At 37.6% G+C, this 68,481-nt stretch overlaps 1 protein-coding gene across 1 annotated transcript; it reads left to right on the forward strand.

Moving 5' to 3' along the window:
• The first annotated feature begins 5,151 nt into the window (after positions 1-5,151).
• LOC131901797 (probable alcohol sulfotransferase) lies at positions 5,152-42,942 on the forward strand. The gene is made up of 6 exons (XM_059252873.1): positions 5,152-5,284; positions 6,359-6,567; positions 8,204-8,330; positions 27,418-27,512; positions 38,468-38,645; positions 42,830-42,942. Exons 1-6 carry the CDS (start codon positions 5,152-5,154, stop codon positions 42,940-42,942), a joined length of 855 nt encoding a protein of 284 aa, XP_059108856.1.
• The last annotated feature ends 25,539 nt before the right edge of the window (positions 42,943-68,481 follow it).

Below are 68,481 nucleotides of genomic sequence, written 5' to 3' on the forward strand. Positions count from 1 at the left end.
ACTCAATAAAATACTGGCAAACAGACTCCAAGAACACATCAAAACAATTATCCACCATGATCAAGTAGGATTCATTCCAGGGATGCAAGGGTGGTTCAACATATGAAAGTCTGTCAATGTGATACACCATATAAACAAACTCAAAGAAAAAAACCACATGATCATCTCACTAGATGCTGAAAAGGCATTTGACAAAATCCAACACCCCTTCATGATAAAGGTCTTGGAGCGATCAGGAATACAGGGAACATACCTAAACATAATAAAGGCAATTTACAGCAAGCCAACAGCCAACATCAAATTAAATGGAGAGAAACTCAAAGCAATTCCACTAAAATCAGGAATGAGGCAAGGCTGTCAGCTCTCCCCATACTTATTCAATATAGTACTTGAAGTTCTAGCCAGAGCAATAAGACAACATAAGGAGATTCAGGGGATACAAATTGGAAAGGAAGAAGTCAAGCTTTCCCTATTTGCAGATGACATGATAGTATACTTGAGCAACCCCAAAGATTCCACCAAGGAACTGATACAGCTTATAAACACCTTCAGCAACATAGCAGGATACAAGATCAACTCAAAAAAATCGGTAGCCCTCCTATATACAATGGACAAAAAAGCGGAGAAAGAAATCAGAGATACATCACCCTTTATAATAGCCACAAATGACATAAAATACCTTGGGGTAACACTAACCAAGCAAGTGAAGGACCTATATGACAAGAACTTTAAGTCCCTGAAAAAAGAAATTGAAGAAGATGTCAGAAAATGGAGACATTTCCCATGCTCACGGATAGGTAGGACTAACATAGTAAAAATGGCAATCTTACCAAAAGCAATCTACAGATTCAATGCAATCCCCATCAAAATACCAACACAATTCTTCACAGACCTGAAAAGAATAATACTCAACTTCATATGCAAAAACAAAAAACCCAGGATAGCCAAAAGAATCCTGTACAATAACACAACCTCTGGAGGCATCACGATCCCTGACTTCAAGCTGTACTATAGAGCTACAGTACTAAAAGCAGCTTGTTACTGGCATAAAAACCGACATGTGGACCAACAGAATCAAATTGAAGACCCTGACATTTATCCCCACACCTATGAACATATAATTTTTGACAAAGAAGCCAAAAGTGCACAATGGAAAAAAGAAAGCATCTTCAACAAATGGTGCTGGCAAAACTGGATATCAACATGTAGAAGGATGCAAATAGATCCATATCTATCACCGTGCACAAAACTTAAGTCCAAGTGGATCAAGGACCTCAACATAAATCCAGCTACTCTGAACCTGCTAGAAGAGAAAGTAGGAAGTAGTCTTGAACACATTGGCATAGGAGACCACTTTCTAAATAGAACACCAGTAGCACAGACACTGAGAGAAACAATCAATCAATGGGACCTCTTGAAACTGAGAAGCTTTTGTAGAGCAAAGGATACGGTCAACAAGGCAAAGCGACAGCCTACAGAATGGGAAAAGATCTTCACCAACCCCACATGTGACAGAGGACTGATATCCAGAATATATAAGGAACTCAAGAAATTAGACATCAAAATGCCCAACAGTCCAATCAAGTAATGGGCTATAGAATTAAACAGAGAATTCTCAACAGAGGAAACTCAAGTGGCTGAAAGACATTTAAGGAATTGCTCAACATCCCTAATCATCAGAGAAATGCAAATCAAAACAACTCTGAGATACCACCTTACGCCTGTAAGAATTATATTTTAAATTGGTCAATATAATTACACTTCAGGAAATGGTAACTGAAACTACTTTGAGATTTCATCTTACTCAGCAAGAATGACTATCATTCCAAAAACCATAAACAACAAATGCTTGTGAGAATAAATGCTGGAGAAGGTGTAGAGAAAGGGGAACCCTCATGCACTTTTAGTGGGATAGGAACTCTAGAGATCAGTTGAGCCTCTCTGAAAATCAGTGTGGAAAATTTATCACAAGGCCCAAATCCACTACTCCTTGACATTGTTTAAAGAACTTGATATTCTATTTCACAAATACTTTCTTGGCCATGTTCATTACTCCCTGTTCATAATAGATAAGAAAGAAAAACAACTTAAATGTCCTTCAACCAATGAACTACTAATGAAAACATGATACATGTATACAATGGATATCTATTCAGGAATGGAGAAAAAATGAATTAATGAAATTTTCATGTAAATGTGTTAAAGTAAAAAATATTATACTGAATGTGGTAACACAGACACAGACACAGATGTTAAATGTTCTCTCCTTTGTGCTTTCTGACTTTGAACCTGTAGATGCAAGTTTGTAACCTCAAGCAACTGCAGAACCAAGAAAGCAAAATGGGATCTATTGGTAAAGCATCTCTCAATACTAGAACAGCATGCAGGTACTACAAAGGGAGAAATGGAATAAATGTATGGGGGCTTTAACTGATAAAGGGTCACAGAGTGCAACACAGATTGACAGAGTGGAAGGAGGGATACATACTACTAAGCATGTTTAAAAAGACAAACATGATCTTATTATTCCATCCTTATCTAAAATCACATATAATATGCATGTATTACCATGTATTTTTTAAAATTATGCATTAATAGTGATCATATTACCCCAAATGCCGTGGAATATATATATATATATAGCCAAGTACCATGCATGAGAAACCTCTTTTTAAGTTGTTGGTCAGGGTAATCCATGAGATTTCCAAAACACTATCAGCTAATGTTGCCCTTGATTGTCTCAGAATTTGAAAATTTAACTCTTTTGTTAAAGTCTCGATGCGATGCATTTCAGACACAGCTATTTGGGGAATTGAACTGAACCTGACCTGGAACCTCTTTCCTGAAAAGTGGCTTTCAAAAGTGAAAAGCTGCAAAGGGAAAGGATCAGTCACTAGACCTATCCAGAGGTTTCACGGGCTGTCTAATTGGACTTAAAGCACACTCAACAAGAGGTGAGCCCTGTCTGGTACTGTAACATAGACAACCAATTAGGCAAGGAGAGGGCATAGACCCAAGAGGTGAACCTGCTGCTGCCAGTCTAACTAACCAGCATACTTTCCAGCTGTTTTCTAAATACCTATCTTTATACACACAGATGAATATAGTTCTCACCCCTCATCAAAGAAGCTTCTTTTTGTAACATATGGAGACTATCACAAAGTTCCACAAATAATTCACTGTAAAGTACCCAACTCCAGTTGACACATCTGCAGTGAATATGGGAAAAGGGGCTGGTTAAAGTAACCCAACCTGACCCTGGAGCCCAGAACCAGGGAAAGAAACACAGCCTGGGTCTGGGAACTGAGCCAGAGAAAGAAAAATTATCCCCAAACCCAGAACCTAAGAAACATGCCCTGACTCTGAAACCATTACCAAAGAAACACACTTGGTCCCTAGAATCAGAGTCAGTGAAAGAAATATGCCCTAGCCTTAGAATTAATGTCAAAAAGCCAAGAAAGGCCAGTAAAAAAAAAAACACAGTTTGGCTCTGAGATCAAGGCTAACTCTGCCCCTAACCCATAAAACTAACCAAACCCTGAGCAGAAAAAACTAACCAATCTTTGGTTGACTCCACCCCCAAGATATTCTATATAGAGCACCCTGCATGTTCAGTTGTGGGCAATTCTCTCAACCCTGTTAGAGGCAACCACTCTACTGGAATCCTCTTTCCCAAATAAATTCCTTTCTCAAAAGAGTTTTAGGTGTGAAGATCTTAATTCACCCTTTCATGCTGAGCTGTCCTAGAAGCTCCAGGCCTGACTCTACTGAGCAGTCAGGGTACCTTCCCCTCCAAGGCTGAAGTGTCCTAGCAGCTCCAGGCCTGGCTTTCCTGAGAAGTCAGAATACCTTCCCTTCCAGGGCTGAGCTGTCTCATTCAGATCCAGCCCTCAGAGCTGTCCTAGCAGCTCAAGGTATCTGGGAGACCTTCCCCTCCAGGGCTGATCTGTCCTAAGCAAGTCAAGGTATCTGGGATGCCTCCAGGGCTGAGCTGTCCTAGCAGCTTGAGGTATCCCAGATACCTCACCCTCTAGGGCTGAGCTTTCTCATTGCAGCTCCTGCTGTCAGGGCTGTCCTAGCAGCTCAAGGTGTCACCTGACTCTGTAAATAGTAAAGATACCTTTCCCCCAGAGTTGCAAAATTCATATTTTGGTGCCAAAACCTGGGACCAAATCCACAGAGTTGCAAAACCTAACTACATTTTGGTGCCAAAAACCAGGACCAAACCCACAGAGTTTCAAAACTTTTTTACATTGAATCCGTTCTACATAAGGCTTGTAGAAACACAGAGCCTGAGGATATCTGTTGATAGGACATATCCTACAGACATGACAGAGCAACACACTTTTGAACCCTCACCAGTATACTTACCCAAATGAATCACCATAATGGCACCAGTTTTTACCCAAATAATGATAGGGGAAAGTTTACATTGTCTTATCCCTAGATGAAAAAAATAAAACAAAGCAAAACAAGTCAATGAAGGTAGAATCAACTGCCTCAGGAGGGGAAATCCCATATTGGTTGTTCAAACCCTAGTGCTCATCTAAGGATATATTCACATACAAAGAGAAGTAAATGGACTCTGTATGTTATGTAAATGTGTGAACTTATCAACATAGAAGTGAAAATTAAAGAAGGGATCATGAATATGGGAAAGGAAGGAAAGCATTGGAGTGGAAAAACGAGGCTGAGGTATAGTAAAGGCACTATATATATCGAAAACAATCCCTACTTTAAAAAAATGATTGTACATGGCAACTTTTTTTCAGGGCAACATTTTTTATGGTCTCTGTAAATTTTTTGCACATTTGAAACCATTGTGAATACTTAATTGTATTAGGAAATATTTTAACTAAGCCTTATTTCAATATCTAAGTACTTGTTATTGAGTTTCTGGTTTGGGGCCATGACCTCAGGCTCACAATTTTCTAGAATAATCTCTGAATAAGTTCACAGTTGCTTAATACAGCAACCTTTGACTGGTTTCTGCAATCTCTATTTCTTCCTATCAGCAGCTCATTTCAGTACAAACTTTGGGATGTTAATGATTTTTTGACTGCACTATAAATTTTACCTCTCAGCATTTGCTTTAATCTGAACAGTGATCAATGCTGGAATTCTTACAGCACCAAGAAAGAGTTCTTTGGGATGTCAGCCTACTTTTGGTTTGAAGGAATAGCTTTCCCTGCTATAGTGTATAAAAGAGAAATTATTGAAGAAAGCCATGATAAGTTTGTGATCAGAGATGAAGACACAGTCATAGTGAGTTATCCTAAATCAGGTAAGGAACATCACTGAGAATGATCCTGAACTGTCTGTGGAAGTTTTGGGCTTTAATCATCCTTCATTTAGGTGGTGAATGGAATGATTTATATATCTCATGTTTTCAATGGTTTGTGGGCTTGAAGAGCTGTATCTGAGAGCATTAATACTAAGAGGAAGAACTCTAACCTAACCAATGTTGTCAGTGGAGCAGTTTAGGCACTAGCAGTGCCTGAGCTGATCCTTGGAGCAATGACAGTGTTTCCTAAAGCAGATTGTGGCATTCGTTTCTCTCTATGTGGAAGAGATATTGATGAGAATAAACAGATAAAAGAGCATCAAGAAACAAAGGCATGAATGTAAGAATATGTGGAGAAGAGGACAACGTCAGAAGAATTACCATGGACCTTCTTCAAGTAGAGGAAAGAGTCTCAAAACTCAAGGAAGCAAGAAAGGCATCATGGTCATTCGGGGTAGGAGTGTGGCAGATGGCAGAAGCAGTAACCATTGGTTAAGTATTAGGTTGCTAACATCAAAGGGCAATAACATGAAAAATCTAAGGACAGTGGAGTGCAGGAAAAGGATTCAGATAATAGCCCAGAGAATAATGCTAGAGAAACACTCATTGACAAATGAGCATATAATCACAAATACATGTGTGTATGGTAAATAGACCATGGAATTTATTTAAGCTAAAGAGAAGCAGTACTAATACATACAGTGCAGGATGGATGCATCTTAATGACACTGTATTAAATAAAATGTTTCAATCTCAAGGACAGATACCATGACTGCATCCCTGACAAATATCTGGAATAGTTGAATTCACAGAAACAGAATGGTTCTTGACTGAAGGGAATGTTCAATAGGCAGGTAGGGTTTACTGAGTAAAGATTCTCAGTTTTGTTAGGTGAAGTATTTTCAATCTTCTGGAAGAATATATTTTGTACTTACACGATGTGGATATTGCAAATACCACATGCTTTTGTGCTTGGAAACAGCTACATTGTAAACTGTATGGTTGTATATTCTATTGAAGGCTTTTCAGAAGTGCTTTTGATATGAGTGTCAATAACTTTTCCTTCTTGTTCAGGAACTAACTGGCTGATTGAGACTGTCTGCTTGATTCAGACCAAGGGAAATCCCAAATGGATCCAATCTGTGCCTATCTGGGACCGTTCACCCTGGATAGAGACTCAAAGGGGATTTCCAATATTAATCAATAAGGAAGGACCACGCTTCATGACCTCCCACCTCCCTTTCCATCTTTTCCCCAAGTCTTTCTTCAGATCCAAGGCCAAGGTAAGTGTCCAGTGGTTGAGAAATCTTTGGCCAAATGCTCGTTGAACTTATTCTACTGCGTTGGGCCCTGGACCTCTGCCTGAAATGCATTCTGTGTAGATTTGGAGAGGGAAGTTGGGATTTTCATGTACTAGGTGATACTAATCTGTCCCCTCCTCAGACTATATCAGAATACCATGATATCAACCACCTCTCAGTGATCCTGGGCAGATATAATGCAAAAAACTGTGTTATCACAGTAGAGCATTCAGGGACTACACATACAGGTCAAGTAGAGGTCAAACTCTAGTGTACAGTGGATATTACTGTTTTGTTGTCATCAAAGTCATTTAGCTAAAATTGGTTCTACATATAGCCGAAACCTAATGGGTGAATCACCCAAGCAGAGTTGCTCATAGGGGAAGCAGCCTGAACAGGCACTAATGCTGTAATCTGGGAGATTGTTCAACAACCATGGCTTATCTGTATCCATTGTGTCTTGCTGTGTCTAACTGTCCATTAAGATCAGTAGCCACAAAAATCACCGACATCACTGATAGGGGATCTCCTAAAGGAATCAGAAATATCCAGGTTCTGACACATCTTTGCTCAGTGTTAATAAGAAAGTTTTGTGGAAATCCCCACACCTTAGAAACTATTATTATTTATGCTTAAACACAAAGACAAATGTAGAAAATAATGTCTCTTGAAACTATCACAATGAAGTTGTGATCATAAAGCTATATTTGTGTCTTATGTGGATTTAGAAAACTTGTGTCTGGAGAAATTAAGGCCCACAAGATGAATTATATAATAATGTCACAATGAGCATTGGGACAAAATATTTATTTCATTTCATTAATTTTTTTAAACTATTTCTTCTGTTTTGAGATTATACTATAATTACATACATTATTCCCCCTTCTTCCTATCTCCAGGCTTACCATCATACCCCTCTTCTCTGTCTTACAAATTTGTGTTTTTTCATTATTTGTTGTTACATCTGTATATGTATCTACATAGTCCTAAGTACCTTGGTACAATCTGCTCAGTATGTACAATGTTACTTGTATTATGTTTTCAGGGCTAAGAAATTGGTGTTGTATAACCAATTGCTATGCTTTTCCCATTTCTTTCAATCTCAGCATTTTTTAGGTGCTCATGGGTCTTTGTGTTCACCATTTTGCAATGAAACTTTAGCATTAAACTCTGCATAATGATTCTTTTGAGAGTTTTCTTTTATAGTTACAGTTACAGAAACCAATTAGTTTGTCATTTTGAAGATAAATTTAGCACAGTATGCATTATTCCATGTATATAAAACATTCTTTCACAGTGGATGGATAGTCTTTCACCTTGTAAAATATTGATCTTTACAAGTATTGAATCAATCTTGTCTTTTTATTGTTGCTGTTGGTTTTATTACAGTATTACTGACCTCAGTCATTTTGCTGTTACATTTTTGTAAATCAAAATTATAAAAGAAAATTCTGATAAATATAGACATTTTGCACTTCTGTTCATATTTTGTTCAAATAAAAATAATAAATATTTTTGGAAACCTCACTGATATTTGATTGACTTTTCATATAAACTATGCCAGATAAAATTGGTTTACAACTATATTGACGTTCATTTACATGTTTTTCCATTTAAGGTGATCTATATCATCAGAAATCCCAGAGATGTTCTTGTGTCTGGTTATTTTTTCCAAGGTAACACAAACCTTGTTGATAATCCAGAGTCACTAAGAACTTACATTGAATGGTTCCTCAAAGGAAATCGTGAGTGTCCTGTTAAATATACGGGTTGAGGGAGGCTCAGTTACATTTATGGAGATAAGTTGTGATACAGATTAGCCTGGCCTTGAATTCTCTATGCAGATAGGGATTAACTTGGATATCTGCTCGTCCTCTCTGCCCTTCATGAGTTCTAAGACTATAAGCACTCACTTCAATATTCAGTTTCTTTAATGCTGGGATTTAACCCCCAAGTCATTTATGTTATCTAACTTGGTTACAACTCAAGCCTTTAGTATATTCTGTATTTTAACTTGGCTCCCTCCATCTTATTCCTCTACACTCTACCAACCAATCCAAGGATCATTACCATTACAAACCTAATTGCGAAGTCTTCCTGTTCCCACAAGCCACTGCCTAATGGCACAGCTACAGCTTGACCTATGACTAACAATCCTGGCAATATTTGGAGTATCTAGTCTTTCTAGTACTAATTAAAATGTTATACCTTGTGGTTAACAGAACAACAGTGATAGCAACAACCTATTTCTTCCTCATCATGAATATTTGAACATGCTGACTATATCAGATGTGAAGACTTCTCAATCAGAAAATGATTGGTTACTCTGATACCACAATTGCAGTTATTGCACCAGTGGGTGTATGTTGTATGGATGGTTGAAATATAGATATCAGTGTCCATATAGTAATATTATTGACAAGATTGTCCCACTAGAATCATTCATAAACCTTCTGTTACAATGAAGACTATTCAGCAGAATAGGCGTATTTCAGCTCATTCCCAATTTTCTTTCCTTACGTTGTGTGACAAGACTATGAGATTGGCTTTAGGAATAAAGTCTAGCCGGGCAGTGGTGGTACACATCTTTAATCCCAGCACTCGGGAAGCAGAGCCAGGTGGATCTCTGTGAGTTCAAGGCCAGCCTGGTCTACAGAGCCAGATCTAGGACAGGTACCAAAATTACACAGAGAAATCCTGTCTCGAAAGCAAAAAAAAAAAAAAAAGAAAAGAAAGAAAGAAAAAAGAAAAAGAAAAAAGAAAGAAATAGGGTCTTCCCAATCAGTTTTTGTGGGCAACTGACAATAGTGACAATTGCCTACATTATTTGGATCCTCAGGCCCGTTTTAGGCAACAACTCTTAGAGAGGTATCCCAATAATAGCAATGCAGTTTTCATTTATAACCAATAACTTCTGGGAGCAGTAGTATCTGCTCATGAAAGTTGCCTTGATTTAAACTCTTTAGTAAAATTTTAAATGACTTTACAAACTAATGAGTTGGCATATGGCATTTTTATATATTCTTGGTTTTGCTTAATTCTGTCCCTAATTTACCCACCCCATCTTTGCATCCACACGATCAGTCTCATATTCCCTTCCTTCATATTGATACCATATGTGTCCTGGTACTTCTCTCTTCTTAAGGTCTCTTTTTTCTTGCTACACTTCTAGTGGTTCTTTTCTGCCTTCCTCTCCTTTATATATAGATCAAGGTAAACATGCTAAAAATTTGTCTAGGATCCAAATATGAGACAAAAGATGCAGTGTTTGTCTACCTGTGCTTGTGTTAACTCATTAATTACAGTCTCTAGTTCCAAATATTCCACTGTGAATTTCATAATTTCATCTTTAAAGCTGAATGAAATTTTATTGTGTGTACATATCACAATCTCATCTATTTTCAGTTGATGGGCATCTAGGCTAAACCTGTTCTGTATCTATTGTGAATAGAGCTGCAATTAGCACAACTGTTCAAGTATATGCTGTTGTATATATCTATGTCTATAGTAGTATATACCTACCTAGTTTGAGTATATACCTAATTTTTGATAGCTGGGTGATATGGAATTTCTGTTTTCATCTTTGTTAATGATTCCCACAGTGATTTAAGTATTGGCTATGCAGTTTTCAGTTCCAACAGTGTTTTTCTTTCCCCACAATTTTTATGAAAATTAAAAAAAAACAACTAAATTTTATTATAAAGCAACTTGTACATAAATAAAAACCAGATTCACCAAAATTATTGAGACTCAGAGTCTATGCAATTTAATGAATTCATGTACAGTTAGAATTGGTTTCCAAAAGAGAAGATGGGAAACTTCATATTAAATGTTATACTTTCAATATTGCTTATATTTCACCCAATTTTGGACCACAAGACCCCCAAATCCATGAGAAATTTAGAACAAGAAAAATATAAGCCTATATTATCATTCAACACTCCTGTCCATTACTTGCAACTACTCCTTTCTCATCCCTTTATATTTGAGTTATCTTTATTTTCAAACATTTTCAACATACACTTCAAACATTTATTTTTTTTTCTTTTTTGTTGTTTCTGAGATGCATTTTCTCTGTGTTACAGCTCTGGCATAAGTTTTTAAATAACAATGGCCATTCTGACATAGATAAGATGGACTCCTAAGTAATTTTTAGTTTTTATTTGTCTTTCCTTGATAGCTAATGTTGATGAACACTTTCAAAATTCATATGAGGCATTCTCTTTCTTTTATGGTATGGTTTCTAGTTCCATACCACAAGTTTTGATCCATTTCTTTGTTTGTATTAAATATTTTATTATCTTTAATTCTTTTTAGATACTAGATACACATTGTCTGGAAGCATATAACTGGCAAAGCTTCCTTCCATTTTATTAGCTGAATCTTCACATGGTTAATGATTTCCTTTGGTGGATAGAAAACTTTTAATTTCAAGGGGTCCCACTTGTTGAGTATTTGCCTTATTTTCTGAGTGAGATGAGTAGCATTAAGAAAGTCCTTACCTGTGATTACCTCTCAAAGTACACTTCCTGTATTTTCCTCAACTGTGTCAGAGTGTTGTGTCTTCTCTTGATGGTCTTGATACATTTACAATTGGTGTGAATGTGTGTGTGTGTGTGCGTGTGTGCGTGTGTGATGAAGGATTAAGATTGAACTTCATTCTTCTACACATAGCAATCTAGTTTCTAAAATGCCATGTACTGAAGATACCAAGATTTTTCTTCCAATGCATGTTTTTGATATTTTGTCAAAAATACAGTGCCTGCAGTTGTGTGAACTTATGTCTTGGTTTTCATTTCAATTAATCCACATGTTTGTTTGGTGTCAGTACTTTGCTGTTTTCATTACTCTATCTCTGTAGTATAACTTAAATAAGGTCCTATCTTTTTCCAAGATGCTTTTATTATCTGGAATTGTTTGTGCTTTTGTATGAATTTATTATTGAATTTGTTCCTTAGAAATTACAAAGATTTATAAATTATATTCTGCTTATTGAAATCCTTTTCCCTCCCTTATCTCCCTCTCACATTTAGTAACCCCCATTCCCTACAGTTATCTTTTATAACTTTCACATCTCTTTATTTGTGACCCATTTAATTTAACCATGATTTTTATCTTCTGTGGGAATGTGGGGTTTGGACCACCTATGGAAACCTAGCTGGCACCTCACTATGGACCCAACTGAGGACAGTGTCTTCCTACTACCCAGAATCATTCAGTATTCATAATTTCATTGTGAAGTTGTAGTGTCCAGTGAGTATCCTCATCAGTCCATGATACCTCATTTTTGGGCTAGTCTTATGCATGATCTTTGTAGCTGCTTCAGTTGTTTTAAGATCTTGAGTACACTTGTTCTGTCATGCTCACATGTCAGCACATTCCATCCCTTCTCTTTCTCTTTTCAGCTTCTACATTATTTACATTCCCTCTTCTGCAATGATCCCTGAGGATTAGAGACAGTTCTGTAGTGTTGAATTTAAGAATGAGCATCCAACCATTCCACAATAATTTGAAGATTACTAATTTTTATTTCTATGAATAACACTAAAATCTTGATTGGTATTATATTGAGTCTGTTCATTGCTTTTGTTAGTTTGGGCATTTTCATAACATGAATTTCTCTAGTCTGTGACCATGGGAACATTTTCCATCTTCTAATATATGCATAAGGTTCTGTCTTCAATTTGTTGAGGATTTCAGTAATGAGGGCTTTGCCTCCTGGGTGTATTCATTACTTTTCTATTGTTGTGATAAAACACCATTAACCAGGCAACCTATTGAAGGAATGCTTTGTTTGGAACTTATGATTCCAGAGCGATAAGTGTTGATCATTACCATTACAGGAAGCATGGCACCAGGGAGACAGGCATGGCATGGGGGTAACACCCGAGATCTCACACCTCAACCCACAAACAGGAAGCAGAAGGAGAGCACTCAAAACAGTGCTAGTCCTTGAAACCTTAAATCCCACCCCAGTGACATATTTCCTCCAGCAAGTTCATACTTGCTGATCTTCCCATAAGATACACCAACTTCGAACCAAGTATTCAAACCTTAACATTATATGGGACATTTTTAGAAGCCAGCAAACTTGTTTAGATTTACCCTGAGGTGTATTCTTTAGACATTTGTAATAGACTGATATCTCTGATTTGTTTCTCAATTTGTTCATCAATGGTATAGAGAAAAACTGTTTATGTTTGATAATTTTGTACCCTGTCGCTTTGTTAAAAGTCTTTATCAGATCTAAGTGATCCCTGCTAAATACTTTCAGTCTTGCACTGATAGAATTGTATCACTCAAGAGTAGGTACTTTGACTTGATTTTTTATTTGTACAGCTTTTTTTTTGTTCATTTATTTTTTTTTCTATCTTAGAATTTGGTACTCTATTAAATAAGACTGGAGGAATTCAGTTCATTTTCTTCTTGCTTGTACTGGAAATGTATTGGATTTCCCCCTACCTAGTGGAATGTAAGCTACAGTTTTCCTATGTACGTCCACTAATATGTTGAAAGATATTTCTTCTATTCTAAGTTCTTTGGCATTTTATACATGAGGTGATGATAAATTTTATCAAAAATTCTTTTCTATATCTACACAGATTACAATGCGTTTTCTGTTCTTGAGTCCATTTATAATATTTAATTTATATTGATTGATGTTTGGGTATTGAACCAGCCCATCACTGAGACTCTGGAATAAAGTCAACTTGATCATAATGAATGGTTGTTTTGATATAGTGTATGTTTGTGTGTGTGTGTGTGTGTGTGTGTGTGTGTGTGTGTGTACTTGTAGATGTGCATGTACATATATATGCATATTGTGTGGGTCCATATATATCCAAATGTGCAGGTTGACCATGTGGATTTAGGTCTTCAGGTTTGGAAATAAACAACTTTACCTGTTCAGCCATTTTACTGTCTTCTGATAAGTTCCTGAACATGTTATCAAACTATATTATTGAGAAACATTGCAGCTATGTGAATCATAGATCTTGGTCTATATGATTTTTTTGTTGTTTAATATTTCTTTGTTCTTTGTATCAAGATGATACTTCAAAAATACTTTGGTAATGAGCCTTATTTTCCTTCTTTTATGTAACAGTTCAATAATCTTTGTGTTATTGGTGAAATTATTAAGGCCACTCCACGTAGTTAAAAGGAGATTTATTTAATGGCATAACTTACAAATTAAGGCATAGGTAGGTCGCGGGGTCTGGGGAAGGTGTATCACAGTCCAGCGGTGTTCTCTGGAGCTCTGCTTGGTCCACCTCCACCATCCAGGGTCCCAGAACCGAGCAGGCAGGCGCCGATCCAGATCTCGGGTCCCCAGGCGCCTCCCTTGGCCCCGCCTTGTAGGCGTGACAGTCTCAATGGGGGTTGGAACTTCCAGATCAATGCTGGAATGGCTACCCACTACATTGTGTTGTCTGAAGGTCTGGAAAAATTCAACTGGTCTGAACATTTCTCTTTGTTTAGAGATTTTTTAATTACTTTTGCAAACTCGTTGTTGTTTTAGGCCTTAGAATATTTCTATAACATAATTTTTATTGATTCTTTGGGAACTTCTCATCATGCATATCAGTCCCACTCATTGCCCTGTCCTTTCATATCTACCCTCCAACCTTGTATCCTGCCGCCCAAAAGGAAATAAAAAATGAAAAAAAAATAAAAACGAAAACAAAAAACAAATATCTCACTGACCCCTCTGGGGAAATGACAAGCTCTGCTATCCATCAGCAATTTTCTCTTACCAGTCACAGCTCTCACATCTCAAATTCTGGCATACTTGTACCTGTTCACTCCTCTGTATTCCCCATCTACCCACCACATATTTGTTCATTATAGTTACATTGGGTGCTGTTGTGTGTCATACCACATACCCTTTTACCCCAAAAGCTTTAATTTCAAATGTTCTTTTTTTTTAAAATTTTTATTTTGCTTTTTTTTTTTTTTTTTTTTTTTTTTGGGAGTTAACTGTTTATTGTACTTTTTAAAAATTTATTTAATATTTTTATTTTATAATTAACTTAATTTCACATATCATATTGTACTTTTTTGAAGATATAGCCAACACATACATTATAGACTACTTAGGAAATAGAGAGGAAAGATAAAGAGGATAAATAAATGTTCAACTTTACATTTTCCAATTAGAAATGGCCACTGTTAAGATTTTGCAATACAATTCAGTTCTACATATCAGCCACAGATTCCCTTGTTCTCCCCCCTCCCTCCCCCCTCACCTTCCCCCCAGCCCGCCCCCCATTCCAATCTCCTCCAGGGCAAAGCCTTCCCCACAGAATGAGATCAACCTGGTGGACTCAGTCCAGGTAGGTCCAGTCCCCTCCTCCCAGGCCGAGCCAAGGGACCCTGCATAGGCCCCAGGTTTCAAACAGCCGACTCATGCAATGAGCACAGGACCCGGTGCCACTGCCTGGATGCCTCCCAAACAGATCAGGCCAATCAACTGTCTCACCCACTCAGAGGGCCTGATCCAGTTGGTGACCCCTCAGCCATTGGTTCATATTTCATGTGTTTCCGTTTGTTTGGCTATTTGTCTCTGTGCTTTATCCGACCTTGGTCTCAACAATTCTCTCTCATATAAACCCTCCTCATTCTCGCTAATTGGACTCCCAGAGATCCACCTGGGGCCTAGTCATGGATCTCTGCATCCAGATCCCTCAGTAGTTGGATGAGGTTTCTAGCACGACAATTAGGGTGTTTGGCCATCCCATCACCAGAGTAGGTCAGTTTGGACTGTCTCTCGACCATTGCCAGCAGTCTGTTGTGGGGGTATCTTTGTGGATTTCTGTGGGCCTCTCTAGCACTTTGTTTCTTCCTATTCTCATGTGGTCTTCATTTACCATGGTCTCCTATTCCTTGTTCTCCCTCTCTGTTGTTGATCCAGCTGGGATCTCCCACTCACCCAAGCTCTCTTTCCCTTGACCCTCGCCCTTCACTACCCCCACTCATGTCCAGGCTGTTCATGTAGATCTCATTCCATTTATCTGTCATTGGGTGATCCCTGTGTCTTTCTTGGGGTCCTGTTTTCCAGGTAGCCTGCCTGGTGAAATGGCTGGTCTGGTTCAGGGCCTCTGGCTTCTGCTACACTATCAACAGTGGACCCTCATCCAGACTCCTCTCAGATATCCTACTATTGCTCAAAATCAAGGAAATCCTGTGGCTATGGTTCCACAGGACCAGCTCTTTCCATCATCTCCAGCAGCTCATACATAGAGTAGATGTTGGAGAGAGCCAACTAAAAGCTGAGGATATGAGCTTCAGTGGTAGCTGAGTTGTTCAGCCACAGTATTTGCTATGCCTTCCCTTAGCTCCAGAGGTGGCAGATGAGAGGCAGGGTCAGGCCTGACTATTTTACAGGTTTATTATATTTTATGTGTAGAAGGGTTTTGCTGCATGTATGTGTGGTTTTGGATATGTGTCTTGTGCCCACAGAGGCGGGAAGATGGCATTGTGAGCTATCATGTAGGTACTGGAAATTGAATCCTGACCCTCTAGAAGAAAAGTAAATATTTTTAACTTCTGAGCCTTGTTCCTACATCTACCTATTTAAAAATTTAAAATATCATCTTAGTTTTATTTAGATAAGTTTTAACCTATGTAGAAATTAATCCATATATTTTAGATTTTCTGGTTTAGTGGAATGATTTTAATGTAAACTTTAATAAATCTTTGAATTCACTGGTGCTTGTCATAATGAGTTATTCCCTTTCATGACTTACTGTGTTATCTTTTGCTGTTTCTCTTCCTTTTCTTAGTTTATCCATGGTGATATTTTATTTGTGCTCAAATGTGGTCACGTTTTACTTTTGCATCAATAACTAAAGTTTGCCCTGAGATCAGGGAAAATAGAAAGCCATTTTAAGTAAACAAAGAAGTCTGGCAGTGGTAAAACATGCCGTTAATTCTATCACTTAGCAAGCAGGGTCGTTGTGTGTTCAAGGCCACACTAGAGAACAGAGCCAAGCATGGTGACACATGCCATTAATCCCAGTACCAACCATAGAGGCCTGGAAGTCTGTCCAGAGAGACAGAAAATGACTGAGCTGTGTAGGAAGAGGAAGTGAGGTATCTGGGCTAGGAGACCAATCAGTTGACAAACAGCAAGTAATATAAGACTGGGTAGATAGGAAGTCATTCTCTATGGAAGCTGCAGAGTTGGTGAGTTAAGGTTGGCTGGTGGCTTTCCCTAGTTCCCTGATCTCTCTAAGGCTTTCACCCCTATATTTGGCTTCATGGCTTTTCTTTAATAAAACCATTTAGAAATATGTCTATATTTATTAAAAGTTTTGTCAATATTATTTATATGTTGAAGGAACAAACTATTTCATTGACTCTCTGGATTTGTTTGGTTGCTCCTGCTGTTTTCATTTCACTAACTATTTTTTAATGTCCGTGTTTTCTTTCCAGCTACTAATTTTGATGTTTGATGTATTCCTTTTCCAAAGCCCCAGGGTAATTCGTTAGCTAATTCATTAGAAATCTCTTTGACATTATAATGTAGTTAATTTGAACCTTAAACATCCCTCTTGGGGCATTTTCATTGTATCCCATAGGTTAAAGAATATTGTGGTATTTTTGTTTCATTTCATCTTTCAATTCTTAATTTTATCAAGGACTCATTCATCATTACGTTGTAAGTTGTTTACTCTCCATGATTTTGTTTATGTTCTGGAGTTTTTCTTATTTATTTACAGACATTTTATAGTTTTGGGGTAGAACATAAGGAATTACTTTAATCCCCCTATGTTTGTTAAGGTGTTCTTTCTGACCTTGTACAAATCTATTTTACAGAAAGTTCCATGTACTTATGAGAACATGGTGTATTCTTCAGTTTTTGGATACAATATTCTATAGATGTCTTTTAAGACCATTTTACCTGTGATGTCAGTTAATTCTATTTATTTTCTATTGGGATGAAGTGTTAACTATTGGAAATGAAAGTACTGTGATGCTTGCTTATATCTTTACATCTAGTAGTATTTTCTGTGCATAACTGGGTGAACCTGTCTTTGTAATTGTACAGTTCTCCCCATGAATTGTTCCCTTAAGCAGTAGGAAGTAATGTATATCATTGCTCAATAGATTTCAAGTCTATTATGTCATATTTGATCAACAACATATCCCTGTTTTATAGCATCATTTTTCCAGAATCTCTTTTTTCCATTATTTCATTGTAAGTTTATAGCTGTCTTATATGATGGCCTACAACAAATATAAACATCCTAAAGTGTAGGACTTTAATCCAACGTCCTACACTGTTTCTTTTGATTAAGGAATTGGCACCATTAATATTCAGTTACTAGCCTGTAGCTGGAGTTTTCTTGTGTCCCGTCCTGCCAGTAGTCAGGGCAAACCTCTCCCACTAGTGTCCCCCAAGTAAACACACAGAAACTTATATTATTTACAAACTGTATGGCCTAATGGCTCAGGCTTCTTGCTAACTGTTCTTATATTTTAAATTAACCCATTTCTATAAATCTATACCTTGCCATGTGGCTTGTGGCTTACCGGTACTTTACATCCTGCTCCCCGTGGCAGGCTGGCAGCATCTCTCTGACTCAGCCTTCTTCCACCCAGCGTTCTCCTCATTCCTTGTCCCGCCTACACTATCCTTCCTGCCTGGCTACTGGCCAATCAGTGTTTTATTTATCAATCAATCAATTCTAGCAGCATATATTCACAGCATACAAGACATCCCACAGCACTTCAACTACAATAGTGAAAGATGTTTGTTGATTCCTCTCATTTTGATGATTTAACCAAGATGACTGAGTTGTTTTCTTATTTAACTATTGGTCTAGTTTGCTTTATGGTCTCTGTGATAAAAACACTCTTGCCAGAAGCAATGTATGGGAAGAAGTTGTTTATCTGGCTTAAACTTTCAGATTATAATGTATCTATGGGAGAAGTCAGAGCAATATCTCCAGAAGGAACTGAAGCAGAAACCATTTTACTAATCTGCATGTTAACTTGTTTTAGTGTCTTATGCTGAGTTGTCTTTCTCATAAAATCCAGTCACAGCTACCTATGCTGTAGGCTCCAACACACCAATCATCAGTCAGGACAACAACTCAAATACTTTGTCACCAGCCAATCTGATCTATACAAACTCTTAAATGAGACTCTCTCAGATAATTCTAGGTTGAGTCAACTTAAAAACTGAAGTTAACTTTTGCTTTTTGCAGCCTTGTGGATTCATTTTTTCTCTTTACTGGAAAAGATTCCTATAAGTATATTCTGTAGAGCTGTTTTGATGGTCATAAATTCATTTTCATATTTTTAGCATAATTTTTTCTCCTTTATTTATGACAAGCAGTTTTGATGGGTACAGTAGTCTGAGTTGTCATTGGTTGTCTTTAGAACTTGAAATACAGTCCCAGGCCCTCCTGCATTTTAAAAATCTCAGTTGAAAAATCTGTTATTCTGACAGAATTTCCTTTACATTTGACTTGGTGTTTCTCCCTTGCCAGTTTCAATGTACTTTCTTCAACTATAATTTTATGAGGAAAACATACTTTGTGGTCTTGTATATATGGTGTTCTAAATTCCTCCTTTATCTTAACTGGCATCTGTTTGAACAAAAAGCAACCTAGAGAAAAAAGTGTTAATCTATTTTACAACTCCAAGTTACAGTTTATTTTGATGAGAAGCCTAGGCAGGTAATTAAGGCAGTGTATTCACAGACAAGAGTAGAGAGACAATAAATATGTTTGCTCTTGCTTTCTTGCCTTCAGTTAATATTCTCTTACTTTATGCTTTCCTGAACCCACCTGAGTAGAGAATGGGGCTGCCACAATAATTCTTCACCTTTTACGTCATTAGTTAACAATCAGGATAATCTTTCATTGATATACCCACAGGCTTATGTGATCTAGATAATTCCTCATTAAATATCTGTTCCAAAGCAGATATAGGTTTTGGCAAGTTAACAGTAGGTAATTTTAATGTAACATCACTTAGATTTTTTTTTTCCATAGAGTGACAAATATCTTGGAATTCCCACTCATATCTTCTTCTTATATTATCTTTGTTTCTTATTGAATTGTCACACATCTTTTACCTTGCCTTCACACCGTGATATATTTTTCTTTTAAATTTTTCTTATTTATTGTGATCTAGTGTACATGTGTGCATAAGTGTCTGTGTGAGTATACACCTCTCACAGAACATTTGGAAGAACCTGAGAAAAACCTTGTGGAGTCAGTTGTCCATTTCTAATTTATACGGTTTACAGAGACTGAAGTCTGGTCATTAGGTTTATATGACAAGCATTTTACCCATTGTCATGTCATTACCACACCATTCCTTTTTGTATCACTAGTTAATTCATTTACAATGTATTTGTTGTGGAGATCATTTTGTGCTACTTTATACTTTTCATTTTACAATATAACTTATTCTTTAACATTATATTATCATAGGAGTTTGACAGACGGCTCTGGCCAAAAGAACTTAATGCTTTTTAGAAGAAGGTGCTTTGTTTCCCAGAGCCCTCACAGAATTGCTCACTACTTCCTGTAACTCTAGCTTCAGAGGAAACCAACACTCTCACCTCTGTAGACACACACACACACACACACACACACACACACACACACACACACAGACTTGTACTCACATAAGAACATATAAACGTACAAAAATAAAAATACAATAAACAATTGAAAATTTATTTCTTTATCCACAAGTTTCTAGAGATTTGTATTTTATCCACATATACATGTTTAAAATCCCCATTCTCTTTCTCCTTTTACTGCTCTCTCTCTCTCTCCTCTTCCCCTACACCTCCCCTCTCTCTCTACCAGTTTACTTATGTACCTCACTCTGGTCATTAATGTAATTATTAATGTGATAATATAACCTTGATACATACCTTCATTTGATTTCACTCAACAGGTTGCTTTATTGATGGTAATCTTCCTTTCTGTCATATTATGAGATGTCATGCTTTACATATTTGTAACTGGAGCTTTCAGACTTCCTCTGGAAGTTTTCCAGGTGGCAAGAACACACTTGACTGGTTATTGAATATTACTCACCACTGACACTAAAATTTTGTGGTTGTTTGTTGTGGGTACAGCCACTAGGTCTCAAAATTGACACCTTTCTATTCAAATGTAACAAATAATAAATTTACATACGAGTAGGATGATGTAAGTATTAATTGGGTGGAGATGAATAGATCAAAAATTCAAGGCCATCTTTGTTTATGTACCAAGATTGAGGACAGCTTTGTAATGGGGGAAATGTCTTTCTGTATGCTGTGAATATGTGTTGCTCCAACTGGTTGATTAATAAAGCTATTTGGCCTATGGCAAGGCAGATTAGAAGCAGGCAGGAAGTACAAAGAGAGAGACAGGTAGAGATGCCAGCAAACTGTCCAAGGAGCAACATGTGTTGGGACGCAGGTAAAGCCACAGAACATGTAAAGATATGTAGATTAATATTTATGGGATAATTTAATTATCTACCTAGAAAAAAAACTTGAGCCATGACCTTGCAGTTATAATTAATATAAGCCTCTGTGTGTTTAAATTGTGTCTGAGCGGCTGTAGGAAAGCTTCAAGCTACATTTGGTGCCCAACATGTGGCAAGAGTTTCCACCCAAAACTTGAGAAAGCTTTTTAAAAAAAGGATTCTAAAAGGAGGTGAAAACAGCTTCCTAGTGTGTCTGTGTGGCCAACTGCTGCCTGAGGGCTTGAGTATGGCAGGTTGGTGGCATGTGGGCTTGACCAGTAACATGGCAGATTCCCCCCAGAGTATACAGAGGCATCTTCATGCTGCACGGTGGATTTAGTTTTTGCTAGTACACACAAAAGAAAAAAGGAAGAGGCTTTGGGCTACACACTTCTGGATGGAAGCACAGACCCATGGCCTCCTGGAGTCAGTGGAGAGCATGGCTCCCAGAGACAGTGGTGAATTATCTCCACCCTGTTGAAAAGCTGAGGTAGGCAGAGTCTGACAATTCAGTACTAGCCACTGCAGTTTAAAGCAATAAATTCACAATGAGACAGATTCAAATGTGATAAACCCTAAAGAGATTACAGTGAGTGTAAAAATAAATATAGGCTTGGAAGAGAAATGAAGGAATATAGATTTATATAAAATAAAAAGTTTTAAAAAGTAAAGTCTTTAAAGAGACAGTAAAAGTAATATAAAAAGTGAGCCACATAAACATGGAAATCATACACAGAATTTGGATTATATTGTCATTGGGATTTTTAACTGCAGAAAGACATTTGATTATATGGGAGTCTAAGTTAAACCAATATATGTATTTTAAAGGTATTTTGACTTCAAAATTTGGATCTAAGGATACATTGCTTTGGAAATGAGGCTCTGCTTTTGTTTCCAAAGAAACTAAGAGGCTATGGATTTGTTCCATATTAAGAGGGTTCAAATTTGATCAAGCTAGACATCTTGAACCTTAACAGATGGTACCTATCAAGAAAGGTTATAACCAGGCTTCCCAGGACTTGAACATTATCTCAAATTTTCTCAGGATTCCCCTAAGATTACCAGCACCCTCAACCAGCATGGATAGTATAAGAAGCTACTCCCAAATTCCCAAAATATTGTTTATAAATGTTTATTTTTGTTTAAAGCAGGTTGATTATAAATGCAATTTCTTTCTAAAGAGGAAAAGAGAATGTTATAGTTAAGATAGGCTGAAAGGGTAGATAATTGTTTAAAAATGTTTTACATTGCTATAGATTTTAGTTTATTGATACAAATTTAAAATAAATTTTGTTATGCTGTATGTATATTTATACTCTTTTTGGAAGTATTTTGTTTGTGCAACTCATTTAAAGTTGTAATGTATCATTAAGAAATACATATTCATAGTTAATCATCTATGATAATCAAACTTGTAGTCATTTTAGTTAAGTTGTCTAGATATACATAGATATATTTCAATTATGCATGTAATCTTCATACAGTTCAAAGACCTACAGAATATGGCATTTAAAATGTTTTAAGAACTTTGACTTTCTGGACATTGAGACATGTCTGCTCCTGGCAGCACCAATCTACTTCAGAGAAGATAATGGGCCTTGAAGAAACTCATTATGAAGTTTGCTTTCTTTGCTGCAAAAGTTAGTCACTGCACAAAAAAAATTGTCCTTGCCTTGACTGTTAGAAAATATGTTGTATAAAGTGGACATCCAGGACCCATAAAAGGTGACCACTGAACTTTTCAAAATAAGATGGTTCTTCAGGTTTCTACTTAACGGATGAGACTGTCAGACATTCCACAGGACACAAAGAAGCAACTGAGAGACACTAGGCTTATAGACTGAATAAGGATGCCCTAATGTTGCATGTAACTGTCCAGGTAGCCAGCTCTCTCTGTCATTCTAGATTTTTGGAAGTTGCATACAATGTATTTCTTGTTTACTTAAATAATATATCCTTCTGGGGTCTTTGATGTAGTTGAAGACAAGATAGTTCTAATTATAATTTTCCTTGGTTATGATAAAAGACAAATTACATATGAAAACTTAGACTCACAAATGTAGGACAGATAGAATATTTTCTTTAATTTTACAAAATACAAATAGACTAGATATTGTAACTGTAATTATTGCTTGATAACTCATTTGTTATTCATAATTTTAATAGGTTAAAGTTAAAACCTTCCTTTTGTTTAGACAGAAGATGGGAAATGTCATTCTGTATGCTGTGAATATGTGTTGCTTTGATTGGTTGATAAATAAAGCCATTTGACCTATAACAAGGCAGCTTAGAGGCAGGCTGGAAATTAAAAGAGACAGGAAGAAGGGAGAGAAGAGATGCCAGTGAGCCACCCTAGGAGCAACATGTAATGGGATGTAGTTAAAGCCACAGAACCTGTGGAGATACACAAATTAATAGTTATGGGATAATTTAAGATATAAAAAATAGCTAGCAAAAAGTTTGAGCCATAACCATGCAGTTATAATTAATATAAGCTTCTGTGTGTTTACTTGGGAGATGCGAATGGGAGAGATGTGTCCCTACTGCCAGCAGGTCAGGACACAGGAAATCTTCTAACCACAGCCTTGTTGGCGTACACTTTGTAATTCATGTCCCCAAACAAATACCTTTTAAAACAACTTCCAAAGCAGAACTGCTATTAATTATTATCAGTGTTTCTCACTGGCTTATTTTTGGTGTGCACTCACTAACATGCTTTTGGTTTTTTTGGTTTTGAGACAGAATCTGTTGTATCCCAAGTTGACAAGAAATTCATCATGTAATTGAAAATTACATTGAATCCCTGGTCTTTGGGCTCTCCCTTCTTTTTTTTTTTTTTGTTTTTTTTTTGTTTTTTTTTTGTTTTTCGAGACAGGGTTTCTCTGTGTAGCTTTACGCCTCTCCTGGAACTCACTTGGTAGTCCAGGCTGGCCTCGAACTCACAGAGATCCGCCTGGCTCTGCCTCCCGAGTGCTGGGATTAAAGGCGTGAGCCACCACCGCCCGGCGGGCTCTCCCTTCTTAATTTTGGCATTACATATGTGTGACACAACATTTCACTTGGGCTTCTAGCTTTTCTTTTTATGCATGTATGTATTAGTGTTTATGATGAAGCGCATGCAAATGTGAAAATGTAGGTGTTCTTATGCTAAAGACAGATGATAATATCAGGTGTTGAACCTTAATTTCTACCTTGTTTGAGACAATCTCCTTCTTCTTGTACATCCCTGTGTGTGGCAAATTGGCAGGTCCTAAGCATGTAGGCAATCTCCTGTCGCCACCTCTCATGTCATAGAAGGGGTACTAGGTTTAATAAAACAGGCTGCATCACATGTTTGAATGGTTTTTGAGGATCCAAACTCAGGTCTTGTGACATACAAGGCAGTTGATTTCCATTGAGCTATCACATGAGCCGAGCTTTCAATCTCTTTAAGTGACTTAATTCTCTCATATATTATGCAACTCACTTTATATCTACACATTCTCTGTAGATCATTTAACACCACCAGGTTTCAATCAAATCTTAGATTCATTGAATTCATGTATCCTACTACTCTGGCACTGGCTTAAGTCTCTACCTTCTCTCCTGACTAATTCAGTTGGTTCTTGAGATAATGGGGAACAATACAAGCCTGCAATGGCGGGTGAGGCATGAAGAGACAGCACAACTAGATGAGGAACAGTCAGGACACTCTGACTAGTGAAAACACATTAAAATAGTACTAGGAATGTAAATGAAGCATTGGGTTGAGTATGGAAGACTATGTCTTGAGCATCTCTAGCTGTCTATGTTTTGGTGTCTTTGGTCTTAAGGAGTCACTATCCACAAGTTGTGGAACCTGAGAGATGAATGTTAGTGGAAAGAGATATCCCTCAGAAGGAGTTAATAGTGTTCTTCAGACATGATGGTAATAAAAAGTCCCAACCTGGAAATGCTCAGAATCCTCTGGCTTCCTATACTGTGGTGATCACATTTTACCAACTCATGCCTTTGTTACTGCTACTTGTTAATAGGATGTCTCCTCATGGCATCAGTAGTAAATCTGTGAGGTGATGAGTTCACTAATGAACTGGATTTTATCTGCTTACTAACTGTGTGTGTGTGGTAAATGGTATCATTGAAATGATGACCAGCCTTCAGGAGCTCAAGGATTGAAGGGGAAGCCATGGAGTCGGCAAACTAATCACTTAACTTGAATTTTCTATCAGAGGGTGTAAAATTTAATTTGCTGGGGTGAGAGAGAGGACAAAATTTAACTCTCTGGGGCCAACAAAAAGGAGGAAATATGCACAAACATTTATACTTCTCCATCATTTTCTCTATGTTTCTCTTAAGGTTTATATATCTGAACAAAATCTCGCAGGCAATATAAAACTTACAAAAAAACGTCTATTTTTCAAGTGCATGATTACAATGAATACAGTTAGAAAACATGATTTCCAATTTCCCTCAAATGTTTAAACATCCTACACATTATGGATGTAAAACAAATTATCCGAAGAACCCACATACATTCATATCCAAGCAACTTGGTATAGATTAAAAGAATATAAACAAGTAATATGTATTTCTCAGCCATTCTTTTACAGCCAGGCTAAATTTTGTGGTTACAAAGGAAAGATCAATGATTTATTACTTATCTCAAATGGTAATCTTATAAATAATCTTAAAAGAGTCACAAACCTAAGTTATTATATATGAAAAACAATCAGTCTTCTGTTTTTTAAATACTCAGATTGTGTATTCCTTCATCAATAGCTTTTTTTGTATCAGGAAGCATAGGGCAAATTGGGCATTAATTAATCTCTGTCTTTGAATTAATTATCAGGATTTAAGGAATTAAGGAATTAATCATCATCTTGGATTGCCAAACCATCCTAACAAGAAATATCCATCCACAAATAATAACTAGGCTGCGTTGTTTGTGTTTCTTGACCTCAATGAGTCCCTCACTCAACTATGTGCCTTTCTAAGCTTTAGATGTTTTCCACAGGTTTTTCACCTCAAAGTTATTAACAAAAATATCTTATCTTATCTGCAAGTCACATTGAAAGCTTTGTTTCAGCTATGATGCACACTGAAGCCCATGTCACATCTCTTAAAAATAAGATTAAAAGAACTTGAGCTAGCTTAACTTTTGGGACACAATTGTGTTGTTGTTCATTTTTCCTCTTTTGGGTGGTCTACCACTCAGCTTCCAAATGTATCGCACAAGGAGGCTTATTCTTACTTGTAAACACCTGGGCTTAGTTTGACTTGTTTCTTGCCCTCTTTCCTTAACTTCAATTAACTCATCTACCTTTTGCCTCTGGGATTTTCCCATTCTCTTACATCTGTAAATCTTACTCTTATTCTTACTCCTACTGGCACTGGCTGTGTATCTGGTTGGCTGACTCTGATGTCTTTCTATTTCTTTCTCATTCATTGATCTTTTTTACTCCCAGAATTCTTCTATATGTTCTCTGCCTGCCAGCCCCTTCTGTCCTTTCTCGTGCCTCACTATTGGCTTCACATCTTTATTAGACCATCAGGTGTTTAGAAAGGTGCAATAACACAATTTCACAGAGTTAAACAAATTCAGCATAAAAAAGTAACATACTTTTAAAAATATTCTACAACACAATTGTTTTTCTTAATCATTAATCTAAACCACAATCCATATGGATCCTCAAAAGAAACTAGGTATGTGTAATTTCCTTGTTCTTATTTTCTATCCTCTGCAGTCCATGCTTTATCATGGGCAGGGGAAACACCATACCTTGCTTTTGACTTTATTAGTTTCTACACTCAACTAAACTCTATCATATTCAATTACTACATTTATTAAAGAACCCAAATAACCAAAATGCCGTTTAAACCAACACTATTATTTTGTATAAAATCATTGCTCTAAACAGAATAGCTTAGGAGGGAATCATTTTTATAATAATCCACAAATTAAAATGCCCAGTAGAATGGGATATTTCCTGGAGATAGTCATAATAAATTAAGGGAAGTGGGGATCTTCCCACATGCATTCACACCATGCTAGATACCATAGGAAAATAACAGTGGCAAAAATGTTAAGGGGCAACATTAGCAAAAGACATTCTAGAGCCAAAGCCTTTGGGGCCTTACCTATCTGAGATTCACCCATTAGAACTTTCCTTCCTGGTGGACTAACCTACTGATCTTCAGTTGCTGCCTACTGCTCCTCTGACATGGCTATATAAAATATCACATTAAATGCTGTAAATACTGGTTTTGTTTTTCTTAGTAAAGTGTCTGCCATTTGTGGAAAGTGAATAATAACAGGCAGACCTCAATTTTATTCTTTGTAATCAATAATTTCCTTCCCCTTTCACACAGTGCCATATGGATCATGGTTTGAGCACACCCGTGGCTGGCTGTCTATGAGAGGAAATGACAACTTCCTGTTACTCAGCTATGAAGACATGAAAAAGGTAACTGTCATTCTTACAGCAATCATAAATTCCTTTAGCAATTCAGCCCATGCAGCACCCCACATTGTTCAGTATCCCTTTTCCACCTACTCTATCACTGGTAGGGTCATGAAGAATCACTAAATGTGATATTATACCCTATTTCCTTTATTAAGGTGCATCTGTCATTTACTCTCCAGCCTCCTAGTCACCCTACTTAACCCTGAAGGAGGTTGGGGTAGCTCAAACTTGTTCTAGTGGTGTTTCAATTCTGTCTATGCAACAATTTTGATACAGTTGATAACCCAGTGATAGTGGGGAAGGGGTAAACAGTGTCACACCACTGGTGTGACGAAATGTATGCCATCTCCCTTTGATGAAAAGAAGAGGGGAAAAAGGCATGCAATCTTTCAGGGAGGAAGGTGTCCTGTGCTCTGAAGTACTGAGGGTTTCTGCATGGTTAGCTAGGAGACACTGGAAATTTCAATACTCTTAGAAGAGAATATCTAAAATGTTTCAACACTAAGTAATGAAATATATCTAAATACTCTGATAGGCCATACCCTTATGTTATTTTGCAGGTTTCATTTCATTGAAATGTCCCACTGAAAGTCATAAATATTTTTAAGTAATACGTGCATGTCACAAATATCTCTTACTTTAAACATAAAAAAACCCATATCTTGGCAGGGTGTCACATAATTGTAAACCTTGCACTGAGAGGTAGTGACTGACTAAGAACCACAGGCCATCCTTGGTTGTCTGGTGTGTTTGAGGCCAACCATGGGTACAAGAGACCTTGTTTCAAAAGACTACTCAGGAAAATAATTTTGAAGTTCATTTGTCTAATTTATTTTCATGTAATTAAAAAAAAATCTTCCCTCTAATGATGGGCACATAATAATGAAACCAAGCATATAAGTAAGAAAGTATTATCATTTGATTAGCAATTCAAAAATTTAAGTAGTTTGAAGGTTATATGTGAAATGCAACCATCATTTACACACTTATAATCAATGATAAAGATATCAATTGTACTTTTTATTGAGCAAAACAAAATTGTCCTGAGCAAGCAGTCTGTCAGAAAAAATACTTGTCCAGCTTCAGAATTCTTCAAAAATTTAGTTAAGGAGAAGCAGTCTTACAGCCACTGCTAACCTTATAGAAGTAGATTCTAGTGATGACAAAGGCTGCTGATAGTTGTAACTTTTTTGTTGATTTTATTTTCTCTTATTATATATTTTATTGTTTAAAACAATTATTAATTATATATTATTTTGGAGCCTGTCCTGGAATTAAATTTGTAGCCAAGCCTTGCCTTGAACATGCAGAAATCTGCCTGCCTCTGCCTCCTGAGTGCTGGGATTAATGTCGAGCACCACCACACATGGCAATTTAAATATATTTTGATCAGATTCTTTCCCTTACACAATTCTTTCCAAATCGTCTCCCCTTCCTTACACATCCAACTTTAAATTCCTTGTTAAAAAAAATTTCCCAAATGAAAACAATAGCAAAAGAGAAAAACACTTTGAGACTGGACTAGGCCCTCTGCACAGGCAAGAGAGTTGAGTAGTTTGCTCTGCTATATGGGCCCCCTGACAGTGGGATCAGGGACCATCCCTGTGCATAGCAGGCTTTGGAGAGTTCACACATCCTAGGGTGGGACAACATACACAACCTTGGTGCAGGAGTAGTGTTACTGGAGAATTTCTCTCCAGCTCCCGCCACCAAGTCCTGCCAGTCCCAGAGCCCACTTATAAAATTAACACACAGACTCTTACATTATTTAAACTGCTTGGCTGTTAGCTCAGGCCTATCATTGTCTAGCTCTTACTCTTATATTTAGCCCATTTATATTAATCTTTACTTTGCCATGTGGCTCATGGCTTACCGGTACTTTACATCTTCCTTGTCCTGGCTGCGGCTCCAGGCAGTCTCTCTGCCTTCCTGTTTCCTCTTTTCTCCTCTCTGTTAGTCCCACCTATACTTCCTGCCTCGCCACCAGCCAATCGGTTTTTATTTATACAGAGCAATAGATATCCACAGCAGAGTAGGGGCTTGGACCTGCTTCAACTGAGTATATCAGGCTCTGCTGACTCTCCATCGTAGGTCTCACATTGGAGGAGACGGAAATGGGGATGTGGGTTGAGGGGGAAGGCTATGGGGGTCAGAGGAAGGTAAGGAAAGGGATCTGTGGTCAGTATGTAAAATGAATAGAAAATTTCTAATACTAATAAAAAAAAGGAACAAAAGTAAAACACCAAAGTGTAACCAAATGTGAGCACCCCCCCCCACACACACACAAAACTATGGAGTCTATTATATGTCAGTCAATTACTCCTGAACATGAAGACTGCCCTAGAGTGGTTGATATATACAGGGTCACTGCACTGCAGAAACATGATTTTCCCTCTCTCAGCAGGTATAAATGACAGTTCAGGTGTTAACCTTTACCCCAGTGGCTAGATTTTCATTCATTCATTCACTCATTCTTTCATTCATTCATTTTTAGAAATTATAACAAAATAAGGTACAATATGATGAAACAATACTTTCATCTTAGAGTTGGACAAGACAAATCACCAGAACAAAAGCATCACAAGAAATGGCACAAAAATCAGTGATCTCTATGTTTGATCAATTGGGAAGCCCATAAAACCATGAAACTAGAAACTCTAATTTATAAGTAGAGAACTGGTACAGACATGGAGCACAGTGCAGCATGCTGCAGAATGTGGCTTCAATGTGTTTTTCTCGTGCTGATGTGGAGGGCCTTGTTTTCTTCATGTCCTCCCTCCTCTCTGGCTCTTACACTTTCTTCTTCTGAGTAGGAGTTCTCTGAGCTATAGAGGGAGGGATTTAGTGGAAACATACCATTAAGAACTGATTTGTTCAAAAGTATTCACTCTGTGTAATGTCTGTCTGAGGGTCTCTTATTTGTTCTTGCCAGCTTCAGGAGAAAGCTTCTCTGATGATGGCTGAACAAGGCACAAATCTGAGCATAGCAGTATATCGTTAGGAGTCATTTTGTCACTAAATTGTTAGATCAGTATTAGTTTCCTTTACACTAGGTCCCCAGGCTATCTAACCTCTGGTCAGCAAAGCAGTGTCAGGTATGGATTCCATCTCATGAAGTGGGCCTTAAGTAAAATAAATTATTGGTTATTTCCTCCCATGAGCTTTGTGCAAACATTACTCTAGCATATCTCTCAGGACAAAATTGTAGATCAAAGTATTTGTGGCTAGATTAACGTTTGCATTTCTCTTTAGATAGTATGCATAGTACCATCTTTTAATAATGATGATGGAATGCGGAGCTTAAAGCTGTATGTAATCACCAGCATTTCCATGGTTGATGAGTGATAAAGGTGTTGTCTTCAGCAATGAGTCCTTGCTGTCAGTTTGTGGAGAGCAACCTATAGTCTTGGCAAAGGCTTGTGTTAGGGGTCCTGTGGAATCCCTTTGGCCAAGAACTTATTAGGTGTAACCCAATACCAGACAAGAGATGGTCATTTGGAAAACGATCTCCCCCATTATTTGGTAATATTATTTAGATGATAATCATATGTGTATATATTTTAAGAAGATGTATTGTACTAGGTTTTCATACATTCACTGGTGTATTCCTTAATTGTAGCTGTCACTCCTCATATTCCCTCCCTCCTTCAAGTCCCTCTCCTCCCTTCTCATTTGATTATCCCATTCCAGGCCTTGACTATCCATCCATAACTTGTTCTCCATGTTCAGTTCTTTCATTATGATTATGAGCTGAATGAACTTTTTTTCCTGATTGTCTGTTTTTTTCTGTTGTCTATTTTGGGTTCCTCATATTTTTTTACTTTGATAGGCATTTCCTTCTTTAGGTTAGAGAGTTATATTCATGATTTATTTTTGGTTTATTTATTTATTTATTTTTGTTTTTTCATCCAAACCAAAATTTCCCTCACTCCCCTCTTCCTACTTCCTCCAACACTACTCCCACCCACTCCATTCCCCTCCACTGTTACTCTTTAGATACTGGTGGGCCTCCCAATGATTTCAGGTAGCCATGGTATATCAAATAGCCAGGTGATTAGTCTCTTCCTTTTCTATTAAGGCTGGATGAGGTAATCTGGTATCAGAAAAGGGTGTTGAACGGAATTACAAGAGTCAGAGACTCCCCCTGCTCTCATTATTAGGAGTTTCACATGAACACTAAGTTACATAACTGTAATATATATGCACAACACCTATATCAGTCTCATGGAGGTCCACTGTTGTTTGTTCTGTCTATGAGCCCCTATGAGCCCAGGTTAGTTGATTCTGTGGATTTTCTTTTGGTGACTTTGATATCACTGGGCCCTACACTCCAGCCTTGCCCTGTTCTGAAGGATATTTGTGAGCTCCACCTAATGTTTGGCTGTAGTATCTGCATATTTTTCCATCAGTTGCTTTGTGGTGAAGCCTATGTGATGAACAGTTGTACTAGACATCAATCTATGAGAAAAGCAGTATATCATTTCATTGACTTCCTTTGCCATTCACATTTTTGCTATCCTAAATCTCTGGGGTATACTGCCTCTGGGTGCTAGCCCACAGAGGGGAGTCCCTCTCAGGATATGGGTCTGTGCTCTGCCAGTCATTACTTGTTCATTCCCCCAATTTCTGCCACATCTTTACCCAAGCAACTTTTGTCAGCAGGACAGATTGTAGGTTGAAGGCTTTGTGGCTGGGCTGGTGTCCCAGTCCTTCCACAGGAAATCTTGCCTGGTTACAGGAGATGGCTAGATCAGCTGACATAGTCTATGTTACTAGGTCACCCTCATAGATTCCTGAGTGTTTCCATTGCTCTAGGTTTCCATCTCATCCCAGTGATGCTCCATATTCCATTGTCTCTCCTAATTCTCTCTCAACCCATCCTCCACCCACATGATCCCTCCTGTTCCCATCCTCATTCTCCTTTCTAAGTCCCTCCTCCATCCACTAGCAATGTTCATTTTACTTTCTCACAGTGAGTCTCATGCATACCCCCTTGGGCATACCTAGTTATTTAGTTTCTCTTGGTCTGTCAGTTGTAGCTTGGTTCTCCTTTACTTTCTACGTAATAGTCACTTATGATTGAGTACATACCATTCTTGTATTTCTGTGTCAGAATTGCCTTAATCATGACTATCTGTTCTACATCCATCAGTTTGTCTTCAAATTTAATGATGTCATTGTTTTTAACAGCTGAGTAATACTCCATTATATAAATATACCAGATTTTCTGTATCAGGTTCTTAGTGCTATGCGGCTTCTCTTAACATAGCTTTAATTGTGTCCCATTAGATTCAGTAGGTCATGGAATAATTTTAATTGAATTCTAAGAAGTGTTTAATAACTTTATTTCTTTCTTGACTTATTGTTAATTCAGTTGGGAGTTTTTCAGTTTTCATGATTTTATAGGCTTTTTATAGTGTCTGTTGCTTTTGAAATGCAAATTTTACTCACAGTGGTCTCATAGTATATAGTGGGTTATTTCAATTTTTTTGATGTGTGGATACTTGATTTGTGACTGAGTATATGATCAATTTTGGAGAAGGTTCTATTAGGGATTGGGAAACACGTATAACTCCTTTGTGTTTGGGTGAAATGTACTATAGGTTTATGTCCTGGTCATTTGCACCATAATGTTTGATAATTCCATTATTTATCTGTTTAATTTTCTTCTGGATGGCATGTCCATTTGTAGGAATGAGCCTCTGAAGTGTCCCAGTATAAATGTTTGGGATTTGGCATTTGATTTAAGTGTTAGTCATGTTTCTCTTACAAATATGAGTGCTGTTGCATTTGGAGAATAAATGTCAAGAATTGAAATGTCATCGTGGTGGATTTTTACCTGAATAAGTATAAAATATCCTCCAAATTCTTTTTTGAATAATTTTGGTTTGATTTCTCACTTTTACATTTAAATTAACCCATTTTTATTAATCTTTGTATTGTCACAAGTCCTGTGGCTTTACCTGTCCTCCAGGACCTTGCTCCTTGGGCATCTCAGTTGCGTCTGTCAACTGTGCCCTTCTTCTTCCCCTCTGTAGTTTAGTTTTCTACCTAACCTCATCCAGCTGGGGTATTGGTCAATACGCTTCTTTATTAAACCAATCAGAACATAATTTACACAGGGTATAGAAATATTCCACAACATTTCCCTCTTTTTTGTCTAAATTAATAGGAAGGTTTTAGCATTAGCATAGTAAAGCTATATAAAATGGAAAAATTATTAAGAATTACAGTACCAATACCCAATCCCTTTGCGTTTGGCAAAAGTAGATAAAATTATTATCTAACTTATCTTAGTCTAAAGTTTTGTATCTAATTTTCTTTCCGTTATAACTAAGAAATATTTATTTATAACTACTTATTCTCCAACTCCATCAAATCCGAGAAGGATGAAATATTACTTAAAAACAGGGACATCAGGCTATATCAACAGTCACCCAAAGATCCTCTGCAATGATGGGGAATCCATCTTTGGCATACAGTCCTGGAATATTTTGCAGACTTTAGTGTGAAGCAGAGAATTCTGAAAGACTTCCTACCTTGTCTTGGCAAAGTTTGGCAATTACCACTTGTTACATTATCATGACCCAGGTTTTACAGAGACTGACAGCAATTGAAGCAAAGGCCATTTCATTGACCACATTACTAGCTTTATTTATTAAAATACAAAAACAAAAAAATACTCCATACAGTTTCTTTGATGTTCATCATCTATTCTGAAGTAGATTGGTTCTGCCAGGACAGACATATCTCACTTTCATGAAAAGCTTAAATTATTAAAACATTTATAATGTCATATTTTGTAGTTCTTTGAATGTTTGGAAGATTACCTATCTATTTAAAATACATGTTTGTATACCTAGAACATCTAACTGACAAGACTATAAATTTGACTATTACAGATGAATACTGATCTGTATTGCTTAATTATACATTACATTTATTATTGAGTTGCATAAAAATTGCCTTAAGAAATAGTAGTAGTATACATACATTATTACAAAAGTAACATTAAATTTATATAAATAAAGTAAAATTCATTCCAATGTAAAATATTTAGAGTTTAACAATTGTTTGAGGGGATTAAATATTCCATAATCTACTCTTTTTTCCTATCATAATGATCTAATTTATTTCCATCATTTCTGTATCATATCCCCTTTCTGCTTTTAGAAAGAGATTATGATCACTTTCAAATTGCAACCAACCCTTCTTAAATGAAAACAAACATTTATAATCAATATTTTGGGACTGTAGGTCTAGATTTCTAGAATACTTACAGCTGATTGGTAGGTACTGGTAAAATTTCAGGAACTCTGAGAAAAGCAGGATAATTGTTAAGATTTGGCTTGAATATTTTGTGAGCCTGGGTCAGCTCAGCTAGCCATATTAATGCTATTTTGGATGTTGGATCACCCTCAACATTTTTATTGGTATTTTGTCCACTTGGTCTGAAAGAAAAAATATATATATAATATATATATATTATATATTATATATATGTATCTTTATTAAAAATATAAACTGTGCATTGTACACAAACTAGCCAAAAATAATTTTTTTTTGTTTTATGTTGGAGCAGGTAAAATATACACCATTTCTCTTGTATTTACTTTAGGTTTGCTTTCTCATGTCTGTAGTCAGGATTTTAGGGGATCTTTCTTGATCAAACCTGATTTTCTTTGACCCAAGGTGAATCCATAGGCTCTTATTTTTTGTGGAAATAAAAGCATATCCTCTCCTCTAATTAACATACCTTTTGACTTAAATTTTGAAATCAAGATAATTTTAAATATATAGATTGGTTTAATTTAATAGCTTTCACAATCAAATGTCTCTCAGATGTTATCATTCACTCATTAACAGTCAAAAAATCTAAACACAACACACAACATAATACGGAATTTAGACTCTCTGTGTTTTTTGACTGTACATGGCTTATCATAATTTTTTTATTCGAATTCTTTTTTAAGAATTTTACTTAATTATTTTTAAATCATTTTAAATCTATGACTGTTTCTATCCTTTCTCTTCCTATCCCAAGCCTACACACGTTTTCCAAACAAACTGTGATCAACTTAGAGGCCTTTATGTCTAAATTTGTCCTTACTGTGTACCTCTAACCCTTTCTGTCTTTTTGAGCAAAAAAACCTAAATTTGCCACCTACCATGTCGCTGGGAGATGCCTCTCTGTACATCATCCTGTGTGAGACTGTAATAACTTGCCATGCTGCAGGTCAAGTCCACACGTCACAGCCAGGGGATGTGTCTCTCTATAGTGGCCCACATGAGAGGCATGAATGATAAAGCTTCTTGGCTCTGTTTTTATGTGTCTAGAAGCCTTTTTAGGACCTCCAGCACTGTGGGACACACATTGGGTGCCATATGTAAATGGACATTTCTCTCCCAAAAGCCAGTTCTCAAATTACCACTCAGAGGCTTATATTAACATCAAAAAGCTCAGCCAATAGCTCAAGCTTGCTACTAACAAGATCTTACATTTAAATTAACCCATATTTATTAATCTATGTATTGCCACATGTCCTGTGGTTTCACCTGCCTATAACATCTTGCTTCTTCAGTGGCTCAATCCACTCTGCTTTTCATTTCCTCCCCCATACTTTGATTTTATTGCCTAACTGTATCTTGCTTGGCTATTGGTCAGTCAGCTTTTTCAATGAACCAGCTGGGCATAATTTATACAGAGTACAGGAACATTCCATAGCACTTAGAAAATAAGGTGGTCTAGGAGTGGGGAGGAAGGACGCCAGCATGGAAGAAAGCAGAGTTTTCTGCAGGAACTGCATAGATAACCACCTGGAAAGGGGGTGCTGAGTGAGGACAGGCCACAGCAAAATTTGGATATAAAGCTGTGAATGAAACTGAATGATTGGCCTTGGGATAACACAGGTAGACGTGAGCATCTACAGTTAGCCTACTTGCTTTCAGAGTGACCTGTGGGTCCTTATTGAGTGTCTTCTTTATCTGGAGGTGAGGGGAAAACAATGAGTAGGTAGAAGGAACTTTGGAGAATAAGGCCTATGGTATATACATCATATTGGGGAATTTTGGGGAGAGACTATAGCAGGTGTTCTGCAAAGAGATGAGGGTGAAACTAGGAGAATGGACTTGAGGAGGAAATGGAGAGATAAAGCTCTGCATTGAGTCTACTACTTCCATACCCAGTTTTGCCTTGGGTTCTTGGGAAATGGTTGATTGACTTGAGGTGTGGGACCAATCAACAATTTATGGTAGGGGTATTTGGGAGGGTCTCTGAAATCCACTAGAGATGGAGGTGTCTGATGTAGGTGTTTTGATGCAGAACTGGGGATAACACTGGGGGATGGGACTCAAAGGATTGGAGAGTGAGCCAAAAATCTATAGTTAGCTTACATTTCCCTGGCCAGAGTAATCTGTGGATTCCCAAGGAGGGCCAGTTGAAGTAAGGGCTTGGGATAATCTTATGAGTTGGAAGACTCAGGATAAGAGGAGAAGCTCTTTGGGATCCACTCCTGATGGAGGGAGGTGTTGGTATGACACTTCAGAGTTGGAACTGGAAGAAAAGAGGAAAAGGAGAAAATATGTGGTCAGCCAACCTACTTCCCTGGCATGAGTCAGAAAAGTAATCTTTGATGAAATATATTAAGGATAAACAAAAACAGAAAAATTGAATCATTCCAAAATATTTTGCTCTCTTGATTTTATCTTCCAGGGGTAGAAATTTTCTATGTAAAAAACAAAGCCATCCATCAGATACTTTGTCTTTTGAGAAATATTTGAATTTTTCATTATAAAATTCAATTTTTCCCAGGAAACTTCATTAACCACCTCTGCTGCATGCTTATTCATTTTCCCATAAGTCTCCTTTGCAACCATTCAATGCACTGTTTTCAGTTATTGCCATGGTTGTTCACCTTTACATTAAATATTAACTGAATCTGTGATAAAATTTGTAGTAAAAGTTTAGAGCCAAAAATTCCTTTATGAGCCCATTTGTAGGGCTTGGATTCTAAGCAAAGTCTTCCTTATTCCAAAATTTTGCATTCTTATGACTAACTTCTAGAATTGAGCCAGTTGTGGCAGTGCACAGTTATAATCCCAGTGGGGGGTCTGAGGTAAAAAGGTTGTGAATTTGATGCCCATCTAAGTAACAGCATGAAATCATAATTCAAAACAAAATAACATATTGGCAGTAGCCCCAAGTAAAAATTATTGAGAACATTTTTATTAAAGTGTTTTAAATCTATGCTTTGCTCAGTTACCCATAGGAAAAAGTATCCTTTGACATAAACATGAACCTCTATCAAATTTTTTGTGCATATTGCCTTCACTCACATTGACTGCTTTCTAGAAGTATTTCTATAAGTATCTTTAAACTTCTGAGGGCAGGTTAGGTATGGTGGTGCACAATTTTAATGCTAGCACTTAAGGGGAAAAATTTCTTTGTGTTTGAGGTCAGTCTGGTCTCCACAGCAATTTGCATCAGACCAGATAGGACTCCCTCCGTAGCATACTGTCTCAAGACAAAAATCCCATTGCATTTAGTAAGTAGATTGGCATACACCTGTGAATATAGCAATAGACAGTTGAAGTCAAGATGATCAAAAGTTTAAGGTCTTCATTCAATACAAAGTAAATTTGAGGACATTCTAAGTTAAATGAAACCCGTCTAATATTAACTCCTCCATAAAAAAAAATCACAGCTTCTGTATTTTAGGGGCCAGAGATCAGTCACATTGCAAGCTGACTAAATATACAAATGTTGTGTGTGACTCTTGCCCTCTTTACAAGGCCTGCTTCTTTCCTAAACCCAATTCAATATTTTCTCATTTCGTGGTACCATTTCATTCTTCATGTTTCTTTTTCCATCCTCCATCTGTAGTTACCTTCTCTGCATCTGTTTTCTCAGAATTCTCTAATTATTAACCTCATTTTTGTTTTGATTCTTCTTTTAGAATACAAGGGGAACCATAGAGAAGATCTGTGACTTCCTAGGAAAGAAACTGGAGCCAGATGAGCTAGATCTGGTCCTCAAGTACAGCTCCTTCCAAGCCATGAAAGAAAACAAAATGTCTAATTTTAGTCTTATCTCAGAAGATATAATTACTAATGGTTTGGTCCTCATGAGAAAAGGTGAAGAAACTCTTTAGTCCCCAAATATGTCAGAATATGTGGAGGGTTTTTTGTTCCAATGAGGCTGTAAGAAATTGTTGTGAATGTGTCAACATTCATTGCTCATCTCTCATAGTTTCTCAGAGACCTTGCAGTGGAATCTTTCTGTGGTGATGACATGGACTTCAGAAACTCTGAAAAGTTTCTGAAAACATCTTGGAGATGATCTTGGGTTTTTAGAGGGTTGTGTCTAATATCCTCAATGGAATATGAGAGACATGTTTTTGTGAGTCTTTGTTAGGCTCTCTGTATCATAGCCCTAAACTCTAAAGAAAATGTTTAATGGAAAGAACCAAAGGTATATATTAGATGATAATCCCAAAATACACTTCCATTCACTGCTGCAAAAGATGTCCAACAGGTCAAGGTTGCTGATACACTACAGGCTAAGAGTAGAACTTATAAGGACTAAGTGAATTATCCTCCAGTGTTAAAATATGATGGCATTTGCCAAGCTCAATTTGGATTGCTTCATGATCATAGTTACTGTTTTTTTCTGAATTGTCTCCATTGGAATGGGAATATCCATCTTCTCTATGTCTGTGCCACCTCTCTATGCTATAAGCAAATTCTGGGTATGGTTTCCTAGCTGTGCAGTTGAGGAGTGACTGCCAGAATACACCACACCAAATTAGTGAATAATTGGTGAGGTGGGACTCAGGGTTTAAGAAGGAATGAGTTAGATGTGAGGTATTTGGGGATGACTAAAGAACTTGGGAATAAATGCAGGAAGTGGAGAGTTAGGTATTTAATTTTCCTCTTCTAATTACTTACATGCTTCATTCTTAATCTTCAGTCAACCTCCAACCTACAGTGTGAGGATCAGGTCACAAGACTCTAAGGACATTAGGAATATATAGAGAGATAAGTGAGTTAAAGTCATTAGTGTATTGCATTTAATTTAATACTCCTGGTATCCTCACAAGAGGAAATTACACTCAGATTTGGGCACACAAACATGTCAATGCAAGAAATGGTCATCTATATACTAAGAACTGAGGCCTATGGGAGGGTCCACTGCCATTGACACATAACCTTAGACTCCTTTACTCCAGAGTCTAAGGAGATAGAGTTCTCTGTACAAGAACTGAAGATCTCAAGTAAAAAAAAGAAATAGCCCATTATTGGATTTCCTGAAATGAATAATAGTTCTGCAGAGATAAAAGAGTATGTGTACATAAATGGCTTCAATGAAATGCCAAAACAAAATGGTGGCTTGTTTAATAGAGAAAGGCTACTGAAACTAACAAAAGTTTTATCTGAGACACACTGGAGGAGATGAAATAGAATTTGGAACAAAATTACATGAGGAAAAATGTAATTTCCTCTTTTCCATCTACGTTTTTCCAGAATGAGACCACATTGGGATCTTAGTTTAGTCTCTTCTAAAACATAGTATTTCCTTGTATTATATTTTTTAGGAGAAAAATATATAGTAGTTATTTCAAAAAACTGGATATGGTCCCTAAAGTCATATGGGCTTTAATTATCATAATGGTCATATAAGACACCCATTTCTTTTGTATTTGAAGATAACTTTTATTCTGAGAAATTGTTTTCCTTGTATTAAACTCACTATAAGCCATGCATCCCACAGGAAACGAGGTCAATGAAGGGGGAGACAAACTTCATTATGCCTTTCACCCTGATTCATGACTCCAGTGCAGAAGTTGCTGAGATGCATATGGTGGGAAACAATTTGAAAAGAATAAGAAGAATGAGGAAAATGTTGATCTTAATTCCTACATTAGATTGATTCCTTTTTTAATCTGGAAAGTATTAGCAGGTCAAAGATTAATTCTAAAATTTATTTCATCACTTACCATTAGATACCTAATCCTTAAATCATAATGCATGAAAAGTTATGTTAAATGTTATACTAGCTTTGAACAAGAGGAATTCTCTCGACTTACTTTTGATGTCCTTTAGTTGCTTTTCTCAGGACACCAGAGAGATATATTTCCTTGCCTCTAGAGAGATAATCTGAAGAGCTACTATTTACCTGGGAGAATCACTTATCTGGCTAGATGGTTTTAATTTAGTTTAAAGCTCCAATGAAAAATTTTCCACAAACAATTTTGGTCATTATGATTCAATATTTAGATACTTCAGGAAATACAGACCAGAGAGATGTTCTGTTTGGTTGACATAACTTTTTTAAAGACATTGTCACAATCAAGACATATGAGAGGAAATGTCTTCTGACAAACTTCCAAGGTTTTGACCCTCATTAGTTCACAGTAGATATTTACTAGACAAGAGGACTTGTGTCAGTAATCATTTTCTCTGGTGTAACAAAGAAGATATTAAGAGACACAGAGGGAAGAAGACCTATGGAGAAGCCCACTATCTACAGGCCAAAAAAGCCAGGAGGGTATGGACAACAACATTTTATAAGACCTGCAGCCTCCTAAACTAGGAGAAAGTTCCTTTCCAACAAGAGTTAAGCCACTGTGCATTAGGATTAGACTGACCCTGGACACATCAGAGTATCAGGAGGTTTTTAGAAAGAAGCACTGAAGAAAAATATATGCATGAATGGTACACAAGATTTTGAGATGGTTGGACTGAGAACTTCATGTGTACACTCCACAAACATGATTCTCTCATCTGGACTGATTCACTCCATTTGGCAGACACATTGAATTTGCTGAGATTCTGGTAGCTCAGCATCCAGTCTGGCTTATGAGGATCAAGATTGCTGTGGGATTCAATAACACAACTTGTTTCAATAATGAGTATAATAATGAAGCTGAAAGTAGCAATGGGCATTGATAGATTGCATTATTAATAGATGAAACTCTTACAGTCACTGCAAGTAATGGTATATTATTTGAATATTGTGTATCAATAATTATATTTCCTTTAATGTGTACCACTGGACATTTAAAGTTAACTTATGTGATACACAGAGATTGTATTTTAGTAAGGAAAAAAACATGACTTCTATTGTCAGTCTTTTGGCTTCCAATCTACATGCATCACTATAATGCTGGTAAGATCTCAAGGACTAATTTTTCTTCATCAGCAAAATGGCAACAAGGCCACTATCTTCCTTACTCATTCATTAATCCTATCAATAATTCCATACTGAGAGTGTTTTGTATGTCTGATACACTTTGATAAATGAAGCCTTTGACAATTTAAGAAATACTTTACTTTTCAAACATATTACATGCATATTTCAAGCATGTTTAAAAAGAGGAAATTCATCAAAGTGTCACAGCTATGAAATAAAATACAGCAAGGATGGGACCTGTAGAATTCTACATGGAGAGGAGATAGGAAGAGATGGTCACCATCACACAAATAAGGAAACAAAAGAACAAGTGACTATGTGGAACACATCAGCACTTCATGGTTAAGGAACACATAATACAATGTGAGAAGGTGGACTATTTGAGATCTCTAAGTCCAAACCTAAAGACCTCCTAGAATGTGGTTATGAGAACCAAGGTATGGTTCAAAAAAATACTGGGAATGAAATCATCTTCACACATCACCAAAATCCATACTAACTGAGAACAGACATCCTGGGATGCTCTCAGCAGACAGTATCTGTGTCTCTTGTATCTGATGGAAATATCAAGATGACTGACATGTAACTCACCATTGTGTTTATATCCAGCTCCATGGTATCTGATATCTTCAACCTCTGCAGGCATGTGCATTCATATGCAGCTACAGACACATAATTAGAATTAATTTTAAAAGGTGTTTTAAAAGTTGCTGGTATAGTTTGCAGAACAGTTATAAGTAAACCCTAAAAGAAAGAAAGAACAATTGAAATGTGTTTGAATAATTGAGGTATGAAACTCTGCTGAGCTCAATAGTATAATGGAAGAATGTCTAATGAGAAGGAGAAATAATCTGGACATTAAAAATATAGATCCAGTGTTTATGTTGTTATATTGTGGAGTTGATATATTGGTATAAGAAATGGTAGACATTACTTACACAGAGGTACAAGTCTGTTTGCATATTTTTCAAAGCATAAGAATCATTCTCCATAGAGTAACTGTTAGTTCTACTTTATTGACTGTGTGTTCCTACTTACGCAGAGGGTTACATCATGTGAATAAAGGAACGAGAACAGATTTATAATCATCATTAACCTATCTCTGTGTCTGCTTCACATTTTCCAGGTGTGGCTGGGGACTGGAAGAATCACTTTACAGTAACTGAAGCTGAAACCTTTGATAAAGTATTCCAGGAGAAAATGGCTGGTTTTCCTCCAGGGCTGTTTCCATGGAAATAAATTCTTAAAACTTTAAAATCTTACATGCACACTGGTGTTTACTTTTCTGTCCTTGTACAGGTGACTGAGTGGGTATGGTCATAGAATAATACATCCTATTATTGAATTGTGTAGTTTTTTTCTAAAATGTATTAGTAGTAATAATAGCAGTAGCAATAGTGGTCGTAGAAGTGGCGTAGTGTTGGTTGTTTTATGTGAGTCTGTGTGTGTGTGGGGGGGTTTGTGTGTGTGCATCATGCACATGGGTGTGCACATACATTTCTGTGTGTTGTACCTTTATAGGAGAAGAATGCATTGGATCCCAAGTAGTTGCCATTACATGTACTGTAAGCTCCTTTCTTTGTGTCCTAAGAACTAAATTCAGGTCTTCTATGAGGGTAGTACAGTGCTCTTAACCTCTGAATCATCTCTCCAGCCCTGAATCTTGTAGTCTTGAGTCATCAAATATTTGTTCCTATTATGACTGGTTTACTATACATTGCCAGTTAAGTCCAATTTGCTTCACAGAATTCCAGCTTAAAACAACCCTTGTAATATCTGAAATATAAAACACACTACAGAAATTTGTAGATAATTTTTAGTCTGTGACATTTGGGCAAAATAAATAAATCATGTTTATAGAGACATTCAAACCTAATTTAAGTAGTCTATGGTAGATCTTTATAAATTTTCATTTCTGCTCACAATTGTGTATTTTCATTTCAGTTTTTTTCTTCTTTTTGGTAATTTTTACTGGGTGTATACAATAATGGGTTTCATTAGGAAACTTTGGTTCATGCATGCACATCATTGTCATTTTCTCAGTATTGCTCCTCTATTGCCAAGTGCCATACATTCACTCATGTTAGTACTTTCTTTTCCCACTAAGCACCTCTCTGCTTGAGTGTCCTGTAGACACACTTATATTTAAATATGGATGTTCAGAATGGAGAAATAATGCAATATTTATTTCCTTTCCTTTTTATGATTCGACAAAGTTATTTATTTTAGGTATGATGGAGAATATACCTAGTGTCGATGTAACCAACCGTCTTATTAAGTAAGAAACACAGGGCCGATTCAGAGAAGAAAGCCAAGAGGTCAGAGCTAAGAGCCTTACCCTTCCTGCTTCAGCCAAGAGAGCTCTCCAAAAAGGGGCCTACTTCCTGTCTTTTCATCTTTATATAGACTGTCTGTTCTGCCTTCTTATTGGTTGTAAACCCAAACACATGACTGCTTCATCACTGCCTTTATGTACAGCCCTCCAGGTCCTCTATGGTATTGAGATTAAGGCATGTGTCTGCAATGTTGGCTGTATCCTTGAACACACAGAGATCTACATAGCTCTGTCTACCAAGTGCTGGGATTAAAGGCGTGCGCCACCACTGCCACGCTCTTGCTATGGCTCTAATAGCTCTGACCCCTGGGCAACTTTATTTATTAACATACAATTAAAATCACATTTCAGTACAAGTAAAGTACCACCACATTTCCCCTTTTCTATTTTAATAAAAAGAAAAAAAAGAAAAAGGTTATAACTAACAAAGGAAAAACTATATACAAAAGTACAATAACTATATAAAATATATACAAGTAATGAATATCTAAACAATGTCTAGTCCATTTGTATTTGACAAATTCAGAGAAAGTAATTTCATTATTTATCCTATTTTGGTAAGCCCAAAATGTATCTAATTCACTTTCTATCCTAATTAATCTTCAACTATAACTAACTAACCTTCAACTATAACTAACTAATCTTCAGCTCCCTCAGGGACCCAAGAAAGAAATATTAGCTACCAAAAATAAAAACAGGAAGTGCATGCAAGCAACTTCCAAAAAATTTGTGAGTTGACATAAACAGCCAACTGCCTGGACAGTCACCTGAGGTTTCTCCGCAGTGCTGGGGCATCGTCTTCAGCCTATAGGCTTAGCGTATCTGACAGACTCATTTGTGAAGTAGGATGTACACAAGGTCAACAGTTCCACCTCACATTGGGTGAGAGCAGTCCATGTACCAGAAACACCTGAATTCCACTAGTGTCATGTCATGATTCAGGATTTTAAAATCTGGAAATTGTTGATGGTTTTTTAATTCAACTGTATATTCTTCTTGGCTGTGTATATATGGCTTCATCTCAGCATCCCCTTCTTCTCCACATCCCTCTATCAAATGTCAGTCTAGTATTGAGAGGTGTGAGGTTAGTTACTCTTCAAGAATAACTGTTTCAGCTGCTGTTCCATAGCACATCAGAAGCCATCGGCCCACTGCCTGTTCAGCTGCCTTCGAAGAAAAGGGCACTGTACCTTTTCGAATTGCGAAGGCCACTTCAGGGATGGTGCCATATTGTCCTGGCCTCAGAAGATGCCTTTTGATAAAGCCATAACCACACTTGTTTTGGCAAGAATCAGTAGTCCTTTTTTTTTTTTTTTTTTTTTTTTTTTGGTTTTTCGAGACAGGGTTTCTCTGTGTAGCTTTGCGCCTTTCATGGGACTCACTTGGTAGCCCAGGCTGGCCTCGAACTCACAGAGATCCGCCTGGCTCTGCCTCCTGAGTGCTGGGATTAAAGGCATGCGCCACCACTGCCCGGCTCAGTAGTCCTTTGTTTCATGTTCTGTCTGCCCATTTTGTCAGCAGTTGATTCGAGGATACTTTGTTGTCCAGTGGCTAACTTTTGCCACAATGAAAGTTAACTCCATACGCAGTTTCTTCAATGCCCATATTTTCTCTGAAGTAGATTGGTACTGCCAGGAGCTGACATGTCTCAAAAAAGAAATATTTTCTAAGTTACTAAAACATTTTAAATGCCATATTCTGTAGATCTCTGAAGGGTTTGAAGATGACCTGTCTAAAATATATCTGCTCAATTTTTAAAACATATCTAATATGACTACAAGTTCTATTGTAATGTCTAACTACTAACTTTCATTTCTTAATATCCTAATAGTTGGTAATAATAACATTCAAGGATCAGAAAATTGCATTGTTAAATGAACGGTATAAGTACAATTAGAAATATACATATAACATTTTCTAGCAATATCAATTTCAATATATATAATTTGTATACAATATAAAACAATCCAATCCAATGTAAAGTATTTAAAACTAGTAATTGTATTTTTCTTCTTTTCTTTTCTTTTGTTTCTCTCTTTTCTTAAAAAAACAAGAACTTTAAATCTAATTTCCTTTGCTTAGCCTTTTTCCTAACCCTTGACAACAACTTGTAACCAACCCCCCTAAACAATGAAAATTATCCTAGACCCAAAACCCATTAAAAGACCAAAAAAACCACCCGCCCCACACCACCTCTTTGGAAATGTGGGCGTCGTATTCTTAAAATTGCTTCCTGCTGGGTATGGGCGAAGTTATCTTTATCCCGAAAGAAAAATTTTAGGTTAATTGTCAAATTCTAGGAAAGGTAACTATATCCTTTATTATCCAGTCTCTGTATAATGCCAAAGTTCAGTGTTTATCTCAAGTCCTTATTCAAGTAGTCTTTGAGACTGGATCATCTCAGCTAGTCATCTCAAAATTTCTCTGAGCACCTTGTAGTTCAAAGCTGATCTGTACATGATGTTTGTCAGCTTAGTGATATTATTATTGTCCACGTGGAATTGTTGTTGTTGTTGGGCCCCATCTTCCTCCTGGAGACTTCAGTTGATGTTAGGCCTGGCCGTGATTTCCTGCAGAAAACTGATAAGAGACTCGAACACAAAGACATATATATGCAGCTAATTGAAACCTTTTTTCTAGAATTAGTTAGTACTCTATATGACCATTTATATCATAACAAAGCTTAAAATGTATATATAACTATATATCTATATATTAATCTTGTAAATTTTGATATAAAATTTATACTTTAAGAAAAGTTGGGGCTGGAGAGATGGCTCAGTGGTTAAGAGCACTGACTGCTCTTCCAGAGGTCCTGAGTTCAATTCCCAGCACCCACATGGTGGCTCACAACCATCTGTAATGAGATCTGGCACCCTCTTCTGTATACATAATAAATAAATAAATCTTTGAAAAAAAAAGAAAAGTTTAAAGAATCAGAATAGAATCACAGAGTTGAGATTAGTAATAGAATAGTCCCTTAATTAATTTGGCTTTTTCCTTGTCCCATAGCAGAAGATGGCTCTTTTATTCTGGCATGATACAGGGAGTTTGCATTTTCCTTTTAAAAACATGCTTGAGTTTAAAGAAGGAGAGAGCCATTCTCCAACTTGAAAGTCAGCTTTAAATTTTAATTGAACTGAGACTATTAGAAGACCAATAGTGTTAAATCTTTAGAGAAAAGCAGAAACAAACATTTAGGAAGACATAAAATTTTTTAGATAATATATACCCATACACTGTTTCACTCTGTTTCCTGGGATAGATAATTTGTCCCTTTTCTTCAGTTGACTCATTTGTCCAGTGTTCTTCAGGTTCCTTAACCTTCATTCTCCTAAAAGACAAAAACAAAAACCTTTCCCTAAGACTAATTTTGGTTATGTTCCTTTTTGGCAAGTTATTATCTAATTAAATGAAAAGGCATGGGTTACTGGTATAAGTTAGTTTAAATTGGATGTTCAAGCTGGTTGATGAACTATCACCTCCTCTAATTAAGAGGTTTCTCTTGTTCAAAACGAACCTTTATCAATTTTGATGGTACCCACAGCTTATCTTCTCCTGTAGAAACAAAAGCAAAACCTCGTTCCCAACATAACACGTACCCTGGTTTCCATTCTGAGGTCAGCACATCCTTAAAGTATATAGGCTGATTTAATTCTGTAGTTTTTTCTATTATCCAATGTCTCTCTGCAGCTGTTGTTCCTTTCTCATTGGCATTAAGAAAATTCAAAGTTAATAGAGCATTATGCAGTCTATTTCTGGGGGTTTTTGTTACCCCTTTCTGTTTATTTAGCATATCCTTTAGAGTTCTGTTTGATCTTTCTATAACTGCTTGACATGTAGGATTATGTGGTATGCCTGTAATATGCTTTATATTGTAATAAGCAAAAAATTGTTTCATTTTAACAGAGACATATGCTGGAGCATTGTCAGTTTTGATTTGTGCAGGTATACCCATGATGGCCATAACTTCTAGCAAATGATTACAGAATCAGCTTTTTCAGAACTCAAAGCAGTTGCCCATTGAAATCCTGAATAAGTATCAATAGTATGGTGTACATATTTCAATTTTCCAAATTCTGCAAAGTGAAACACGTCCATCTGCCAGATTTCATTCCTTTGAGTACCCTTTGGGTCACATCCTGCTGGTAATGGCATTTGATTGTAGAAGGAACAAGTAGGACATTTCTTTACTATTTCTTTGGCTTGTTGCCAGGTTATGGAAAAATTCTTTTCTAAACCTTTACTATTTACATGATTTTTTTATGAAATTCTGAGGCCTCCAGCACATTTCCTGTCAATAACTTATCAATCTCATCATTGCCTTGTGCTAGAGGGCCTGGCAGACCAGTATGGGATCAAATGTGAGTTACATATAAAGGATGACTCCTTTTCCTGATTGTATCTTGTAATTGAATAAATAGTGAAGTTAATTCTGAAGCATGAGGGATAAATTCTGCAGTCTCAATATGTAATACTACTCTTTCAGCATACTGAGAGTCAGTTACTATGTTGAGAGGTTCTGAAAAATCCATTAATACCAACAGAATAGCATACAATTCTGATTTTTGAACTGAATTATAAGGACTTTGAACCACTTTACTTAAATTTTCGGATTTGTAACCTGCCTTTCCTTGTTTGTTGGCATCTGTATAAAATGTATGAACTTCAGATATGGTTTTTTCCCATACAATTTGAGGCAAGATCCAATCAGCTCTCTTTATAAGATCAATTCTATCGCTTTTGGGATATTTGCTGTTAATTTCTCCCAAAAAATTACTGCAAGCTTTTTGCCAAGGTTCACTTTCTGTCCATAATTTTTCAATGTCCTCCTTAGTTAAAGGTATGACAATTTCTGCTGGGTCTATTCCTGCCAATTGACGAAGTCTCAATTTTACTTTCCAAATCAAGTCAGAGATTTTTTCCACATAAGTTTTTAATTTTTTATTTGGTTTATTTGGTAAAAATATCCATTCCAATATAATATCTTCCCTCTGCATTAATATTCCTGTAGGAGAATGCCTAGAAGGTAAAATAACCAAAATGCAATCCAGCTTTGGATCAATACGATGATCCGATCCACGTGCCTTTCATGTACTTTCTTTTCTACCAAGGCCAATTCTTTCTCAGCTTCAGGTGATAATTCTCTTGGACTATTTAAGTCCTTGTCACCTTCTAAGGTTTTGAACAAATTATGCAGTTCATCATTTTTTACCCCAACAATAGTTTGTAGATGAGAAATATCTCCAAATAATCTTTGAAAGTCATTAAGAGTCTGTAGTCTATCTCTCCTAATTTGCACCTTTTTGGGTCTAATTTTTTGTAGCTCTATTTTACATCCTAAATAATTAATAGAATCTCCTCTTTTTAGCTTTTCAGGAGCAATTTGTGTTCCCCAGCAAGGCAAAATTTTCTTTACTTCTTGAAACAATCTTTCTAAAGTATCTGCATTTGAGTCAGCTAGTAAAATATCATCAATAAAATGAGAAATTATAGATTTAGGAAATTTTTTACATATCACTTCCAACAGCTGTTGTACAAAATATTGGCACAGAGTTGGGCTATTCAACATTCCCTGTGGGAGGACCCTCCATTGAAATCTTTTAACTGGTTGAGAATTATTATAAGTAGGCACTGTGAAAGCAAATCTTTCTCTGTCTTTTTCTTGTAAGGGTATTGAAAAGAAACAGTCTTTTAAATCAATAACTATGAGAGGCCATCCTTTTGGTAACAGAGTAGGCAAAGGAATTCCAGATTGTAGAGAGCCCATTGGCTGAATTACTTTGCTAATTGCTCTAAGGTCTGTTACCATTCTCCATTTACCAGATTTCTTTTTAATAACAAATACAGGAGAATTCCAAGGGCTGGTTGATTCTTCAATATGCTGAGCATTTAACTGTTCTTCTACCAGCTCTTCTGAAGCCTGTAGTTTCTCTGTTGTTAAAGGCCACTGCTGAACCCATACAGGCTTGTTTGTTAACCATTTTAAAGGTAGAGCTGTTGGTGTCTTTGGAAGATCATCACTTGTTGTGCCTTGTTCTTGTATAATATGGATGGCTGGTGACCACTCAGAATAATGCCTTCTAATACTTCTCTCAGAAACACGTGCTAATTTATGATTTGTTTCTGAGATTGGAGGGATGTTAATCTGAGTATTCATTGTTGCAACAAGTCTTGACCCCACAGGTTCATAGCTATATTAGCCACATATGGTTTTAATTTTCCTCTCTGTCCTTCTGGACCTATACATTCGAGCCATCTTGCACTCTGTTTCACCTGAGATAATGTCCCAATTCCTAACAGTTGAACGTTTACCTCCTGAAGAGGCCAAGTTGGATGCCAAAATTCTGGTGCAATTATGGTAACGTCTGCACCTGTGTCTACCAGACCACACAACAAAACACCATTTATTTTTATCGATAATTTTGGTCTTTGTTCATTAATAGAAGTTTGCCAAAAAATTTTCTTTATGTTTTCTCCTGAATTTTCTATTCTCTTTGTTTCATCATCCTGACCAGCATGATTTATTCCAATAGGCATTTGGTTATTTATTTGCTCTGAGTATGGGTTTCCTCTACGACTGCAGGAAAGGTTTGAACTGGATTTGCTATTGGGGCCTGCATGAGGCCCCTCTGGGAGTTTCCCGAAGACTGAGGCAAAGGGTTACCCTGTCTGCCCCTTGTTGATCTACATTCGTTGGTCCAGTGTTTTCCCTTACCACACCTTCTGCATACTCCAGAAGGAAGGGACATTCTGTTGCCATTGTTCCTTGAAGGAACATTGTTTCTAGGAATGACCTGTTTACAGTCCCTTTTCAAATGTCCTTGCTTTCCACATCCAAAACATCTAACATTCCTCAAACCTTTTGAAAGTGCTTCTCCTACCGACATATCATCATGCTCATGAGCTTCAACATTAACCGTGTCTCTAATCCAATCTTCCAAAGGTACAGATTTTGCCTTTAACGGCCTGATTATTGTTTTGCATGATGCATTCACATTCTCAAAGGCCAAAGATTTAATTATTATCTTACTAGCTTCTAAATCAGGGACCATTCTCTTTACTGCTGAAGCCAGTCTTTGTAAAAAATCTGTGAAAGATTCTTTTAGGCCTTGTATAACCTTTGTAAAAGACTCAGTTTTTTTTCCTGGTTCCTCAACTCTGTCCCATGCATTCAAGGCTGCTGTTCAACATAAAATTAGGGTTTGGACATCATATAAACATTGTGTTTGTGCTGAAGCATATTGACCTTCTCCAATAAGCTGATCCTGGCAGACTTGTATTCCTTTATCCCTCCATTGTTTTTCTATGTTTTTAGCTTCATCCTTGAACCAAGTTAGCCACTGAAGCCTTTGACTGGGTTATAGAACAGCTTGTGCCAGCCCCCGCCAGTCCTGTGGTACAATCCTATTATATGTTGACCAAGAGTTTAACATTTGCTTTACATATGGGGAATGCATGCCATAAGATACTATTGCCTCCTTAAACCTTCATAAATCTAACATTTCAATTGGAGCCCAAATATTTTGTGTAGTCATTTGATCAGGCAACTGCTGTACGGTTACTGGACAAATTAAGGGTGACTGTGTGAAAACAGGCTTTCTTTCTGTAACCTTATGATCCAATGTTGAAGCAAATTCACTGTTAATTTCTTCTGTCTGAATTTTTACAGGTTTAACAAGTTTTTCTAAAGCTGTCACCCTGGCACTTAAATTGACTATCTTTTTAAATAGTAAAATGGGGATAAGCATAGTAATAAACTGCATATTTCGATCAACACTAATCTTCTCATATAGTTGTTCCATTGTCAGACTGCCTAAAATTGCAAACAAAGCCCAATTTTCTTCCAATGTACACAGAAAACCCATTTTTTTTAATGTGGAAAAAATTTCTCTTTTAAATAGTTTCCTTTAAAATATCTGATATGTTAAGTGACTTACCAAGTCCGCGTAGAACAGTAGAAATCTGAGGTAATTTCAAAACAGCCACTTAGTGTCCGAGGTGTGAATCCAGAGAGAGAGAGAGAGAGAGAGAGAGAGAGAGAGAGAGAGAGAGAAAGCATAGCCACAAGTTCTGCCTAAGAGCTTGAATCCAACCACATGTTCACCCTTGAGCCTAGTCAAGCCTTGGCTCTAGCTTCCTTAAGCTCCAACCATGTGCATTGGCTTTACAGGCAGGGGCCCTGTTCGGCAGGGCAGGCCTGAGTTGTTTGTAGCACCTGCTTTAAGCAAGTAGCTCAAGGTTAGTCCAGCCTGAGGCCAAGCCGACCTGGGCCCGGGCTAGGGAGCCAGCTGCCCTGGCAGGAAACTGGACCTGCTGGCCGCCCAGGCGGGAAACCGGACCTGCCGCCAAGCCAAGTTAAGCAGTTTTTAATGGATTCCTGTCACGTTGGGTGCCAAATGTAGATGTAACCAACCATCTCATTAAATAAGAAACACAGAGCTGATTCAGAGAAGAAAGCCAAGAAGTCAGAGCTAAGAGCCTTACCCTTCCTGCTTCAGCCAAGAGAGCTCTCCGAAAAGGGGCCTACTTCCTGCCTGTTTGTCTTTATATAGACTGTCTGTTCTGCCTTCTTATTGGTTGTAAACCCAAACACATGACTGCTTCATCACTGCCTATATGTACGACCCTCCAGGTCCTCTATGGTATTGAGATTAAAGGCATGTGTCTGCAATGTTGGCTGTATCCTTGAACACACAGAGATCTACCTAGCTCTGTCTACCAAGTGCTGGGATTAAAGGCGTGCACCACCACTGCCACGCTCTTGCTATGGCTCTAATAGCTCTGACCCCTGGACAACTTTATTTATTAACATACAATTAAAATCACATTTCAGTACAAGTAAAATACCACCACAACCTAGGGGCATCTAGAAGAGTCCAGAGCAGAGAGAGAAAATAGTAGACAGAACATGGCCAGCAGAATAGGCCAGCAACTAAGTGGGGATCAAGAAAGCAAGACTAAAACAGAATAAGATGAGAGAGAGTGGCCAAGAAGATCAAGAGAGCCAAGAATAGGCATTATCAAATTGACAGTGTTATATATAAATCAGAGGCTGGGGAATAGAAGTCTATGACCTGGGTAAGTTTTGGATAGGGACTGGGGTGAGAAGAGCAGAGAGGCATCAGGATGCTGAATACTTGTGTGAACTCTGTAACAGTATTTGCCATGAGAGCATGGAGGCCAGCACGCATTTGGTATGCTAATAGGCACCAATTTAGCCATTTGTCCAAGGTGTTTTTTTTGGCCCTGACATTCCAGACTGTTTTTTGGTAATGAAGGCCTATGTGATCTGTTCTGTAACTGCTTCTTAGCTGAAATTACAATGGTGTTGTCAAGACCTTGGATGTTTGGAGTGCGTATCAAAGATTGGATGGAAGGAGTTGATTTAAGGTTGGAGACATCTGTTTTGATTGCTATCCAGGTATACAGGGACAACCTGGGGAAAGCAAAGTACAGAGAGCTTTAGAGCAGTATGAAAATTCTGGTTAAAGCCACAGGCTCAAGCCAGTTTGGAATTCCATCAGAAACATCAAGTTAATATGGTTTACAGCAAGTGTAGGGGTAGCTGATTTTAATTTGGAGCAGTTTATAGTTTTTAAATAATTAGAAATTTGATGAAACAGATATAGACTGGAGAAAAAAGAGTTAATGAGCATAGTGGAAAAACTTTTTCTTAGGTATATGCTTGAAACTTCCAGATCTATGGGTAATTGGGTGTGAAAGTAGTCTGAAGACTAAGAGTATCAGAGTTAGATAGCTAGATGGACAGATAGATAGGTAGATAGTTAGATAGATCGATCCCAATGTTAGGAATTGACAGTAGGTAAGTAGGGAAGCTTAAGCTATTGATTGACCAGAGTACTTCTGTAGAGTATGAGTTGTGACAGATGGATCCAAGATGTAAATCCTTGAAGCTTACATGAATTTCTTAAATATACACATTGAGATGAAAATTTTGGATATATTATCATTGCTACTGCTTATAATCTGTATTTAAATTTTTATTGTTGCCAGGTGGTGGTGGTGCACGCCTTTAATCCCAGCACTCGGGAGGCAGAGCCATGCGGATCTCTGTGAGTTTGAGGCCAGCCTGGGCTATAAGTGAGTTCCAGGAAAGGCGCAAAGCTACACAGAGAAACCCTGTCTCCAAAAACCAAAAAAAAAAAAAATTTCATTGTTGAAAAATCAGTTAATAGGTATTTAACACAAATTGCTAAATGGTCTTATTAATAAAAAATCCCAGAGCCAAATATTGAGATAAAAGCTGAAATATCAGAGAAACAGAACAAGCCAGCCACGTTCTTACCTATACAAAATCCTCAGCCACAAGAGAGAAACTTCTTCTTTACTCAGGCCTTATATACCATTTTCTGCCCTGGCATCTTACTTTTTGGGATTAAAGGCTTGTATGCTTCCCTAGCAAAGACATGGGATCTCAAGAGTTGGGATTAGCCGGGCAGTGGTGGCGCACGCCTTTAATCCCAGCCCTTGGGAGGCAGAGCCAGGTGGATCTCTGTGAGTTCGAGGCCAGCCTGGGCTACCAAGTGAGTCCCAGGAAAGGCGCAAAGCTACACAGAGAAACCCTGTCTCAAAAAAAAAAAAAAAAAGAGTTGGGATTAAAGATGTGTTCCACCACATCTTGCTCTGTTCCTATTGTGGACTTGAACTCACAGAAACGCTGACAGGTCTGTTTCCCGAGTGAGAGGATTAAGGCTATGTGCCATCACTGTCTGGTCTCTTTCTAATCTAGTGCCTGGCTCTGTCCTCTGATCTCCAGATAAGTTTTATCCAGGTGTACAATGTATAACCACATTTCCCCTTTTTGTCTAAAATAATAAAAGATTATTTCTCAAGTCTTTGTTTAAGTAGAATCTCAGGCTGGATCATCTCAGCTAGCCAACTTGAAATTGTCCTGAGCAGTTTGTAGTCCAAAGCTGATCTTTGGGTGGTGTTTATCATCTTAGTGGTATTATTATCCTCCTGATGGAATCCTTATTGTGGGGTCCCTTCATCATTTTTGGAGACTTCAAAATCACTGTTAGGTATGGTCATGGTACTCTGCAGAAAACTGATAGAGACTCATACCCAACATCATGTACAGGCAGCTAGATGAAGCCTTTTTCTAGGATTAGTTAATACTCTCTGACCATAAATATCATGTCAAAAGTTTAAAATATATATATATATATATATATATATATATATATATATATATATATATATAAAGTTATATATTAAGAAAAGTTTTAAAGAGTTAAAATAAAACCAAGGAATTATGAGATTAGTGGCAAATGAGTAGTCTCTTATTTTTTTGCCTATCCCATTTCAGAAGGATCTTCTGATTTGATACAGAGATTTTTTATTTTCTTTTAACAAACATGCTTGGGTTTAGAAAAAGAGAGAGCCATGCTCCACCTCCAAAAATAGTTGTAATTTTTAACTAAACTGGGGCTGCATAAAGACTATTTGCATTATATGCTTGTAGAGATCAGCAGAAATGATCTTTAAGGAAGACTTATGAAATTTTATCTTATTAAATATATGATATACCATATACCAACAGGCAAATTTACATATTTCTTGGGACTTTTTTGGATGATTTGTCTTTTTCCTTTAGATGTCTCATTTTCCCAGTGAAAAGAAACAGTTTTTTTAAATCAATAACTATAAGAGGTCATCCTTTAGGTAACAGAGAAGACAAAGGAATTCCAGATTGTAGAGAGCCCACTGGCTGAATTACCTTTTAAAAAGATCTTTTATCTGTTACCATTCTCCACTTACCAGATTTCTTTAAAATAACAAATACAGGAGAATTCCAAGGTCTGATTGATTCTTCAATATGCTGGGAATTTAACCTGTCTTGTACCACCTGTTCTAAGGCCTGTAGTTTATCTCATGTTGAATTGATTTGAATTCTAGCCCTTGTCCTGAGCCCTCAAGGTATTATTGGCTCAATAGTTTTATTACATATTTTATCACAAGTTAAGTTACTATTTCCTGGGAAGAAAAGAACCATGGCAATAACTGAAAAGAATGTGTTGAATGGTTGCACAGGGGACTTTTGAGAAACTGCATTACTAAACAAGAGATACAGCTGTGTAAGGAAGATTTCTGGGGAATATTGAATTTTATAATGAGAAAGTAAACTATTTTACAATAGACTAACAGTCGTTGGTGTTGCTACTTACACAGGAACTTTCTGTTCCTGGATGATAAGATTTAGATATCAATTTCTTTTGAATGACCCAGTTAAGAGAAATACAGGTGTATCCTTAAGAGTGCAACAAGCAAAATTCATTTCACCAGTCAACTTGACACAACCTAGAATTATCTGAGAAAGCCTCAGTTAAGATATTGTCCTCATCAGGCAGACATGTTACCAGGTGTTTGAGATGCTGTCTTTATTGATAATCAGTGTGTTTGGGCCTACAGCATAGGTAGCTGGGACTGAGTTGTATGAGAATCCTAACTGAGCATGAAACACTGAAGAATTTAATAAGCAGATTAGTAAAATGATTTCTGCTTCAGTTCCTTTTGGAGATACTGCCCTGACTTCTCCCATAGATAAATTGTGACCAGAAAGTGTAATAATTTCTTCTCCTACAGTGATTCTAGTAAGAGTGTTTTTTTTCACAGAAATGATAAAGCAAACTAGAAAAGCTAAACAAATACTAAAATAATAATAATAATAATAATAATAATAATAATAATAATAATAAAAGGAAAACAGCTCCAGCACATTGGCAAAATCACCAAAATTACATTAATCAGTAGGCACCTTTCAGTAGTATCTTAATTATAATTGAATCAATTCCTTAATCAAAAGACACAGGTTAGGAGATTAGAATAATAAAGTATGAAGTATTTTTTGTTCTGCTCCATCATAAAAGACATATGTAACCTTACAATGAAATGATGAAAAAAAGATGTTTGAGGCAAATGGAGCTTGAAAACAAGAAACTGTTGCTAATGCAATCTGACAAAATAGACTTAAAAACACATCTAACGAGAAATGATAAATATCACTTCCCACTAATTAAGGGAACAATTCATGGAGAGAACTGTACAATTCCACAAACAGGTACATCCAGTACTATACAGAAAATACTACTAGATGTAAAGCCACACGCTATCACTGGGTATTATAGTAGTTCATTCTAAGAATTAATCCATCATACCAAAATAAAGTAGACAGAATTAAATGAAATCAAAGGCAAAATGGCCTGAAAAGGCAACTAAAGAATATTGTATACAAACACTGCAGAATACAAATTGTTCTTAGCAGCCCATGGAACTTTCTTTAAAATACATCATATATTAGGACACAAAGAACATCTCACCAAATATGGGGAAACTGAAATATTTCCTTTTATTCAACCTGACAACAATGAAATAGCTTCAAATAATTAAGAGAAACTCTAAAAGCTAAACAAACTCATGGAGATTAAACAAATCACAACATACTCATGAACGATTTCTTGAAGAAACCAAGAGTAGAAAGACTCCTTCAATAAAATGAAAATTAAACATAACATCATTTAATCTGAGATGTAAAATAAATAGTCCTAAGAGAGATATTTAAAGGTCAACATGCCTACATTAAGAAATCAAAGAGATTTCTAATTATTTAGTTAATGTTTCACCTTAGAGCGCTGGAAAAAGAACAAGTTACACATCAAAATCAAGAGCTGGAAAGAAAGTACTGACATTAACGAAATTAGTGAGATGAAAACAGCTGAACAAGGAAACAAACCACAGAGTCAATGAAATCGATTTTGCTCCTTTAAAATACAAACAATATTGACAAACTTTAGATAAACTAACCAAAAGGAAGAATGAATGCCAATGCTGATACAGTAAGACATGAAAACGGAGTCATTATGACAACCTACAGTCAAATTCAGAAAATTATTAGAGTTTACCTTAAGAACTTTCCACTAAACTGGAAAATCTAAGACATATGAATGAATTTCTAGATAGATTAAAAACTACCAAAATTAAACTAAGATGATGTTTTAAACATTTAATCAAGTGTGGATGGGGATAAGGCACAGCAGTTAAAAGCATTCACTGTTCTTATAGAGAACCAGGATTGAATATCTAGTACCTATATGACAACTCAAAATGCCTTTGCCGAGACTCTTTGGGCACCAGACACGTATGCAACAAACACATACATGCAAGTAAATCACTTCTACACATAAAATAAAATGACGCTTAAAAAGAGTCAGGACTGACTCTGCCCCTTGCCTGTCACCTCTGGGGTGGGAGAAGGCACAGCAAAGACCAGCACTAAATAACTTAGCTACCTGTGAGGCCCAATCTAGGGCTTTGAGCTGGGTCACCCCAACATTGACCCTATCTATGAGCTGGTGGAGAAGGTGAAAAGATCTGGTCCTTCAGAACCTAGTCACAGGATATCCATGATTGTGAGCAATAGTAGCATATCCAAGATGTGTTTAGGTGAGGGTCCAGTATTGATGGTGTAACAGAATGCAGAGGCCCTGAACCAGACCAACAGCTCATTGCAATGTACATTATTAGTAAGTAAAGCTGTTTGGGCAAAGTGATATACTGCATGACACACCCCAGTTTCCTATGCCATTATGATGAACAAATAATTAATGGAGATGTGGGAAAAACGGAGTAGCAAAGTGATACAAGTATGTTGGAAATGGAGGCATGACTTGTTTGACTAGTATGAGAAAAGACTGCTATTGATAGTTGAGCATATCCATGCCCAGAGTGTTCTACAAGATAGTTTGATGTCCCGGCTAGCGGGATCTTCAGCAGAGACCCTAGAAGGGGGAATGGTAAATGAAAGGGACAAGAGACACAAAGAATTGACAGCAAGACAGTATTCTGATCAAGCTGCAAAATTTTATTTTGAGATCCTGCCCTGCCCCCACGCCCATCCCCCAGAGACCCCAGCCACTTCCTGAGACTTAGAGACCAGCCCCCAGCTCCCATCTTGCCTCCAGACTTCCCTTCTGGACCAGAGGTGAGTGTCCAGGCTCAGCCTAGACCCCATCCCTGGGCACCAGCCACTCCAGGGAAGACCTGCCCAACTTGGCCCCAGGTTCTGGCCACCAGGCAGGTTCCCTTCTAGCCCTACTGGGAAGGATCCCCTTCTCCAAGACCCACCAGCAGACACTGAAATCTCCAGGCCCTGGCCATTGCCCATCTGCCCAAGACCAGAGCCACTTCCTGAGCCTAAGAGACCGGCCCCCAGCTCCCATCCTGCCCCGGACTTCCCATCTGGACAAGAGTTCCCATCCTGCCCCGGAGTTCCCATTTGGACAAGAGAGCTCCCATCTGGACAAGAGAGAGAGACTTCCTGAATCTGTCAGCTCTGTCTGAAACAAGTGTGCTGATAAGACCAAGAACGAACCACAAGGAGATGGGCAGATGTCAAGGCAGAAATACATAACAAAATGAAGAGCAATACAGCATCACCAGAACCTAGCCCTCCTCCAACATCTAGACGAGAACATCAAAAATTGGAAGAGGCAGAAGAAAACAGTCTTATGAATAACATCATGAAGAAAGTAGAGGCTTATATAGAGGAAAAGACAAAAAAAATGGGAAAAACGCTATAAAAAAACTAGAGGAAAGGACAAATAAAGTAGAAGAAAACAGCAAAGTCCTGGAAGAAAACAATAAAGCACTGAAAGAAAATCATGAAAAAGCAATGAAACAAATGAAGGAAAGAGTCCAAGACCTGAAAAGGGAAATAGAAAAAATGAAGATGACACAAACAGAGGGAATGCTGGAAATAGAAAATCTGAGTAAACGATCAGCAACTTCAGATGCAAGTACAACCAACAGAATGCAAGAGATGGAAGAGACAATCTCTGGTGTGGAAGATATGGTAGAAGAAATGGATTCATCAAAGAAAACACTAAAGCCAACAAAGTCATGAACCAAAATGTCCAAGAAATTTGGGACACCATGAAAAGACCAAACCTACAAATAATAGGGATAGAAGAAGGAGAAGAATACCAACTCAAAGGCACAGAAAATATATTCAACAAGATCATAGAAGAAAACTTTCCCAACTTAAAGAAGGAAATGCCTATGAAGATACAAGAAGCCTATAGAACACCAAACAGACTAGACCCCCAAAAAAGTACCCTCCACACATAATAATTAAACAACTAAACAAACAGAATAAAGAAAGAATATTAAGAGCAGTAAAGGAAAAAGGCCAAGTGACTTATAAAGGCAAACCCATCAGAATAACACCCAATTTCTCAATGGAGACTTTGAAAGCCAGAAGGACCTGGACAGATGTAATGCAGACACTAAGAGACCATAGATGTCAGCCTAGACTAATATACCCAACAAAACTTTTAATCATCATAGACAGAGTGAACAAGACATTCCATGACAAAATCAGATTTAAACAATACTTATCCACAAACCCAGCCCTACAGAAAGCACTAGAAGGAAAATTCCAACCTAAGGAGGTCAGATACACCCTCAAAAATACAGGCAATAGATAAAGCCACAGCAGTAAACCCCAACAAAGACAAGTACACACACACATCACCACCAAAAAATAAAAGGAATGAACAATCACTGGTCATTAATATCCCTCAATATCAATGGACTTTATTCACCTATAAAAAGACATAGGCTTACAGAATGGATATGAAAGAAGGACCTATCTTTCTGCTGCATACAAGAAACCCATCTCAAATTCAAAGACAGACAACTACCTAAAAATAAAAGGCTGGGAAAAGACTTTCCAATCCAACAGTCTTAAGAAACAAGTGGGTGTAGCCATCCTGACATCCAGCAAAATAGACTTCAAACTAAAATCAATCAAAAGAGATCAAGAAGGGCATTACATACTCATCACAGGAAAGATCCACCAAGATGAACTTTCAATTCTGAACATTTATGCCCCAAACACGAAGGCACCCACACATGTAAAAGAAACATTACTAAAGCTTAAACTACATATAAAACCCCACACATTAATAGTGGGAAACCTCAACACCCCACTTTCACCACTGGACAGATCTCCCAAATCGAAACTTAACAGAGAAATAAAGGACTTAATTGATGTCATGACTCAAATGGACTTAATCAAAATCTACAGAACATTCCATCGTCACAAAAAAGAATATACCTTCTTCTCAGCACCCCATTGAACCTTCTCTAAAATCGACCACATATTTGGCCAAAAAGCAAATCTCAACAGATACAAAACAATTGGAATAACCTCCTGTGTTCTATCAGACCATCATGCTTTAAAGTTAGATTTCAACAACAACAAAAACTACAGAAAACCTACAATCTCATGGAAACTGAATAATGCTCACGTGAATCACCAATGGGTTAAGGAAGACATAAAGAAAGAAATTAAAGACTTCCTAGAGATCAATGAAAATGAAGACACCACATACCCAAACTTATGGGACACTACGAAAGCAGTGCTAAGAGGGAAATTCATAGCACTAAATGCCCTCATAAATAAGTTGGAGAAATCTCACACTAGTGACTTAACAGCACACCTGAAAGCTCTAAAAGAAGAAGAAGCAAAGTCTCCCAGGAAGAATAGAAGCCAGGAAATTATCAAAGTGAGAGCTGAAATCAATAAAATAGAAACAAAGAGAACAATACAAAAAATTTATGAAACAAAGAGTTGGTTCTTTGTCAAAATCAACAAGATATACAAGCCCTTATCCAAACTAACCAAAAGACAGAGAGAGAGCATCCAAATCAACAAAATCAGAAATGAAAAGGGGGACATAACAACAGACATTGAGGAAATCCAGAGATTCATCAGGTCATACTTCAAAAACCTCTATTCCACAAAACAGGAAAACCTAAAAGGAATGGATAACTTTCTGGATAGGTACCACATACCTAAGTTAAATCAAGACCAGATAAACTATTTAAATAGTCCAATAACCCCTAACGAAATAGAAATAGTCATTAAAAGTCTCCCAACCAAAAAAAGCCCAGGACCAAATGGTTTCAGCGCAGAATTCTACCAGATCTTCAAAGAAGAGTTAATACCAATACTCTCTAAATTGTTCCACACAATAGAAACAGAAGGAACATTACCAAACTCCTTCTATGAGGCTACAATTACCCTGATTCCTAAACCAAACAAGGATACAACAAAGAAAGAGAATTACAGACCGATCTCTCTCATGAACATTGATGCAAAAATACTCAATAAAATGCTGGCAAACAGACTCCAAGAACATATCAAAACAATTATCCACCATGATCAGGTAGGCTTCATGCCAGGGATGCAAGGGTGGTTCAACATACGAAAGTCCATCAATGTAATACACCATATAAAAAAACTGAAAGAAAAAAACCACATGATCATCTCACTAGATGCAGAAAAGGCATTTGACAAAATCCAACACCCCTTTATGATAAAGGTCTTGGAGTGATCAGGAATACAGGGAACATACCTAAACATAATAAAGGCAATTTACAGCAAGCCAACAGCCAACATCAAATTAAATGGAGAGAAACTCAAAACAATTCCACTAAAATCAGGAATGAAGCAAGGCTGTCCGCTCTCCCCATACTTATTCAATATAGTACTTGAAGTTCTAGCCAGAGCAATAAGACAACATAAGGAGATTAAGAGGATACAAATTGGAAAGGAAGAAGTCAAGCTTTCCCTATTTGCAGATGACATGATAGTATAATTGAGTGACCCCAAAGATTCAACCAAGGAACTGATACAGCTTATAAACACGTTCAGCAACATAGCAGGATACAAGATCAACTCAAAAAAAATCAGTAGCCCTCCTATATAAACTTGACAAAGAGGCTGAGAAGGAAATCAGAGATACATCACTCTTTACAATAGCCACAAATGACATAAAATACCTTTGGGTAACACTAACCAAGCAAGTGAAGGACCTCTATGACAAGAACTTTAAGTCTCTGAAAAAAGAAATTGAAGAAGATGTCAGAAAATGGAATGATCTCCCATGCTCATGGATAGGCAGGACTAACATAGTAAAAAGGGAAATCTTACCAAAAGAAATCTACAGATTCAATGCAATCTCCATCAAAATACCAACACAATTCTTCTCAGACCTGGAAAGAATAATACGCAACTTCATATGGAAAAACAAAAAACCCAGGATAGCCAAAAGAATCCTATACAATAAAACAACCTCTGGAGGCATCACGATCCCTGACTTCAAGCTCTACTATAGAGCTACAGTAATAAAAACAGCTTGGTACTGGCATAAATATCGACATGTAGACAAATGGAATCGAATTGAAGACCCTGACATTAATCTACACACCTATGAACATATAATTTTTGACAAAAAAGCCAAAACTGTACAATGGAAAAAAGAAAGCATCTTCAACAAATGGTGCTGCCATAACTGGGTATCAACATGTAGAAGGCTGCAAATAGATCTATATCTATCACCATGCACAAAACTTAAGTCCAAGTGGATCAAGGACCTCAACATAAATCCAGCTACTCTGAACCTGCTAGAAGAGAAAGTTGGAAGTAGTTTTGAACGCATTGGCATAGGAGATCACTTCCTAAATATAACACCAGTATCACAGACACTGAGAGAAACAATCAATCAATGGGACCTCTTGAAACTGAGAAGCTTTTGTAGAGCAAAGGATACTGTCAACAAGGCAAAGCGACAGCCCACAGAATGGGAAAAGGTCTTCACCAACCCCACATCTGACAGAAGACTGATATCCAGAATATATAGGGAACTCAAGAAATTAGACATCAAAATGCCCAACAGTCCAATTAAGAAATGGGCTATAGAACTAAACAGAGAATTCTCAACAGAAGAAACTCAAATGGCTGAAAGACATTTAAGGAATTGCTCAACATCCCTAATTATCAGGGAAATGCAAATCAAAACAGCTCTGAGATACCACCTTATGCCTGTCAGAAGACACCTTATGCTGGAGAGGATGTGGAGCTAGGGGAACCCTCTTCCACTGTTGATGGGAATGCAAGCTTGTACAACCACTTTGGAAATCAATATGGCACTTTCTTAGAAAACTGGGAATCAATCTCCCCCAAGATCCAGCTATACCTCTCTTGGACCAAGGAATTCTCAATCATACCACAAGAGCACTTGCTCAGCTATGTTCATATCAGCATTGTTTGTAATAGCCAGAACATGGAAACAACCTAGATGCCCTTCAACTGATGAATGGATAAATTGTGGTACATATACACAATGGAATACTACTCAGCAGAGAAAAACAATGACATCATGAGGTTTGCAGGCAAATGGATGGATCTAGAAAAAAAATCATCCTGAGTGAGGTAACCCAGACTCAGAAAGACAAACATGGTATGTACTCACTCATAGGAGGATACTAGATGTGGACCAAGGATGACTGGACTGCTACTCACATCACCAGGGAGGCTATCTGGAAAACAGGACCCCAAGAAAGACACGGGGATCATCCAATGATGGAGAAATGGATGAGATCTACATGAACAGCCTGGACATGAGTGGGGGTAATGAATGGCGAGGGTGAAGGGAAAGAGAGCTTGGGGGAGTGGGACATCCCAGCTGAATCAAGAACAGAGAGGAAGAACAAGGAATAGGAGACCATGGTAAATGAAGACCACATGAGAATAGGAAGAAGCAAAGTACTAGAAAGGCCCACAGAAATCCACAAAGATACTCCCACAATAGACTACTGGCAATGGTCGAGAGACAGCCGGAACTGACCTACTCTGGTGATGGGATGACCAAACACCCTAATTGTCGTGCTAGAAACCCCATCCAACTACTGAGGGAACTGGATGCAGAGATCCACAGCTAGACCCCGGGTGGAGCTCTGGGAGTCCAATTAGTGATAATGAAGAGGGTTTATATGAGCAAGAATTGTTGAGACCAAGGTTGGATAAAGCACAGGGACAACTAGCCAAATGAATGGAAACACATGAACTATCAACCATTGGCTGAGGGGCCCCCAACTGGGTCAGATCCTCTGAATGGGTGAGACAGTTGATTGGCTTGATCGGTTTGGGAGGCATCCAGGCAGTGGGACCAGGTCCTGTGCTCATTGCATGAGTTGGCTGTTTGTAACCTGGGGCTTATGCAGGGTCGCTTGCCTGGGCCTGGGAGAAGGGGGCTGGACCTGCCTAGACTGAGTCTACCAGGTTGATCTCAATCCTCGGGGGAGTCTTTGCCCCGGAGGAGATGGGAATAGGGGGTGGGCTGGGCAAGAGTGGCGGGGGCGTGGGAGTGGGGAGAACAAGGGAATCCGTGGCTGATATGTATAAATGAATTGTATTGTAAAATAAAATAAAATTAAATTAAAAAAAATATTTTTCTCAGGTGGGTTTTATAATAAGCAGACCAAGAAACTTTCTTTGGGAAAAAATCAGGGGACTGTTGAGTTGCTAAGCAATCCAACCAAGCAACCCAACCAGAAAACATTGTTACTAATGGTCAGTGTAGCAGAAAGATAAGGAAATGATAAGTTATTTTCTAATAACTCAGGATTTGTCCAGGCATGTCAAAAGTTTCTTGTTAGTGGCTCAATCAATACTGGACAACAGAAACTTAACTCGGGCAGGCAATATGGCATGGCTCCTAAAATTGTCCTCAGCATCTCCTCCCTTTATTTTATTTTATGAGGGGGTGTGCCCACCTGAACGGTGGTGAACCTTAACCACCTGGAGGAGACACTGACCTGACTCCTCCTAGAGCTGCTGCAGGCTTGAGAAAAAAGGGTACTTTTTGGGGAGGAGAGGGCTTAGGCATATTGGTGCCTCTTGATACCAACCTCTATGCAAGTCAGGTTTGTCTCTCAGGGAATCTGAACCAAGGGCTATTAAATCAGCCTTCCCCTGCAGTGCTTGGCCTTGCACCCAGCAGTGTCCATACTGGCTGATATCAATAAGCATAGGTTCGGACTTTATACTGCTCCTAAAGGAGAAGAGGACTGAGAAATATCATAGGGATCACATCCTCGATCCAGCATTTCAAGCCGATGGTAATGAACCTGTATAGGTTTTGATGCCAGGGAGTCTATTTGTTTTTTGATGAATTGGATTAGCCTGCCAATTATAAAGGGACCCAAAGCTACAAATAACAAAAGGCTGACTAATGGTCCTGCAAGAGGCATTAAAAGGGAGAACATGGCTGATCTCCACCAGTCATCTGCTGCTGCAGAAAATTGCTGCTTATGTAGCTCTAGGCTAAGTTTATGTAGCTTATTTATCTGGGTTTCTACCATTCAGACTCATTAATATAATAACATTCTTCCCTCAGAAAAAGGCATGTCCCACCCTTTTCTGCTGTCAGCAGGTCCAAGGCCCGTCGGTTTTGTAGGGCAACCTGTGCAAGGGAGGTTAACTGCCTCTGGAGGGAAGATAAGGATGCTGCAGAAGCCTCAGTTGCTACCTGAAGTTGCTTGGATAGGTGAGCCTTTGTTATGAGGGAATGACCCAGAACTCCTCCTGCCAGGCCTGCAGAGACCAGAGATGTGGCTAGGGAAATTGAAGATGGCTCTTTTTTGCTTGGGCTGGGAGGCATCCCATCCCAAGAACTCCACAGGGGTTCTGAGCATAAGTTGTGGGACCAGAGTGACAGGTAGGCAGAGCATGTCCTATGGGATAGGGATGGTCAAATTTTTTGATAGAGTGCCATTGAACCAAATGAAAAATACGGGGTGGGGGGTAAAAGGATTATTGAGTAATATGGTCTGGTTGCAAAAGGGAAGGGAAACACTAGAAAAGCAAAAATCAAACTTGGAGTGGCCTGAGTCAAGAAACAAGGGTACTTCAGGGATGGGGTGGAAGCCATGGGAATTATCAGTGGTGGTGCAATTAACAACCTGTGGCAGGGGTATTGCTATTAGGGGAGGATGTCCCAAGGCTGCACATAGGAAGCACGATGAGAGATTTCCAATGCCAGTAACACTGACAAACCTAAGGCCTTCTTGGAGGAGGGAAAGCCAAGAAAATGGAGAGGAGAGGGATGATAATGGTGTCATTAATTTTTTTTCTTGTATAAGGATATTATGATGGACTGTAGAATGTACTTGTACATAAGAGTGCTAAATGTAGAGTCTGGAGCTAGGACATGTGGCTGTTCGGGCCATGTACATGGCTCCTTCTACTGGACTAGTCCATCATGAGTCCCACGGATTCCCAAACCACTAGGGAATATCCTGTAGATGTCTTACAAAATTTAGGGTCGTTCCATTATCTCTCAATTACCTGTCCCTCAGCAGGAGGAATGGCATCATGAATTTTACAGTAAAAATAGGGACATCCTATGCTTTTCTCCTTCAAATAAGTTTTGCATTTGTGAACAGTCTGATCATACAAAAAACAGTCAGCTGGAGCCACCTTGCAGGGAGAGTTATGGAAATCAGTAACATTGAGTAAAATGGGATTCTGGCATCCTTGCAAGGTGCAATCAGCAGTAGCCAACAGGTGGCCAAAGGTCTGTGTTTTAGCATAATTAGTATAATTTTCAGTCAAATAAATGCACCATGCAAATGGGGATGTGCCAAAAGGTCTCTGGTCCTGATAAGAAGGTACAGGCAGCAGCAGGATCCAAAATATCCAGGGAATTTCTCCCAGTTTTTTTCTTCATCAGCATCTGTAATGAAGGAGAAGGAAAGGGAAACGACCTCAGGGGCTATCCTTTTCCCTGGGTGATTGGTTAGTGTTGACTTGTTTTCCTAATCTCTCGGGAAGCCAACAAGGGCCTCCCTCTGTTTAGTCATAAATGCATGCTAACCCTTGACCCCAGATCAGGACTGTGTCGGGCCCTTACCACTGGGCTTTTAAGGGGTCTCACCACATGACCAATGCTTGGTGGCTTTGAGTTTGTGGATGCCAAAAAGTGATCGGCTGCAAATCTTTCATTCTTGTCCAAGGTAAGGAAATTAAGGACAAAAAGGGCATGATGTAAAATACTTCAGGGGTTGCCTCACGTATCATATAGGCTTCCCTTCTTTAATTAATGAAGCATGGATTTTAGAGTCTGAGGAGCATGTTCAATGATGCCCTGGCCCTGGGGGTTGTAAGGAATGCCAGTGACATGCTTAATCTGAAGTTGTTGGCAAAAAGATTGAAAATTTTTTCCAGTATATCCTGGGCCATTATCAGTTTTTATAACTTTAGGCTTTCCTAGTACAGAAAAGCACTTGTAAAATATGGGAAATAACATTTTTGGAGGCCTCTCCAGCCTGGAGATAGGCAAATATAAAACCACTAAAAGTATCAACTGTAACATATATGTATTTAAGTTTGCCAAATTCAATTAAATGAGTAGCATCCATTTGCCAAATTTCATTGGGAACCAAGCCCCGGGGGTTAACTCCCAGATGCTGAACCGGGAGGGAGACAGCACAGTCAGTGCAATTTTTAACAATTTCTCGGGCCTGTTCTCAGGTAAGCTTAAACAACAAACGAAGGGAATGAGCATTTAAAT

This window comes from Peromyscus eremicus, unplaced genomic scaffold (genome assembly GCF_949786415.1).
Source record: "Peromyscus eremicus unplaced genomic scaffold, PerEre_H2_v1 PerEre#2#unplaced_407, whole genome shotgun sequence".
In the NCBI taxonomy this organism is placed as follows: domain Eukaryota; kingdom Metazoa; phylum Chordata; class Mammalia; order Rodentia; family Cricetidae; genus Peromyscus; species Peromyscus eremicus.

Coding starts and splice junctions, on each gene's coding strand:
- LOC131901797 (XM_059252873.1), top strand. CDS start 5,152: ATGTCAGCCTACTTTTGGTTTGAAGGAATAGCTTTCCCTGCTATAGTG. Junction 5,285..6,358: donor AGTGAGTTATCCTAAATCAG/GTAAGGAACATC, acceptor CTTCTTGTTCAG/GAACTAACTGGCTGATTGAG. Junction 27,513..38,467: donor GCTATGAAGACATGAAAAAG/GTAACTGTCATT, acceptor TTCTTCTTTTAG/AATACAAGGGGAACCATAGA.